This window comes from Argiope bruennichi, chromosome 3 (assembly GCF_947563725.1).
Source record: "Argiope bruennichi chromosome 3, qqArgBrue1.1, whole genome shotgun sequence".
In the NCBI taxonomy this organism is placed as follows: Eukaryota; Metazoa; Arthropoda; class Arachnida; order Araneae; family Araneidae; genus Argiope; species Argiope bruennichi.
The window spans coordinates 29,461,467-29,533,555 of NC_079153.1; the positions used below are offsets into that span (position 1 = coordinate 29,461,467).

At 26.5% G+C, this 72,089-nt stretch overlaps 1 protein-coding gene across 1 annotated transcript; it reads right to left on the reverse strand.

Annotated features, from left to right (window-relative positions):
* Window positions 1-18,005: 18,005 nt before the first annotated feature.
* On the reverse strand, window positions 18,006-33,606 carry LOC129963650 (ion transport peptide-like). The gene is made up of 3 exons (XM_056078144.1): window positions 33,523-33,606; window positions 19,590-19,789; window positions 18,006-18,495 (listed from the first exon to the last, which is right to left on the reverse strand). The coding sequence occupies exons 2-3, from the start codon at window positions 19,787-19,789 to the stop codon at window positions 18,381-18,383; spliced, it is 315 nt and encodes a 104-aa protein (XP_055934119.1). The 5' UTR covers window positions 33,523-33,606; the 3' UTR covers window positions 18,006-18,380.
* Window positions 33,607-72,089: the final 38,483 nt, after the last annotated feature.

Below are 72,089 nucleotides of genomic sequence, written 5' to 3' on the forward strand. Positions count from 1 at the left end.
AAGGGCAACATCATTTTATTACTGTTCAAAGAAGGAATTGAAAATTAATTTTAAATGTATGGACTAATAAATTAAATTTAAAAAAATTCTAAAGTTCTGAAAGAATTTTGGATATAGTTTCTTAATCAGTAAAAAAAATTTCTTATCAAGTATATCTGATAAATTAATTTTTGGCGAGATGAATTTTAACACAATTATAACTAATTACTATTACAATTATTGTACAGTTAGAGGCATGATATTAACGTCTTTTGTTGTAGTAATAATTTATTTATAATCTAATATGATAAAAAATGCATACATTTTTTAATTTTCTGAAATTTTTTCTTCCAAATATATAATGATTAAAGGAATGATGAAAAGGATGAGAGATAATTTGAAATTACTGTCAGTTTTTATTAGAATTTTCTTATAATTTCATTTTCTTATTTTTCAAACAAATATCAAAAATCTTTTAACTCAAGAGATTATTAAAATAATAGAATGAAACAAATATCTTGCATGAGGAAAGAGATATTGCTTCGCTACCAATATAATATTTTACGGCTAACTGTCTTATGTGATCATTTATTTGCATGCAGTGACGATTGATGAAATTTCAATTAAATATTTAATGTAACAATCTTAATGTATTCATCCTCAAAATATTTTTAAAATTCAAATTTTGATTGATATATAACACATACCATTTTAGAAGTTTTACACTGCTCTGTTTATTGTAGTGTGCATTTTTCTGACTTCCTGCCACTATCTTTATACTTTCAATTATATCATGGAAGAGAAGAGAAGTAATTAAAATGTAAGAACTTAAAAATTTTTGAACCTTTGCTTGATTATGAAATTAAACTTTAATTTTAAATATAATAAAATTTGTAAAAAAATTATTAAAAATTTTACTTTATACTAAAACTTGATCGACATGAAAAAGATGAAAAAATATTTTTCTGCTATCATATTTTCGGAAATGATAGCAGAAAAATATTAAAAACTTAGCTTAACTTTTAATTAATTGAGAGTTAATAAAAATTTGTAAAAAAACTGTGCCCATTTTCACTGTTCAAAGTATGTATGTGCAAATTTCTAGGTTGAACATTCTGACTTGCTGAGAGCCAATATTCATACATACACGTTCATATTTATTATAAGTAGCAACAATAAAATTATTCCTTTTTATTTTAATATGTGTTAAAAATATAAGTGAAAATAAATATAAATAAAGTAATCGAATATAAATTAAATTTATTCAATACAATATAAAAATTTGAAACATTTTCTGACACTATTTATTAATCGACTTTTGTCCCCGCATTTTATATTTAGAGATCTTTTAAACAAGAATCGTTTCCAGTTGAAGTGGCTCATATGACTCCCCCGACTTTAATCTGTCGGTGAAATCCTGTACTATCAATTCCAGGCATGCAGAAAAATAGAACATGATATGGATTTACTACTCATTCAAGCAGTACTCCAAAATTGCAATTCTCTGAAAATTAATAATTTCAGCATAGCTCAGTGTGTCGTCTTTTAGCAGAATTAAGAAGATCTTTCGGGTTTTTAATATATTTTTGACAGCTATGAGCTAAAATTTCTACGTTTATTCTTTTTTTCATACTTTTATATATTACATTTGTCAGCATAATTTTTCTTTCTTTTCTTTGCATTATTTCAGGATCTTTAGCAGAATTAAGATCTCTCTGGTTTCTAATATGTTTTTCACAGCTGATTGATAAAATTTCTTGAATCTGATTGAAACTCATTCTTTTTTAAAATTCTTTTATAAATTGAATCTGTTGACACATTTTTTTTTTTTTTTTTGCATTATTTTAGCATTGCTCAGAGCATCGTCTTTTAGTAGAATTAAGATCTCTCAGGTTTCTAATACATTTTTCACAGGTATATAGATAAAATTTCTTGAATCTGATTGGAGATTTATTCTTTTTTTTTATTCCTTTTGTAAATTTTATTTGTTAGCACAAATGTTTTTTTTCTTTGTTTTTTTTCATTATTGAAGATATTGTCTTTATAAAACACATCATTCATAGTTTATGACAAAACACTATTGAAATACCGATAAAGTTGCGTGAATGTTTTAAAATGGAATATATAAAGGATTTCATAAAGAATTAATCTTAAAACTGAACATTAACTTTGGAGCTTAAATAAAAAGTATAAAAATCTGCAAAAGCGAAGATGGCAGACTTTACTCGTAAATGAGATCAATTGCAGATTATTGAGGCTGATAAAATTGGAGCGATTTTTTTTTTTTTGTCAAGGCAGCGATAGCAAGTAACTATAAAGGAGTTCAATCGCATGTATTCATTGTCACATGACAAACGTAATTCAATCTGCCATCTATCAGCACTGTTATGTTTTTACACTCTTCTGTGATTCCATGTCCTTTTCTTTCCTATGAAATGTGTAATGGATTTTTAATTAAATAGCTTTAAGCATTGGCTTGCATCATTTGGTAAAAAAAAAATGCGAAGAATTCAGAAAAAGTGCATTGGGATAAGAAAAACCAACTAATTTTAGAATAGCTCGGATTATCGGAATTCTGGTAAAAGTTTCATGTCCATTTAGTACTATTTTGTCGGGAAGTCACTATCTGTTTTCAAAATGGAAACCAACTCTTCAGAAACCTTTCATTCAGTTTAAAAATTTTACTGGTGATATTTTCATGCAAACGGCTTTCTTCTGGTATCTCAAAGAGAAAGGTATACCTTGCAGTAAGAAATAAAATGTTCACTATTATTTAAAGAAAACAAAACTGACTATAATATAAATAGAATTAAAATAATTTTTTGACAGATTTTAGCAATTTTTAAAAATTTATGTGTATTTAACTTTAACATTATCTAGGAAGGAATTTTTATAAGTAATTAATTTTTAACTGAGCAATCATTTACTAGCTAATATTCAACAAAAGTTCATCTAATGTAATAACGTATATATATATATATATATATATATATATATATATATATATATATATATATATATATATATATATATATATATATATATATATATATATATATATATATATATATATATATATATTAAATAACTAACTTAACTGAAATTTCTAGTAAATATCTTGGTGCATTCAAGATTATAAAATTCTAGATATCCTATAAGCTTTTAAAACTCGCCTGAAGCTCTCTTCCTTTTTGATACGAAATAGCTCACAAAACTTTTGAGATAAAAATGTCAGACATATGGTTTTATTTTACTACCACTCTTTAGATCCTTGTCGAAATTCGCTTTATTATAAATCCATGCATTTATAGAGACTCAGAAAAAAAAAGGACTATAAAAAGAAGTCGACGGGCTCGGAATCTGGCTTACAGAAGACGCTATTACTCTCGGTACTACGCGTTTCGAAAACCATTCTACCAGCCACGCAAGGTGGTAGGAACAGAACCTCATATCTCCAGACTTGATTTACATATTCATAAAACGCTCTCTTGCTAGCCGCCATGTTGGTGGTAATCAAGAGTTCTGTTTTCTGCTTGAGCGTCCACTTTTAGAACGCTTTTCTTTGTTCGTCTAACTCTTTATCAAACAGGTGAAAGCAGAGATATCGTGCTTTTAACCTCAAATAACTTAGTTTTAATTGATGCTTTGAAAATTAATTCATTTCATACCGACTTAGCCGTGAACTACTTTTAATATAAATTTCTAGCTAGGCATTGTAAATTTGTGGTCACCGAGTGTAAAGAATCAGGACTTTATAAAGTCATTTTCATTTTTAAGGTCAAAAGGATTTCTTAACTTAATATTTGTTTAAACACTAGGAATTTCAATATTCTTTAGTATTTAGTATCTAATTATGAAGGTCTAAATGATCGATCTAAATAATCTAAAATTATGAATCTAAATAATCTAAAATAATTAATGTAATTATATATCTAAATAATGGAGGTACTGTAAGTGTCAATTGTTAGAAGTAAAGCGGAATTGTTGTCGAATTTCATGCTTATTTTAAACTTTTAAAATTGTGGTCATAAGCATAAGGAATCAAAACCCTATAAAGTCATTTTCATTTTTAAGGTCAAAAAGGATTTTTTAATTTAATATTTGTTTAAACACTAAAGATTCAATATTCTTTAATATTGCAATCCAATAATGGAGGTCTAAATAATGAATCAAAATAATCTAAAATTATGGATCTAAATAAACTAAAATAATTGATGTAATTATATCTAAATAATGAAGGTGCGTAAGTGTCACTTGGAATGAACACCTCGGCAGCCGAGATCTTACCACTAGACCACCGGGCATTTTAATTTGAGTAGTGGTCTGATAAAAGAGGATTGAACCAACAAATTCTTCTTCAAACTCCATTTTACACCAGTTCAATGAATTTAATGTTTACATGAATTGGACACATGATAAACCTTTGATCGAATGAAATTTGAAACTCTCTATTTTTTGGTTCTAAAGCTAGGGTTCCCCCACATCTCCCCATGCTTTGGAAAAGACAGTGATTAAAACAGGACGAGAGAAACTCCAATCCGCTTGGAGAATTTAAATTGTTCGATACGAGCGAATTTCATAAGCAAAGCTAAACAAAACATCGTAAGAGAATATGCCCATTTACAAAATTGCTCTACAGTCGAATTTTATGATTTATTTTTCCATTTCAAATACTCGGAAAATGCTTCATATTTCTTCTAAATTATTTTCAAGTAGAAGAACTCCTCCATAAAATTTCCGAGGTTCGTTCAGTTTTCAATCTTCGAAATGCTTCATATCACCTATAACTACATAGAAGCGGTTTTTCTAATTATGAAGTCTGAGGATAATGGATACTCTAATATTACTCTGCTTTAATGAAGCCTGCAACAATACTAAATATTGTATATTTCAATTTGGTAATATCGTATCTTTAAAATACTCTTTGTCTTAAATATGTGTGTATACAGCATATTATCTTGTATGAAATCTTTTGCCTTTTTGCGTTTTTCCATTTTGAAGATGGCCCAGATTAAATTGAGCATAAAATAAAGAAATGGCTATATCTTTTGAATTTAGAATTTTAAATATATATTTAACAATCATTACAAAGTAATGATTGTTAGAATTTCAGATTTGAATATGATCAAAATTGATAGCATTTGAATAAAATAGCTTGAAATTAAACAATGGCTGCTTTTTTTTGAGTGAGCTCCATTCAAAGAAAAGTCATTAAGTGGACATTCATCCATTGACTCAAACTTTTATACAATCTTCTTAATTGCTGAGAATTATTTTATTTGTTCGTTTATTTTAATTTTTACCTGTTAGATAATGCACTTGCAATAATTATCAATGATTATTAATTAGTAATTAATCAATAACCACCCATGACAATTTTTAACAAAGAATTGGAATCAGATTGGAATTAGATTTTGAATTCTTGATGAATTACATTTTAGTGAATAATGGAATTTTTTTTCATATTGGAATGCTGATTTCTCTCATCATCATACAAATTTTAAAAAAAATTAGTAGAATAATAATAACATTTTTAAATTCTAAAACAAAATTTGATTTTACATCTTTTTTTTTAATCTCTGAAAAATTCGAGTTAAAATTCCAGATGTTCTCTTTTTCCAACCAGATATATGGAGGCAATAATATCCAGTGTGACCTCCCAACTTTGTTATCCGAGATTCATGGGTTCTAAATCCCCATTCGCCAAAAATTGGCCTTATAAATAGGACTGAGGCATATTAAATTTATAATCATACATCAAAAAATGTTATGCTAATTTTTATTGATGTGGTGTGGAAATGAGGAGGACAGCGTGAAAGCCTAAGTGTCAACCTTGATACCTGCTTACTTTCTTTTAAATTAACAACTTATCCAAAGAAAATATCCCCATGAAGATACAAAAATTGACCTAAATTTAAAAAACCTAAACATCTTCATAATGCTAAATCCTGATAACGACACATTTTTATGCATTTTGGGAACACTTAATCTGTTTTTACTTTTCTTGAATTGTAAGTTTCAAAAATTTCTTTTAATTGATGATTAATTATACATTTAAAACTCCGACGTCAGAATGAAAATCGCTATTTAATTGCAGCTTTTATGAACAGGTACATTTTTTTTTTTTACAACTGAAATGTTGTTGTTTACCTACAACCATATAATAACGAAATACATACCCCTCATAATATTATTAGACTGAGAAGTGTAAATAAATATTTTATATCATATCCCACAAAATAATATGGAATAGTTATATTTTACCATATGTAAGAAAGCTCAAAAACTTTTCATAGATTTTTACCCCCGGGCTAATTTATGTTTTAATGAAATTACTCTGATTTATATGATTTTATTCGCGAAAATTCATTGAATAAATAGTGATAATGGAATCAGCTGGGGTTTTTTTTTCTTTATTAACATTACTTCTTAAATAAAATATTTGTTTGGAATTTCTTTAAGGTGAATTTTCATGCTAAAAAATCCTGTTCAGTTTTACTATAATGAGAAAATGTGCAAAACTGAATACCAATAAAATAGATGGTTTCTTTCCTCTGAGAATTACAATTCCACATCTACGAAATGCTTGTGCTTTATAGAATTGCGCTTCAGCTAAATTGTACTTGAATTAGGTTTTGCTTCAAAATGAAGTAAAATAATGCAATGTATCATATAAATTCGTTCTGTTACTATGCTACAAATATTTTCGTTCTTCACAATTAAATGACATGATCAATGCCATTCACTAAAATGTTTTTGAAATAAAAAAGTGTGTGCAAATATGTTTATAAATATATATAGAGATGTAAAAGATTGATATAAAGTTAAAATTTTACATATATGTGATTGAAAAATAAAATATCAGAAAAAGCTGGATTGAATTAAATGATAATTATTATTAGTCGGTTTTTAAAATGTACTTTCATTAATTAATCAAAATATAAAATTTTTTATATTAAATATTTCTATAGCTACATTTGAATTTATAGTTCTAGTTACTTTTTTATCAATTTACTATTTGACCTAATTAAATATAAGAGAATTTTTAATTAAAATTTTCTGAAATTCACTATAAAGTGGCACCATTCATATAAAATCAAAATATAATTAAATTTACAGATTAACTGATAATTAAATTCCAAAAATATTAAAATAATGTATTATCAGCGAGAACATACAAGACTACAAAATTTCAAAACTCAAGATTATCAAAAAGTGAATGAAAAATCTATTTTGAAATTTCATTCAAGAAGCGTTCAAAAATTTTAGAAAATTTTTTCAAATATTTAAAAACTAAAGTTCAAAAACTTAGTTTTAGCTTTCATTACAATGAAGGGATGTTTTTAAATTACATAGAAATACCATAGAAGCAATTTTTTGTGTCTTTTAGGAAAATCAATAAAAACAGCAACACAAACAATCATTCAAACGTTCGCACCGAAGTCCTTTGGGAGCCATTAATTTCTCTTTAGCATTCCACTGGAGTGGTTTTCAAAGAAAACATGCTCATTTACTTTTAATGACATTGTAACTGAATTTTGAAAAGTGATTCCATATACTCATCAAACGTGAAAAATAAGAAATTCAGAAAGAAAGGATTGTTTGATACTCTATAATTTTTGACGATTTAGGCAAGAAGCAAAGAAAATATTAAAATTGTATTTAAAATATTAATCAAATTCTTTTAAAATTTTCCGATTAACAACAGTTGAGAATTTAACAACATTTGAAAGTGCTACCATCTCATATGTTGTCATGTGTAATGACAAAATGAACTTAAGTGATTTACTTAGTTTTTTAATGAAATTTTTATATTTATTTGACCGGAGATACTATTATTTCTAAGATTGTTTATGGTAAATAATAGCTATTAAAGTTCGTACGGACAAAGCTAAATGCATTTTTGGAATCAAGAGAAAAAGTTCAGTTTTAAATGAATGTCACTAATATAAACCAAAATCAATGTTGTGTTATATCGCACTGATAAAATAAATATTTTGCTGCTTATTCTTATAACAATTTTTATTTCGTATTGAAAAATATATATTTCTTAATATAAATAATCTGCATACGTGTACCCATGCATATGCATAAGAAATAGTTATTTTAGTCAGAATTGTAGTTTCTAACATGATTCTTTTTAATATCTTAAACATGATTCTTACCTCGGGTCCTCGTACATCAATGCATTCAGTGCCCAGCCGGGAGGTTTAGGAATTGTGAACACGGGTTTCATTTTAGCTGCTAAAGGGAGAAAAAAAATATTTCATATATTTTAATTTAAGATATGTTAGATGATCTCCTTAAGAATGTTTTTACTTATTTATTTTGTCCATGTATTCAGTTTCAAAAACTGTTTCCTTTTTTTACTAACTACAAAATGTTTTTAAGCCAACAAAATTGTCTGAAACTGTACACTGAAGGAAGTTGAAATATATTACAATATAACAATATTAAACTGGCATATATTGAAACTTTCGAAATTTATCTTGATTTCTGTGTGATTTATGTAGCTATTTAATTATTTATTTAATTTATTTTGAAGAATTTTTGAGATTTGTCTCAATTTAAACCCTGGTCCACCACTACAGGAAATTTTAAAAGTACTTCGAATGCGATAGAGTTATTTATTTAATCATTTCCGGCTTTACGTACGTACCCAAAATCGTGTATATCTCATGAACATCGATTAACACAATTTATGTAATTAAACAATTTTAAATATCAATATTCAATCAAAAATCACAAATTTCTCTCTAAGGACTCACTTCTGAAAGTGTCTAACAGATGTTATATATATATATTTTTTTTTAAAAGCTAACTTACCTCCATAATAAAGAACAATTGAAAAAACATGACAAAATAATTAATGAAGAAATGAAAACAATAAAAAAGAATAAGGGAAGAGAAAGTTTAAGAACAAAAAATCATTCAAAAAAATTGTACCATTTCAGTGATGCCAATTTCATATCTACAAAATATTACTTTCAACAATTACTAATTTATTAAAAATTCAAATGCATCAAAATTAATGTAAATTTAGAATTATCTACCGCTATTTTTTTATTTCTGTTTTATTTTAATGAATATATTTTCAATTGATTTTTGTTTAATTCAAAGAAGTGATTTAAGAATGTTTAAAAGCAAGCATAAGTCAATCGGCTCAAATGGAGATAAAAAAATAAAACGCTTACAAGCAAATGAAATAGATATTCAAAGGCAACAACCGCTTTAGGCAATTACAGATTAGCCAATATTTTACCTTTTTACAACAGAATCTTTTAAGGGAAAAATTCCGAAAACATTTACACTATCATAAAATTTAAAAAAAATTAAATTTTTAATGGAACAACTTTTATTTTTTATGTAATTTTTTTTCAATCGCACTTTTCAGACTATTCAATAACAATATTATGAGTACTAGATATTTCATTATTATTAAGTACTAGCCGCCTTTAGCGACCAGCCGGTTCGCCAGTATTAATGCTCGTCAAAATATTCAATTAACATTTTATGTAATTTGTTCTCATAATATGGTTATCAGCAATATATTTTTAAGCTTCAAATTTTGATTGTAATGTTATTCACTTATACTATTATGTAGGCCTTAAACCGTTTTGTTCATTGCATTACGCGTCTCTCTCTAATTTTCTATAATGCCCAAATAATTTAATTTAAAATTAAAGTGGATATAATGAAACTGCAGTTAATATAAAGATGTAGTTTAGTGGATCCCAACATGTCTTTAAAAAATATGAGAGTCGTTCGGCATTGAAGTCTTATGTACACTACAGAATAATTTTCATAATTTATAATATCTCAAAGAATTATTCATCAAAAATTTCAAGGATTCAATGAAAAATTCAAGTTTTTATATTTATTTTTAAAAGAATATAAACGCTGTCAAGAATTGTATTTACATTTTTTGGTTTATAAATATACTTCAAAAAATTATAAAATTTAAATTTTAAACAGTTCTTTGGTTCTAAGGAATCATATTCTGCAAAATATTCTTAACTCTCCAACTTTTAAATAAATAAATAAACGCTTCTATTTCATGCGTTCAAATCTGTCCGACTTATTAAGTTTTGAATATTACAATATCAGAACAATCAACATTTTCAAAATCCAGGCCAATCACTCTTGAGAAACTCTGGGACATGATTAATTTTTTTGAGACGGTCGATGAAGTGATCTATAATCACCCGTTTTTAAAGAATTGTGATGTTGAAATTTTCATAAGTCAGTCGCTTTAGTGATTGATTTAGTTGATTGGAGTGCAAATATTTTTTATTTAAAATATTAGCGCCTAAAGAATATTTTTTAAATACGATTCACAGCGCACAGGATATATGTAAAAATTTAAAATTTGCAATTCACCAGCATTTATTGACTCAAATTATATAAAATATAATTATTTATTTCATTTAGAACATTTGTTAGCAGATGTATGTCTGTTATGAAGGTTTACAAATTAGCTGTTGGGATAACATATTAAACCATATTTGCCTTAAATATATCTGTTTAATTGAATTAATAATACGGGTATTGTTAAAACTGATAGAAAACGTTTCCTTGCATTTACTTTTCAATAAATATTAGGTTCCATAGTTATTTAATTTCACACGGACACATGCTGAAAATTATATTTTTTATATATTTAATTTGGAATGATAATTAATTTATTTTTTAATCTGATCTTTTGTCAATATGATGGCAACACGTTGATAAAAGCTAATTTTTCCCCATGCTCGCGAAACTTGCTGTGCAGGTTAAATTTTATTTTATGAGAAATGAATTGTTGAAAAATATGATTAAAACGTTTAGTTAAAAGTTCATTAAAAAATAGAAACTTAAGTTATATGTTAAAATAGCGGTATCATTTAAAAGATAATTTTTTGGACTTCAATTTGATGTAAAAATTATTTTTGTGCAATAATATTTTCGGAAGTTATGGCGGAAAAAAGCTGAAATTTCGCTTAATTTTTAATTAATTAGAATTCTAATTAAAAATTAAAAAAAATCGCTCCGAGATGCACATTCCCGATCTCCAAGATACACACTTGCGAAATTCAGTAGCTGTAGGTCGAACAGTCTGACCTGTAGAGCGCCAACACACACACACAAACATTGAGCTTTATTATAAGTATAGATTTAGAATTTACACTTCTCAAACTTTTCGTAATAATATTATGAGTAGTAGATATTTCATTATTATTAAGTATTTAGAAAATTTAATGCCTGTGATTTTTACATAAGGAAAATTATAGATACTCTTTTTCTGGGCAACGTATTGACTTTGAACTGTTTTACCGCTGTTTTTTAAATGTCTCTTTTATATCAATAAATATGTCTTGATAACAGTTTCAGTTTTTATGTTAAAACTATTATAAATAAGAAGATTCTTATATACTTTTGTTATACTCATTCTGGATATAACAAAAAAAGGATAAAAGGATAATATAATAAAAGGATTAAAAAATATTTATTTCTAATATCTTATGAAAGTGAGGCTGATCATTGCTATATAAAATCTATTGAAAAATAGCAAAAATAAAATACAAGTAGTACGAAGAATCAAAAGTTCTGAATTTAAAAAGTCAAGAAAATATTTTTCATCTTCGATGCCAATCACGAACTTTTCTATTTCAATAACTTTATTTAAATATTTTTTCATCCCAACAAAATGAATGACAGGGGAAAGAACAAATGTTATTTTCTTTCTTCCAGTTTCTGATAGCTCTTGTCAACTTCTTACAAATTGAAGAGTAGACAAGAAATAATAACAGATGCGCAAACAAAAACAAAAATTGCAAAGAAAAAAATAATACTAACAAAAATTTAAAAAAAGTATAAAATTTTATTTCTAAAGATATAAAAGGTAATAACCCTTAATTGTTCAAATCAAGTGACTGTTCGAACTGATAATTTTTTTCAAGTGTAAAAATTCTTATTGAAACTATTTGTAATCGAAAGTTGTAGTTTAAAAATGGAATCGTAGGACATGTATTAAAATGGAAAAATCAGATTTCAAAAAAGATTTTACATTCAAATATTCGTTATTTACTCAAAAAATTTAAATTCGACGACATCTTGAATAATTTACCTCCAAATTTCTTCGTTGAATATATATTTATGTATTTAAATTTTATGGGTAGAAAAAGTTACATTGCAGTTGACCGTATTAATTTAATATATAAAATGTAAAAAAATTCGAACAAGAAATACAAAATTTAAAATATTCTAGAACAATTCTAAAATGCCTTAGCATTGCTAATATTGCCAAAAGTATGAGATAACAATTCTAAAATACATTTAAATTTCACGACCGTTGCTAGATGCAAAGGACAAATCTGAAAAACTTAGTAACAATTTATAATTTGCATTTTAAATCATGAGATTTTTTTCTTCTTTATTTTGACAGTTCCGGTAAATAATAATAGAACAAGTTATATAAATAATCTTTTGTTTTATAAATCCATAAAGAAATTGTTTTTAATTTTGAAAAGTATAAAAATGTTATTAAATTTAATCAAACTAGTAAAATAATTTTATGCATATATCATTTGAAATATCATTAAACAAACTGGTATTCTGAAAACGATATTTATTTTTATCTTTTAGAGTTCTTTCAAACTGGCTATTAAGTCATATTCAATTAAAATAGATTCACTGGCAAACTTTTTCATTTTATTAGTATCAAATAATTTATATCAATAACATCAATCGAATATCAGGTAAGTTGTTTTTTGCAACATTATCATAAACCAGAATTATAATTAATATATCTTCATATATTTATTGCTGCTTAAATTTGTAACGTAATCAGTTATTTCTAAGTTTGAATTTGACATTTATTTTAAGAAATGGCTTTTTCAAGAATGTCTTATTTTGTTTCAATCCTGCAATTCTTGCTTTTTACAAATAAAAAAAACTGTATATAAAAAATTCAGAAAATAATTTAGAACAGATAATAGACATTTTTTTTTTTTTACAATTCCTGTATTTAGAAGAAAATACAATTTTTTTTTCTATAATTCTACGTTATTTTCTGACATAATAAAGCCCAGAAATTTACTTAAAAAACTTAGCAAAAACGTATAATTTTAAATATTTGTCATATTTGTTTTCTATTTAATTATTTAATTTTCTTCTTATTAATAATCAATATCAAATGGCGATTTAAGAGCATAAATTATCGCTACATATCGCAGTTGCCTGGCTGAATAGAAGAATTTTCAACTTCGATTTATTTCACTATGGGAGGCATTTTATGTACCAGAAGCAATGATAAAACTGACGTCCGTTTACATCCTGATACTAGTGCAAAAAAAGATAGAAATTTTTTCCTTCAGTGATTTCACTATGAGATTTCGATTGGGATTTCTTTGACACGTATCGATTTAGAAAAGAGAGTCTTAGGTATCTTTAAAAGAATGTTGTAAGAATTAAGGATTTTTTTCCCTTTTTTTGCAGAGTGAGACAATGCTGAAATCAACGGTTTTATAGATGGTGGAGAATTAATTAAATAATTTGAAAATTAATTAGGATTCAAATATATATATATATATATATATATATATATATATATATATATAACAATTTTGGCATCCAAAATATACAAAGTGATTTAGGACCGAATCGCATAAAGAAACTCTGAAGGATAATTGATTTAATAACGGAGCATGGATTTAGGAGCAATGATTACCAAAAGTTTATTAATATAATTCAAGCTTAAACATATTATAGAATATACATATATATATATATAGCTTATTGTAAACTTATATAGCATATAAATTCAGTATATTCTGAGAGTATTAATTCTTTCCCATCACATTATTTCGTTTGCGGGAAATTTTCTAATGAATATTTAATTAAGAAGTATAGTCTCGTCTTCTTTAACGTATTTATGGTAACCAGTATTCATTGAAAAAAAACTATGAGAATCTTTGATCAGTAAGTAAACTGATACTGACATGATAATGTTCCAATTTTGACATAAAGTAAAAAAAAAAAAATTTTCATGAAACTATTTGAGATAATTTTTGGTTTCAAGCTTATTTTATGCAAAAGACATTTTATGCAAAATTAAATGTTTTGATACCTAATGATAATATTTGAAACATAAAGTTTTATTTTTTAAACGATTGAATTGAAAATGAACAAATTTTAATAAAATATTTAAGTAATTTAATTATTTATTAAAACTAATAAGTAATACTTAATAAAATAAACAATTAATAATCAATACAATTATTAATTAGTAATTAATAAAAATTTTAATCAATAATTAATAAAATTATTAAACTTAATAATTAAATTTTAATAATTCATTAAATAATGAATAACATTTTAAACAAATTTAATTGCATCTGAAATCTTTTTTGGTAATCAAGATGCTTAAAGATAATACATTAATTATTAGATAATTAAATGGATAATACGAAACATACACAATTAGATGCATGTTATGATTTGAAATAACAATCTGTGCTTTAACAATGGCATTTGAAACAAACAATAAATAAAACCAAATCAAAGAAGGATCTGAATAAAATTTCTGATTTCTCTGTTTACTTTATTTGCAATTGTATTCTTTTAAAAATATTTTTTGAAAACAGTATGGATTATTTTTAAAACAATAAATTGTAGAAAAGATGATATATCTTACAGTTACAGAAGTTAGGTATTAGCAGCAAAAATAAAATTCTGAAAAATTCTCTATTTAAAATTAAAATTAAAATTAATTAAAACTTTTATAAAAATGTTTTTTTCAAAACATGAAAATTCAAATTACTACAAAACTTTATATAGAAATCGCATCTCCAAACTGACCATTTTAATACTTTCGAACATTAAAACTATTTATTCATCTTATAAAGTGATCCTGTTCTTATTTATATGAAATTCATTTGCTTAGGTAAAATGAAAATTTTGAAAATATATTTGGCACGCCAGACAGTTTAGCTTCATTCTGTATATATCAGTCAATATTATGTGTAGTAGAAAATGTGTATTCTTAGCTTGATTTCTTTACAAAAGGCGGGCGAATTTGAAATTAGTCTGTAAGTTAAATAAAAGTGAAGCGTTATGTTTGAAGCCTCATATTTTTGATTTGGTTTTATATTATAATGAAATATAAAACATAAATATGTAAAAAAATGGCTACACTAACAATCCGTTACTTAGGCAGTTTTTTGTTCTTTTGTTGAAATGATTTTATTGATCATTTTATAATGATACCCCTCTTTCAAAAATATTAAATATTTTCAAAACAAAATATAATTTGAATATAATTATACTTTACGCAACTTTTTGAGTACATATATAAATAAATTATTCGGCAAAAAATTTCAAAAAAAAATGGGAGTGGAAGTTAATGACTTAATACATCAGATATAATATTTCAAGGAAGACTAACAAGTAACTTTTCACATAAAAATTAAGGAAAATAACTACTTAAAAAAACAAATATCTACTAATGGAATTTGCTTGCTCTTATAAAAGCCGTCAATAAACTGGCTGGAACCTCCAAAAGATATCGACATCATAAAAAGATGCAATTTATAGAGTGCTTAATACTGTTTCAAATATTTATTTTCACCTATGCGTCTACTTTTTTTCATCATCACTAATAGACTTAAAATTGTAAGTGATTACTTTCTCCATTTATATTATTAACTCATTGATACTAAAGCTGACGTTTTCAACACTTCATCAACTTTAGCTAGACATTAATGCAAGAAAGTGACATTTCCATAAGTTTTTTTTCCTTGTTTGTTTAAATATTTGAACGAAATTTTTTTTAATCTTTTCTATGTATTGAGAAACGAGACTAATGGATTTGTGTCACTTTTTTATATTAAGTTTTAAATTTGGCAATGTTACGAAAGATATAGTAAATTCTGAGATTGAAATAAATAATTCTCTTTTGACATCGCATTAAGGACTTTAACCGTTGAAGAAGAACTATTCTTCAGATATATTTAGAGTTTGATCGAATTTATCTTGCAGGTGATTTTTGGTGAGAAAAGGTTAATTGAAGACTCTAATTTGAGTTGCATATAGCATTCGATTCATCTTTTTAATATTTAGAAGCTTCTTTACAATTTAATTACTGTCTATCCTTCACATAAAATACTAGTATGTATCATATTTCATATTGAAATAACAACATAAAACTGAAGCCAATTATAAATTGTATAAATATAATGTGTAAGATATTTCTGATTCGAAATTTGCATAGGCTTTTTAGTATTTTAACAATTTAGGGCATGAAAAGTTGTAATTTAAGTACTTGTTTCTGAAGTGTCGTTATAAAAGTGATATATTCAATACATAGAAATTATGTAAGCTATAAATGTCAGAGCAAATAAAATTTATTTATAACAGTTAGAAAAGATGTATTTAGACTAAATTCTTTACCAAGAACTTAATTTAACGAAATAAAGGAAAAAAATGTAAAGGATACGTTGAAAATATCAATGTCAGTGTTTAGTGTTAAAAAATTGTAGATAAAATGGAAATTGGTGGGATACAAGTTAAAGAAACTTATTAATATTCATCCTTTTTTTTCACAATTCAAAAAAAAATTATACGCTTCGAAATTTTCTAAATATTTATTTGATTTTACTAGCAACTATGAAAATGCTGAAATATTTCTATAAAAATCGCTATTTGCATATTTTTTTTATTATCTTTAAACAAATTCATGAGTTTTAAATTTAAAAAATGGCTTATCGTATTCCATATTCAATGATTTTTTTCATGAAAAATTTTTAGTACTCTTAGGATTTCCGTTGGACGCAGTTATGGAAAATGAGACTGATTTTAAAACAGCATTTTACGATACTGCTATTTTCCTGAATCAATTTAGAAAAAAGATCTTATTGTTGCCTTTCTTCGATATTAATATTGAATTATCAATAATTTATTATACATACAGTTAATAGTTGATTTGAATTTTGGACACCAAAATATACACAACCTTTATGTAGAATTCTCAAAGATGAATCCAAAAAATTGTGGTTTGTTACTTATTCCATTACTACGTCAAGTTCCAATGTACTTAAATTTCATGCCTCAGTTTTCATAGCCACAACAATTAATTAATCAAAAGATTCAAATTAATCTACTCAAATTCACAAGAAAAAAATTTATAAAGTATTAAAACAATAATAAAATCGTTCTATCAAGAACATTAGATTGCTGTGATTCTATCATTTTCCTATTAATAAAATATACTAGACAGATGTAAAACAAAATCTATTCATATAACTCATTTATTCTAATTCATTTTTATCTGCTTTAAAACAAAATCGTCTGCTTTGAAATATTCAGAAATAATGTTTGGTCTCAGACGAAATTGCGTTAATATGCTATAGTGATAACTTCTGACATTATAATAATTTCCAGGAAGAATCGTTTGCATTGTTCTCAGGTAAATTTAAACTGCTTTGATAAGCTTCGTATAAAATTTGATATTTAATATCAAACTGGTCCGATACATGTGCATAGTTTAAATCTTCGCTTTAATTACTCTAAGATTTATTAAGAAATGTTGGATGATTTATTTATAGGTTCGCATAAACTTTTAGTTAGGTATAATCTGTTTAAACAAATTAATGAATTTTCTTCTTTAGTTAGTGTTAATTAGTCAATTTGTTCCACGAAAACTTTTAAGGATTGTTTATTTTTGAGACTTTTGTTAGAGTTTAATATTATGTTTCAATTATGATAAATTTAACTAATCCAGTTCTTCATTTTATATGTAGTTAGTAAAATATATTTGTTTCAAAAATTTTTCTAATCAAATTTGCCTCTATTTTCAATTGTATAGAAAATGTATTTTATATAATTAAAAAGTTAAATGAACAAAAATATCATCTATGAAATAATTATTTATTCTCTCATTCTATTATTCATATATTGGTCAATATTTAAATTCCGATAAGATTTGTAATTTGAAAATGGAAGTATGCAAGGATCATAAGAAAATAAGAACCCACAAAACTGGTTTTGCCACAATAAATTTATTTCTCATAATAAAAATCACAAAAATGTGTAAAGAAAATATACTGTAAATTGTACATCAAATACCGATGCATAGTCAATATAAGTCTTGAGATTCAATAAAGTATAACACAGATAAAAAATCTGGTAACTCACACGGGCTACGGTGACGTCATTGAACTCCATTTCACAACATTTTTATAATTGGCGTCAGAGCGCCCACGAGGGTCACTCCACACACACGGCATTCAAAATAAATTACTTTCAACAAAACATTCAAAACCAAAGATGAAGAAATGATAAATAATTTAATGCGAGTTTAAGCTCTCCACTGTACACGTCCCTGTTTTGAAGTGTTGCCACCGATGCTAAAAAAGAAAAACTTCTCACTTCCTCTTGCCGTACAATTGCCTCACAGAGTTGTCGAGTTCCTCCTGTTCGCCTGTCAGCAAAAGAGCATCCACACATTTGGAGAAGTAGCTGTTCTTGAAGCAGTTGGATCTGAAGAAAAACAGATGAGGAAATGTTATAGTACATAATAAACACATAAAAAGGAGATGCCATTATCAACAAAACTGTATAATATATAAAAAATTGCATCTAAATTTTTGCTTTCAAAAAGTAGACTATAAAACCAATAAAACTAAAATGTAAATTTGAGTACAGTTTTACAATCAGATAATAGCTTTTAAAAATGTTAGATGCTCGCATTTAATAAATAGTACTGCTTCAGAAAACTAAAATTAGAAATAAGGAGAAAGTAGTTTTTTTAAAAAATGAGAATTCTATTTAAAAACAAAGAATATGTTATTGCATTATTATTTTATTATAGTTAGTTCCTTATAAAAATGTAAAAGATTTCGATTATGTTTTGAGGTCTTTAAAATGACCAATTTTTTAAATAAATTTTTATCTTTTATTTAAAAAATCATTTCTTTAATCGAAACTGTTCTTGTTTAATTTTTTTAAACAATAAAATTTTAAAATCCCGAACTCTTATTTAAAAAATATAATTTTTATAGTTCTTATCTAGCCTTAACATTTAAAAAAGCATATTGCCACAGCTAATTCGGGTATCTTTGGAAAAACGTCTTTTTTTTCCCTTAGAAAATAAATTAAATATTCAACAACAACAGAAAAATTAAATATTAGACGTTACTCTATTATTATTATTTTAATTCAGATAAGCATTCTCTGTTTTCTCTTAACGCTTATCTTGAACATTATGATTTGAGAGTACGCTAAGGCCGTTTTAGGATGGATATCGTAATTTTTGTGAAGTTTTCAGTCTACCAGAACAATATCTAGATTAGTATCCTCCTTCCATGATTTTAAAAAGCACAAATATGGAGAGCATACCGTTATTGTATATGGAGAGTATACGGTAGCGGTATACTCTCAATATTTGTTACCGACGGTATACTCTCCTTATTACCGTATGGAGATGTATACCATTATAGATTCCAAGTGCACTAGACCCTCATACAGGCAAATAATTGAAAAACTCTGCTTCGAAGCCAACGATTTCTTCAGCCAGAAAATGAACTTTCACAATAAGATCAACGTTTTCAGATTCAAGTGTGAATTTTGCTTACCTGCAGAGAGCGTGGATGTCGGGTTCTCTGTAGAGTTCATAGCATTCTTCGCACACTGCGTCCAAGCGGGCGAACTTGGATCTGTCGAACATGCCCATGCATCCGAGTTGCACGAAGCTCCTCTTTTGGAGAACGTGGGCCGCTTCGTTCAGAGACACGGCGACGATTAAGAGGCAGGCGAGAACTCGGAAAAATGCCATCTAGGAAGAAGAAAAAAAAATAGATATAATAGGCTGAAAAGAAAATATGTTTTCAAATGAAATGTCTAATATGTCTAAAATGAAAAACACTTTCAGACTTGGAGAGTTTAATTTAAATCTGGATTGGTTTAAAATGATCTAACGATGAAATTTTTTGACAAAATCAAAGATCTATTTAAGGAATCAAATTTATATACCTTCTTATTATGATATAAATAACTTTTAAGGAAAAAAACAAGAAAATTGTTAGGAAATTATCTATTGCATTATTCAAAAAAAAAGTTTCGGGAGATTTTAATCAAAAATATTTCAATTTTTGATTCAATAAAATGTAAAAGGTGAGAAAAAAATGATAAATTTTATGTATTTAAAACAATGAGAGAATCCAAACAACAATTAACCTATTCCATTTATAATTTTTATTTAATTGAAAACTCATGATGTTTTGATATTTCACAATGCTCATCTACTCCCTTTCACTTTCCATTTTTGAGAGATATAGCAAAATAAAACTTTACTAAGTCCTCAAGTTCAATAAATAGAGTGAATTCGCCAATTAATTTCGTCACTTTCTATATATAGTTAATCAAATCGAATGCTCCGTATTTATTAAATTCAAAATGTATTTCAAAATAGTATTTTAATTTGGTGTGATAAGATGTGAATCATAAAATCTGATTGATACTACCAAATTAATGTTATTAACATAATGGGCGAAAAGCTGGTCATCAATGACGGCTGGTTAATAATGAGATAATAATTTTCAATACAAAATAATCGACTTATAGTGAATATTGTAGTAAAAATTTACAGTATTATTCCTGTACTCCGTAAGGTATGTTATTGTTGCAAGACATTAGAATTCAATCATAATTTTCTTTTAATCTTGCAAATATTCAATTTTTCCTCATTTTAATTACAAATGATTCTTAAAATTTGTACGTTTTATTCTCTCCTAAAGTAAGTCTTAAAATCAGATTTAATCCATGCAAAATAATTTGAATTCAATTTTTATTATAAATAATATATTATTATTTTGAAGAAATAGAGAGTATGAAATATATAATCAGAAATATAAAGATATCAAGCGAAAATATTTGGTACAAATACTTGTTTGCAAGCTGATGATAAATTTTATAAATGTACCAAAACTATAAAACGGCAATATCCTTGAACAATAATATATTTTAAAACTTGAAACAAATTCAATATTTATAGATTTTTATTTCGCAAGTGCATATTTCCCAAGAGTTCTTCTTAAATAAAATTTCTGATATAAAGCGATTTTAGCTTTAACTTCACTCTTTCAATGAGAGAATAATGATACATTTTAAGGATAAAAGGATATGTTCATGTAATACAAAAGAATTTGTTTACAGGTAATTCTATTTCGAAAGAACCAACTATTACTGCCAGTTGCACCAGACGAAAAAAATGTTTTAGAAAACCAGCCCAAGAGTTGTTTTGTGAACAGTAACGAACTAAATATCACGAGCTTAGAAAAATCAACATTTTTAGCACGACTGAATTGCAGAAATTCAAAATAATGATAGAAAATAAGAGCTTTGTAGCTTGTCTAATATGTTTCAAATTGTTCGGACTCTAAAATAATTAATAAAAAGCAGTTTTGAATTTTTTTTTTATTATATTTCGATTTTGTGTTCTTTCACAAAACAACATTTATACATGCTTATGTAAGTTAGGAATTAAAAATATACAAAATATCATTTTACTAAAAGAATATGTTCTAAAAATATAAAAAATAATCTCATTTTATTCATTTCTCTCTCTAACTTAAAATCGAATTAATAATTTTTTCATCTTACAATTTCGTGTTCTTTTACAAAACAATATTTATATATGCTTAAGTAAGTTAGGAATCAAAAATATACTAAATAACATTTTTCTAAAAGAAGGTGTTCTAAAAAATATAAAGAATAATCTCATTTTATTCATTTCCCTCTCTAACATGAATTCGAATATGTCTGAAGCAGCGATAGATTCTTTAAATTCTTACAATGGAACACGAACATAAGCCACTAAGTATCTTCCATTGAGAATTGTTTCTGCGTTCTGTTTCCTGAAAAATGTATAACCCTCGAGATATTACAGTGGTAAAAAAGCAGTTTCAGAACTCATAAATGCAATCGCACATTTCAATAAAAATTCAGATCTGATTCTTGTACTGAAATCGTTTAAATTGAAATCATAATGTTCCATTTTATTGAAAACATCCACAAGAATTTAGAAGAGCTTGCATCTCCATTCCTACTCGCCAACCATCTAGAGCAGAATATTGAGTGAATTTGCACTTTTTCCAGATTCTTACGGTAAGTTCTATCCAGAAAATGTTCTGACTTTAGTGCCTCAAATTTTCCTACGGTATTCGAAATAAAAAGTGAAAAAAAAATGTTTTTTGTTGCAGGTTTAAAGAAAAAAATAAAAGCTCAAAATTATTTTTATTTTTTCTGCAAAACGTTTAACTATAAAAAGACTTAAAGAAAGAATACTTAAAGAAATAAAGGATGTCATTTTTATTCTAAAATCAGCTTTTTTTTATGGATTTAAATGTTTAATTCTTTCTTTGGAACATTACTAATCGCATTGATTTTTTTATTTCTAAGATTTTTGAACTCAGGAATGTAAAAGAATGAAAGGAATTTACTTTCAGAATTTTTTATATCACACAGCAAAGAAAAAAATCGTGTACTTTTTAAAAATAGTTTATAGAACTTGTTGCATTTTCTACATTATTTAACAAATATTGAAAAATAAAAGTTTTAAGTAAAAGTTAAAAAAATAGTGTAATTTTTTTTTGGAAATATAAGAATTTTGTAATAAAATATGGAATTGAATATTAAACATATTTAAATTGATACTATTAAACCAATGTGGAGATATTACTTTAATAAAGAGGTTTATTTGCTCAAATTAATTCAGATAATTTACATTCTTCAAGCTGAAAATAGTCGTTCATTTTATTCTAAAAAGCGGAAACAAACTCGTAATAAATGTAAAATTTTTAATACCTGATTTAAAATGATTTCCAAGTAATTTAATAATTGTTTATGATTCGTTAAGTTAAAAATGTCATAGAAATCATTTGATATGCCATCAAATAGTGCCATCATTTATGAAAGGATAGCTTGATGCAATTGCATTTCTAGCCTCTTAACCTGAACCAGAAAATACAGTTCTTTCACGAAGTCCCAGATACAGCATTATTAAAAGATTTTGTCTGTAATGCATCTTTCTTCTCTTTTAAATTTTCAAATTATTATTTAAAAACAATGTTCTGCAATCATGTTTAATTTTAAAAGCATAGAAATAATGTAAAATGTAATAATGTTGAGTTCAGACGATTAAAACATACATCTTTTCCTTTTTATTATACGAAGAAGAGAATGAAAAATCCTTGTAATCGATTTTTTTTGGTAACTCTCATTTCGATGATCATGTACAATTCGATAATTATTGTAATAATTCGAATTATCTATAATTTTTTATAATTCGAAGAATTATCGATTTTTTTTTCCGATAAATTTCTACATTTCAGACATTTATAAGTCCGAAACAAATTATCTTACGAATAATAGCTATCTTTATTTTATGTATGAACATATTAACTCAAAAATGCAAAAGCCTAAGTAGATGGAATTTCATGTGGTGTTTATATGAAAATTGTAAACTTCTGTGAAATTTTGGACGCAGTTTATCGGCAATTATTTCTTTCCGTTAGTACACTTATGAACCTGATGCTTCAAAAACTCAAAAGTGAAATTCGGGGTGTGATTTCAACGTTATAATAGCAAATGTGTATGAAATAGTAGATCAGAATCCATAAAAAGATGGATTATCACTCGACGTATCTGTTTGTCGGTCTGCATGTATAAACTGATGTATATGGCTCGCGGTAGCTAATAAAATGTTACTAACTATAATTTGGATGTGATTTTAAAATAAAAATTGTATATTTGAATTAGATATATTGGATTCAGTCGTTCAATGCATTATTCTATGTTGTAATCTTTTCATTTTACAATGTAGCAAAAGTTAAAGTTTTAATTTCTTCGAAGAATTCGTACAAGTAGAGAGAGATAATACTCGCGTTGGTTTTAAATGTATTCAATACTTTATCAAAGCTTTGAATATATATATACATAGTTGTATATATAGTTTTAATCTTTTAATCTTAATTAAGCACGAATTTTAAGTTCAATTAAAAGTTTTTTAAAGCGAGCCTTTTATCTTAGCAATATGAAATTCCGTGCCAATAAACTGAGATAATTATAATATTGCAGTGGGTATGTTTCGAGTATCTTCATTTATTACTGTTAAATGTTGTAGAAGGAAAAATGAGAACCAAAGAAAGTGCTTAAAAAAATGTTCATGCCTGCAATTTATTACCATCTTACTACCAAAAATATAACCATGCATCTTTTTCAATTTGACTGCATAAGTGACAGTACTGTCTCAGAGGATTTACGACTAAAAAGATTAATATGAGTCCTGCAAAAGAAATGTTACGGCAACAGTCCAACTGGCAAATATTTTTCTTTGTTAATTGAATGGCGGTCCATGGGGTCCTTTCAATTTACTTGTTCTGCACTGAAATTCCATTTCGTTGGATAGTAAGAATTGAGGTCAGTCGTGTATTATTCGTTTAACAAAGCTTTTAAGTTGAGCTCTAATGCAATTAATTAGAATAGAACTTCTTCTAGTTGGTTATCATCATTATTACTGCATAAACATCAAATAAAAGAGCCTAAATTCACATTGAGTTTATTTAAAATGATTAAGAGTAGATAATTTGAAAGTTTCAGTTTGTAAATCTTTTAAACAAATCGTTAAAAATCGGCGTGTGGTGGTTGAATGAGTTTTTTTTTTACTTAATATCTAATTAATTTCTTATAGTTTTTTACTTTCTCGTATGCGTTGTATACAGAAAGTATGATAATCGTCAAAAAATTCGAACTCGAGATTGTGACGAATCTTTACATTTTAGATCACCCTGAGTTCAAAAAACACATCTTTAATAAAATGTTTGTCTATCTGTCTGTCTGTCTGTGACAAAGATAACTAACTCAAGAACTCTTTGGGCGAGACGGTTGAAATTCGGTACACAGTCTTAACACCGAATTTGTAGATTTCTATCGAATTTTGTGTAAAATCTATTCAGAGGAAGTCTGTCTGTCCGGATGTTGGAACATAAGTTAACACGGTAGTTAAAAAACGAAGAAATCTAGATAAAAAAAATTTGTACACAGATTTAACATCTATAGTGTAGACACTTATCAAATTTTGTACCAAATCCGATTTGACTATCTGTCTATCTGTACTTTCAGAAACATGTAAACGCGATAATTCAAAACCGTTACTGCTTAAATATATCAAATTCGGTATGAGATTTTGTGACTAAGGTGCAATTTTGTATTAAATTTTTGTTTTAATCGGTTGAGAAAAGCGCGTCTAAAACACAAATTCGATTTTTGGATATTATTACAGGATGCCAGGGATTAATCGCCAAATAACTAGCCAAGGATAACACGGCATATATAATAAAAATTCTAAATTCACGCCAAAAATTAATACTCCATAACTATTGCGCGCCAATGCCATGTAAGGCGTCTTCTGGCATGACAAGTTTATTAGAGAGTATGGGAGAAAGTTTTGAGGGGACTATTCCCGCTGGTTGAACGTTAAATAATTTAACCTAAATAATGAAAAGCTAGAATTATTTCTTAAAACTTTTAAATTGGATTCATATATTGTTCTTTCGTTATGGTTCTGATTATAATATATATATAATTTCAGGATTCATTAACAGTAAAATAAATAAAAGGATTATTACTGGAGGAATTTAATTATACTTTAATGCTTAGGCTCGATTCAGTAAAGGGATTGTTTGGAATTCGTCCTCCTATAGCAAACAACAATCAACGAGGGTGATATTAACTCAATACATCCCTCTCCAAATTTCCACACCATATCACTAAGAAAATATTGCCCTTCGACGGCAGATTTAATCTGCACTAGGTTCATAAAATATTTGGATCTCAAATAGAAGCAGGTTCCGAAATCATCGACTGTTAGGGCATATTTGTTCACACTTTTAAGAGGTGTAACACAGAAGTATTCAATAGAATTACATGGCATTCATTTCACATATTTCCTAGAAATTTTTTTTTCTAAGCAGTAAATTAAGAACCCTTTAATGTGTCACAGTACATTCATATTTTTACTGAATATGATTGTACTGAAAAAAACCTACAAGCATTCGTAATTTGTTTGCAGTAAATTGATAAAATGAATACTTCATACATAATAAATAATTGAAGTGGAATTTTATTTTCACAATTCAAACGAATAATTTTGAATATGAGAAATTCATTTTATTTTTATCTATTAAAAGGCCAGATTTTGATAATTTAGGGGCCATTGTTTCACAAAGCTGCATATGAAACTTTGTTATTAAAGTCAATCTTCCCACACATGCACTCCAATTTCATTGCAGCATCATGAGTAGTTTGTAATAATATTTTCCTGAGTATATAATGGTTGAACACAAAGTCCTAGAGCTGATTACTCTAGCTGGCTTTAACATCTAATCAAAAGCAAAAACAAACGGAGTAGGAGAAATTTTTTCTTTTATCGTTGCATTAATACAAATATTGTTAAGGGGAAAGAACTTTGATTCTCTTCGAGAAGCGTTTATTAAAAAATATTCCCTCGAGACCCGCCCTCGATTAGTTTGGATAAAATGAAGACATTTTTGTTGATGAAGTCCAAAGTTTCGAAGATACACAATTTTTTTGGTGAAAGATGTCAAAATTGCATGACACTTTATATTTCAAATAATGTTTATGTGTCGTTAGAGGTCAAAATAATTTATGTTAAAATTGAAAGGATTTAATTATAAACTACATCAGTGTCATCAAATAGTTGTAAACTATAATCATTGCCAGTCGATTCAGAAAATTTAAGAGATGAAATCAGCATAATAAATTCTTTAAAAAAATGAATAATAAACTTCTGTCTGTAAAAATATTTCGCTAATAAAAGTCAAGTCAGCAATAGCTGTCAAAATTGAGTACAATATAAACGTCATTTTAACTGAACGTAATGATTAAATTCGATGAGGTTATATTTATCACGTAAATGATGTAATGGCATTTTTGAAATAGTTATAAATATAACTTCGCTAAACCGGATCTACAATTGATTGTATCAGGAAATCAAATTAAAATAAAAAATCTTCAAAATTCAAGTGGGATTGTATGCGTAATTCTTATATTTAATTACTGATGTGTAAAATAGCATCATAACATCGAACGAATTTTTAACTTAATCACAAATATTTTATGTTCTGAAAATTTATTTATAGCATTTTCGCATCAACTGTATTGCTAAATATGTAAAGACCGGTTGTAATGACCTGTTTAAAAAAATTTTTTTAAATGAATCATTATGAATTTCGCATGCTAATTTTCTTTTAGTACTTGACAATTATAATTGATTCCTTTATAATAAAGTTATTTCATTTAAAATCGTAGTAATATTTATCTTATTTTTAAGATTAATCTTTTTTTTTTTATTTTCTCGTATACGTATTATTGAGAAAGTATAGTAATCGTTAAAAACTTTGAATTCGAGATTTTGACGAATCGCCACATTTTAGACTCCCCGAAAAATACATTTTTGGGAAATGTCCGGCTGTCTGTGGCAGATTTAACTCAAAAGCTCTTAGTTCTGGAGGGTTGAAATTCGATAAACGGTCTTTATACCTTATTTGTAGAATTTATCAAATTTTAAATAAACTCCACTGAGGGGAAGTCTGTCTGCCCGGCTGTTTGGGTATAAGTTAAAACTATTTCTACAAAATGAAAAGAGCTAGATAATAATATTCGGCAAACAGATTTAATATCTACAGTGACACCTATCAATTTTTTACACAAATTCAACAATGGGTTGACTGTCTTTCGGTCTGTACTTTCAGAAATATGTAAACGCAATGACTTAAATATATATATATAAAATTGTGTATGGGATTTTGTGACTTAAATACAGTTTGTGTCATATTTTTGTTTCAATCGGTTGGGAGAAACTTTCTAAAACAGAAATTCGATTTTCTTGTACCACTAACCTTAAACCAGGGATTATCGGGAAAAAAAAAAAAAAACCTCGCAGAGTCACAAGATAGATTTAGTAAAAATGCTAAATTCATACCAAAAGTTAATATTTCGTAACTATTGTACCCTAAAGTACATAATGTAGTGCTTGCAAAGCGTTCTGTATAATAACAGTTAATTAAAGAGCATACGAGATAATTTTGAGAAGACTGCTTGTACTGGTTTTCATTGTAATTAAAAATTGAAATGGCTATTTATGGAACGTATTTTACTATTTCTTTGTTCTTTTCTTAATATTATTTACTATTAAAGGAGGGAATCGATATGAACTAAATATGTTATATTATAAGAAAAATTTAAATCATTGTTATAAAGATCGTACCTTAAAACATATTGATATGTAAATTTGAAACTTTAAGGGAAGCCATCACTCGGATACTGTTAATTTTTTTACTCTTTATATCAACACAAACGAGAATATTACTAAATAGCGACACAGAAACAAAAACTCTTCTGTAAACGGGAAAATAGAGGGAAGGGCTGATTTCTGCGTGAGTGGTCACACCTGAGAGGGTTTTCCTGAACAGGTGAATCAGCAGCTTCGGATTTCATCACGTTTCGAACACGTAAAGATACTGCTTCAGGCAGTTTTAAGAAGGTGAATCAAAGGCATGGAATCATACATTCATATTCGTTTAGGAAAAGGATATGCATAAATGGAATTCTGGTAATTATTATAAAAAGCGAGAGCATAACTCATTGGTTAGTAATTTATACGTGATGCGGATGAAGCCAAATATTTTTTGTGATGGGAAGCTGGCTTTTATATAAAATTTCTGCCAGAAAAAAATTCTAATTTTGGAAACCATTCTATTCATTCAGAATTATATCTGAAAAAATTATTTTGAATATAACGATTTTTTTAATAGAATGAAGTATGACAGTTGAAGCTAGATAAAAGAAAAGAAGATAATTATCTTTGATACAGTATGTTTCAAGACAAAGACTAACTTTAACAATTTTTATAATGCATTTTTTAAGAAGAGACAACTCTTTTTAAAAAATTGTTAGAAGATTACTAATTATAACATTTTAATAATAATGTTCTCTTTCTTCTATTTTCCACTCCCTCATAAAAAAAAAGGAAAGAGATCGAAATTTTAAAATTCTAATGATTTCAAATATTTAAGTCAAATTATTACATTTATAAAAAAACAATCTTGATATAACTATAATGATACGAATATTACTTTATTAGCTGAAGGAGTTATTTTTTATTTTTCACTAGCTGGTACCCGGCACTTTGCTACCGCAGAAGAAATATTTTTGGAAATGTGTTTCGTTTGAAATTTGAAATAGCTATCTTGTTTAATTAGGAATAACGAAAAGAATAATATTTTTTTGTCGACAATGAATACATTAACTGAAACTGTATGATATATAAAGAAGTATAAATAATATTTTTTTTTTTTTTTTTTTTTTGCTTTCTTATTCAAGTATACTTTAGGGTAAACCATATTTTTTTTGTTTGTTTGTTTTTCCTTCTTCAGCAAAAACAAATAAATTTCTTGGCTGTCCGATTCGTGAGCATCCAATATATATCTGGCCATGTGAAAAACATGGATTTTCTAGGCTTCAAAGCAATAAGTTGGCAAAGTTTTATCACTATCGGATGAACGGTACGACAGCGCATGAAATACGAACAAAAATCCATTTCTATATGTTAGATAAGGATATTTATAGAATTTTTTGAAAACCAAATCCTTAAATGCCTCTTGCTATTTTTTTATTATTATTTTCATTATTAGAACGAATAAAAATAAAAGAAGAAAAAAGCTTTTCAAGATCATTGTTCTTTTTCTGACCAATCCTATCAGCGTTAATTATTCCCGTAAATGTGCGGAAGGTAAATGTAAATGCATCTGTCAATGAATAAATGATACCTGCACCCTTCCGCAATCAATCATTTTACGAACATCTGCTTCAAGTAGTAAATTACGTGAAAGAATAATTTACGGCTACCCGTTGGTACCTGCCTCTAATTTTCACAAACGCTGCAAGAAAGGAAAAAAAGTATGTAAATTAATAGCTACATTTTGTTTCTTTGTTTCCATGATCATTATTCTCACGATTTTGCACCAAAAGAAAGAAAAACCGAGAAATTTCTACATTTTTGGGAAAATATTCTTTAGTGTGCAATAAAGAAATTATTATCAAGATATAAATTCACAAATCTATAATGATTCAGAAGTTATCTTATAAAATTATTAATTAATTTGCTTCATGAATTCTGTTTGTTTTTTTATTAGATCATCAAATTAAGAGATCAGTCACGGCGATTTGATTCTATTAGACAAGTTTTGAAAAATGTAATATTTTGTTACAGTCAAACATAGCACTACATTTAATGAGAAATCAATATAGAAAATTTTTACAATATTATTTAAATCTTTTACAGTTTCATAAAAGGTTAAATATTAAAAGAAGTAAATTTCTCTCTCTGATATCTGGAAACTCGTTGAAAATATTTTCAGTTCCGAAAAATTACTACTCGACTAGAGTCCATGATCTTTTTTAAAAAAGATGAAAATCTTGTAAAATTTTTGTTTATACTATCCATATAAGCCGATCAGTGCATGCATTTCGTTTTATTATATATAAAATTTTAGAAAACGTTCAAATTGCACAGCTGTTGTAAACGTTAATTTCAATATCCGCTTGATCAAATCTAAAGCAAATAGAGGTTTATTTCGCACATTATAACTGTTTTTTATGCTTAAAAATGAAAAGCAATTTTTTTCCACTCACGTAGGACTTAAGTATTTGATAAATTATTTTTAAGATTCTTTCGTTCAAAAAATATATTAACTGTCGTTCATATTAACATTATAAATTGAAAAAAAAATCTACCCTCACTTCGGAAATTCATAATTCCCCGAAAACTTAAATTAATTCTATACTACAATTCGAAATTAATTCTGTACTACAATGTGCTACTATTTCTTTTTGCTTTTGCCAAGTTGAAGCAAGTTTCATCGCTTGTTCTCTTTTAAAAATCGGACTTTAATTTCAATTATGGAAGAGTCTTTTAATCGTGACTGATATGAAACTAAAATATAAACGTTTTTTTTTAGATTAAAATCAATGAAAGAACATTCATTACATTTATTTTTACATATATTTATTTTAGCCAAGAATTTGTCAGAAGGCGACAATTGCACGGCAATTTTATCAGGTTTAACTACATGTTTTCTTAAACCTCTGTCAAGCTCAGTTATTCATCTTTAATTTACATTCTCTTACAGAAATCTTTAAAAGAAAAGATAAATATTTTTATTCCTTACACCCAGTTTAAAAACTATTTGTTGAAACAATAGACATAGAATAACATAAAGTAAATTTAGAATGTGTTTCATAGCTGGTAAGATAGAAAGTCTTAAAATAACAGACAATTCTTACAAAAAGAGACAGAAAGTTAAAAATAATAGACAGTTTTCATCGAAAAGAACTGTGTATTTTACTATTAAACTAAATTTTAAAAAAATCATTGAAACAAGCAATTATTCTCCTCTATTTAGAAATAAAATCCAGAATGTTGATAAAATTTTAATAAATTACAATTTAAGAATTCCAAACAAATTATTTAACATTGATATTAAAGTACGAAACAAATAAAATCACTAAATAAATTCTAAGATAGTACAAAATATTTTTGAAAGTAAAGTTATAACAAATTCAGAAATATTTTTTTTTTAAAGTCACAGATACATTTTCCGTAAATATTAAATACGTTTTTGAGATCAACATTGATAACATTAAAAATTATAAAGATATCACATTTAACTATGAAATTTAATAAGTTTCATTTAGTAAAAATAGCTTTTTATGATTTCTTTAATTTTACCTTAATAAGTTTTTATTTTTTTATTTTTAAAAGTATAATCCATTAATTTATCTTTGTTCGGTACACATGAATCTTATCTAATGGTATACCACTTTATTTTCGATATATAATTTCCTAATTATTTGTACATTCAGAAACAAAGCAAAACTTCTTACAGAAACATGTGAAACTAAAAAATATATATTTGTAGTTAAGATTAGTTTAGTTAGATTAAAGTCCATTTTTGAAGCAGTGCGAGGGTTATATTGAAAGCATCACCTGAGTTCGACCCATTATCAGATAATGAAGGTTTTAACTGGATTATTCACTCTTCTGTCCAAACTCCACACCACACCAACTTGATGATATTTAAAATACGATTTAGTATTCACCAAATCCGTTTACATGTAGATGTTCAATAAAAACGGATCTTGAACTTGTAAATCTTCGATTCCGAAGTCGAAAATGTACAACTCGGCACTTTTCGAAAAATGTAACAATAATCTTGCAATAATCAATTGCAAAATACAATAGTGAACATTAATTACATTTGTAATGTTAAAAGTTAAAAATGTATAAGCTGTGATTAAGGAATAATTTCTGATTCAAGACAAGTTGATCCTCATATGCATTCTAAAACTCTTTTAGTAACTTAGATATAGTATAAAGTAAATAATAACGCAGCATTAGCTTTCAAATACAATAACATTTTAAATCCGTGAAACTAACATGGCAATTCTAAAACAATGATAGCTGAATTTATATATTGATACGATTCAACAATTTAGTTAAAATATAATTTTTTTTTTTTACTATGAAAATTTGCTGCAGAGAATCAAGAAATGTGTTTTATAATAACTTTAATCTTCCTAATGTATTTTTAATATTCCGTTCTTATTGTTGTATGCTAAATGGAAAAACTCGTTATCTATTAGATTTTATTTTTAAAAATTCTCGATAAAAGAGTCTCTAGATTAAAATGTCCACTTTTTTATTTTTTTAGTGTCTAAATTTTTATTTGATTAATTAAATTTTAAAAAAATATGGTTTGCCCATTTTAAAAATAAATTTATCAGTGTTAAGGAATATCATCCCAAAATAATTTACCATATGAACGATTTAAAGATTTTTATAAAAAATACTATAACCTTCGTTAGAAAACTTTTCACTTTCTTTATAAAATATTCATTTTCTCTTAAAACGATACAAAACACTTAGTTATTTTCAGATTTTGTGGGTAAAATAGTCTGCAAAACATTTGAAATACTTATTCGATAGGAATTTTGCATTGCTTAACCTTTCACCTTTTAAAGAAGTTAAAGAAATTTAACTTATTAAAACTGAAATACTTAAGATTTAACGTGAGATTAAAAATTAAAATGGAAGGAAATAGTCGTCTGATTCAAAATGGAAATTTCTGTTGTTATAGTAGAAATCAACTAATATTTTTTTTTTTAAACCGCAAACTAATATTTTTTTAAAGATTAAAACTAAACAGGCATTCAGTATATTACCAACGATTTCTAATGTATATCGAAGAAAATTTCCGAAGAAATAAACACACTGAGTTAATATTTCAAAAAGTTAAATATACACAACATATCTGAATCTGAAACTTCTCGCGTTACGAAAGAGTTCGAATAACGGGAAAGTGAGTAAAGTCGTAGTGAATGAACTCACGAAGTCCATTCATAAATTGAGGAAAGAGGGTAAAAACTCACCTCGAATGACCAGTGTAAAAGGGAACTCTTCGCTGATAAGGGATTTTCCTTTTCGCTTTGGGGTTTGATGTGGTTGTGGCATTGACAGACACGAGTCTTTATACACAAAACATCCCCCTATCACGCGCGCGTAGAAGAATGGACAGCTAGGATTGGCTGATAGAGTTCGAGCCCCCTCATGACGCAGAATCGCGTGTTCTTTGACAGTAACGTCATCGTTGCAACCTCCCCCCCCCTCCCCCGATATTGGAAATTTTTTTTATTACTACTTTTTACTCTACGGCGAAGAGGGGGTTCCGAGGTTGGTCTACTAAGAAAAAATACAAGTTGCAGCTTGTCATGGAAGAAAGTTCCCGTAAGTCATGAATTAGCCCATGATTACGCCATATTCGTCCAACGGTGATCCGATGATGTGTAAAACTACAAGATCTACAGAAATCATAATTTGTAAAAAATGGTTACAATAACCCCACAATCTGATATATCGATAGCTGCAATTTGATTTTGGAAAATTTATCCAATGTGTGCACTCCTCATCCTGCAAGTGTTCTACAGTGCAAGATTTTAAAAAGAATTTTGGTGAATAAGATTTACATTGTGATCGAATGGAATAAGCATAACTCAAAAACCACATTGCCGGTAATATTCATAATAGTAGTTACTTAATTCTTTTGCCATATTATTATCATTATGGAAAAAAAATTAACAGAGAACATCAAAAGATTTTGTTTAAAAATGCCCACATGCAGACTGTGGAATGCATTGCGTACATTTCTTAAATGGTGTTATATAAAAATTCTGTATATGGTTATTTGCATAGAATAAAAAAAAAATTAATAAAATCGCTCTTAAAAGAAAGGGGAGATATCTGCTATATATATATATATATATATATATATATATTGCTTAATTTTCTGTCCGAGAAGTTTTATCAGATATATTTATAATAGCACATGCATTTTCTTATAAATAGATCCAAATAAATGAGTAAATTTTAAATTAAATCTTTGCTATGAAATAAATAGTTTACTAATGATGAAATATGATCATTTGATTTAAGGAATAAGATTTTTAAAAAAACATATAAAGCGTTTTTTAAAAATTATCTATTTGAATTATTCCTTTGCTCATTAGGAAACAAATACAAGAGAAAATTACAAATATAAGCTAAAAAAAATGTTTATTTATTCATTTTGCGTATCTCTATGACAAATAAAAGAGCTTAAAAACATTTCTATTTGTATTTTTTAAGCATAATTTAAATAATTCAATAAAATAAATTTTTGTATTATGATAATAAAAAAAAAATTAAGATTGTTTTCATTTCATTTTTATAATACGATTTTCTAAATTGTATGTGTAACATAAATTGTTTTTTTTTTAAATAATTAATGTATTCTAAATGTAAACTTATTAATAAAAGCATATGAATTTTTAAATGAAGGCTTTCTGAGTGTAAATACTTGATTTCAATCATGCTCAAATTATAGATTCATATTTCTATTAAATGATCTTTAAATCTTTTTCTCTAATAATAGTAAACGTAATATCTGAATTTCTTTTCTCCATTTTTTAAAAAAATGAAAAATATAATGTGTTGTATAAACATGAATGAATCTTCATATCATGTCAATATGAGCATGTTCATATTATTTAAATAAAGGTATTTTCTGTCCTACAAAGTTAAATCGTCAGACCAAATAATATGCACCAAAATTCAAAGAACTATAATTGAAGAAGAAATTAAAGAATCGCAATCATTATTGCTTATGAATAATGATTTAATTTTAATATTAAACAATTCAATTAATTGTTAAATACATTCTTTTAATAACAATTCAATAAATTCTGTTTGAATACATTTTAATAAGCAAATAGTATCAAGCAACATGACAGTGCAATGGTTAAAATGCTTCTTTGTTAAATATCACAAGGCATTCAAATTTTATGATATGATTTTTAAAAAATATTCTCATGTACTTCATAAACATTTAAAAATTGATAAATTATTCTTAAAATTAATAAAATATCTGCTAAAACATGATAAAAATAAGTTTTGCAAATTCAAAGGAATTGAAATTTGAAAGTTATTATAGTATCATATAAATTGCACCAGTATTATAATCTGATTACAAAAATTCAAAAAGTCAAAATCTTGTCAAAATAAATAAATTAATAAATAAATAATATGTAAAAATCAGAAAAAAAATATGTAAAAATTCACTGAACTTCCTGAAATAGTTTAATGTTCTTACATATTTCGTGTATCTTTCGTGAAGTATTTCATTTTTCTCTTGCAATCAAATTTCATGAATCTAAATTATTAGATTTTATCTTAAAATTTATATATCAATTATATAAACAGTCCTTGTAGGAATAGATGTATGCAAAAAATGTCTGTTTAGCTTTCCATCCTAGTCAGCATGGAAAGAAATTATAGAGTGTTCCAGAAAACACTTTCAATCATGAAGGAAAATAGTATATAGATGGATAAGAATAATGTTTCAAAACTTTTCCGACTGATTTCGACTGTTACACTGGAAGAAAATTATCTTTAATTAATAAAATTTTGATGAGTTTTAACAACTGATAATTCGCCGACTCATTAAAAAAAAAAAAAAAAAAAAAAAAAAAAAAAACGAAAACGAAAACGTACACAGCAATTAGATTGAAAATCATAATTAAGATGATTATTATTATAAAAAAATAATTAATTTAGAAAAATAAAATGTGAAATTTTTGAGAGAAAACTGTTGCGGTTTTGAAATTGTAAAAAAAAGCAATAGAAACTCAATGCAAGAAAAGCAAGGAAGCAATTTTGAATATTTTATTGTAATATTTTTCTGTCGGGTGGCATTAGCATTCTTCAGGATTGAAATTATAAAATATCTTTATTTATGGTGGAATAGATCTTTGACAAACAAAATGGATTCTATTCTTATTTATCTTTCTTTAACGCTACGAAATGCAAAGAGAGTGCTCCCGTCGTTTTTTATCCTTATTTCTACATATGAATATTACTTAAAATGTGAAATCACAATAGTGTGCTAAATCAATAGTTCTGTGTGTAGTATTAAAGTATACTAACTTCCTAAATTGGCATTAATGAAAAAATCTTTATAGTATCCGATATCAGTTTACCGGACTACCTTTTGTCAATGTTCCTTATTAATTTCGATAATTTTATGTCATCTATGTATAGTATAGGAAACTATTACTTGAATATATATATATATATATATATGTGTGTGTGTGTGTGTGTGTGTGTGTGTGTGTGTAGAGAGAGAGAGAGAGAGAAGAAAACTGAATATGTGTTTAGAAAAACTCTCTTTAGACTAGACTCTATTTTTCTACTGCTAAAAATATATATCTAGAGATTCTAAATACATCTCCAGTTTTAGTTTCTTTTAATTCAATATGACCCAAAATGCTGAAAATCTTCAGAATCTTGTATTCGAAATTATGGCAAGTGCAGTACTTGGTCAATTTTCACACACAATTTTGAAAAAAAAGGGAGTAAAATATATTTTGAAGCACTGGAATATCAGCTATATTGATTCATTATATAACAAGGGAAAATTCTGTAATAATCAAAAAGTATTTCATATATTAATTGAATTAAATATATTTTTTATCCGACATTTATAGCCGTTGTACCACTTTTTTTCCATAATGGTAAAATATTTTAGCTGCATGAGATCCGTTGATGAGTGTCGGAAATTTAATAATCCAATTCTGAGGCAAAGGAGTACATTGTTATGCTTTTCCCCCTTTTTCTTTTTCTTTATTTCTTTCTTCTTTTTTTCGATCACAAAAGTTGTTTATTAGGTAAGATACTGCTTTAGATAAGATAGTAATAGATAGATAGCTTTAGTACGATAAATCTTTAGACAAGGCAGTGATTGACTACTTTCAGGAATATTCTCCTTTTCCAGGAAAAAATGAATGTTAATTATTTAAAATTAATTAGTAAGTTTAATTATGAAAAAAAAAGAAAATTCCAAATCAGTATCAATTACAAAAGCAAATCAACACACCACTAGGGTCCAAACTTATTACAAATATGTATTTCTTTAACAGCTGTTTCACGTGTTGATTAGAAAAACAATATATAAGAGACTTAAAAATGATATTTTAAAATACACAAAAATAGTTATTCAGGGAATCCTATACTTGACACCATTATTTGTATTCGCAATCATTATTTTACTGTAAAGCTTTTGTATTTCATTTATCTATTCCTTACTTGTAAAGATCGAATTTTATATTAAATTTCTCACTTTCTTGGCTACGTACTGGAAGATAAAAATTGTCCTCTTTCGTATTTTTGGGCCCAATAGCTTTTCTATATTTTTAGAGCGTAATTATTAATTTTTCATTTTTATTTATTAATGAGTTTTAAATACAAGGTATCTCCATACCAAAGTGTAGGAAGCAATTAAATAAAGAATTAACGTTTGCTGTTTAATCACTTGTTAAGTGTTTATGAAATTTTTTTATTAAATTTGACGAGTTTTTTTCATCTTTTACTGAATTATATAGTCACGGAAACAACTTTACAAAAAGCCAAACGATTGAATGATTGAAAATTGTTATTGCCTGGACATAGCTTACATTCATTAGTTCCCATCGCTATTGGATATTGTTGCTATCATCATCAAATATTAAAAATCCACGAGTTAGAAAATATTATTTGAGTGGTAATTTCAAAGAAAGAATGTTCAATTTCGCATTATATCATAATTCGAAATCCATGTAAAAAAAAATCTTAAAAAGCATCGAAATTTGCTAAAACATTTAATGGCAGAATAAATTCTCCATAAAAATGTAAAATTATTGTGTTTTGCAATGAAGTATCTGCAAAAGTATCTATTTATCACAGAATTTAAAAGACTTCACGAAATTTTTGAATGGATATATTATGAATGACTCCAAAAAATTTAAAGAGAGAAAAACAGAGATATTAAATTTCCAACAAGATTTTTTGAGTCTGAAAAGGCTAACTCCAAAATAAATCGACGAAATTATTCATTGTCAGAGAAATCTTACATACAACTCACTTTGATTTAAAATCTGTTTGCAATTGCTAAATGCTAATAATATCCAGAAATCGATGGCTTCACTCCAAGCCAGCCTATAAATATTAAAATTTTGGAAAGATGTTTCTTCAATGCTTATGATTTTCATTTTAAGAATCAAAATATCTGATGATATGTGAAATATATTTCCTCTTAATTTTTTCAATCAAAGCATCCCTTAAAAATGAAAAATAATGACATTTTTTTAAGTTAAGGACATTCATCGTTATTTTAGCAATTGCATTTAGATATACTTACACACTAAAATAAATTTAATAAAAAGATTTTTCAAAGCACATTTGTATTTGTGTACTAAAATGTATATATATTTTTTAATATTTTACTCCTTTTTACACTTTAAATCATAATTAATTACTACAACTGGAATCTTGAAATCAATTCTTTTGCAAATTCTTTATCAGGGAATGCCAATTTTGCATAGAATCAAAAATTTACTTAATTAATCTGCTATCAGATAATCAAATTCTGAATATATATATATATATATATATATATATATATATATATATATATATATATATATATATATATATATATATATATATATATATATATATATATATATATATATATATACAAATAAACATAAGCATATCGCCATTTAAAAAGTAAATGTGCACAAAATTTCAAAACTTTCAACATTCAGAAAGGAAATGGAAAATTGAAAACAAAACTCCATCTTTACAAACAGGAAACCAGTCAAATTAAATAAAAATACATAAAATTTTTGTAATTAAAATTTACTTTAAATGAATATAAATAAAACGTATCTCTACTTTACGGAAGTAGGTTTGCATGAATTGCGACACATAAAATAAAAAATAAAATATAAAAATACTTTGATAATGTTAATAATTTTCGACAGTTAATAATCAAAAAGATGCATAATCAGTTGAAATTACCTATATATTAAAATTTGAATTTTAACCAAAGTAGGCTTCGTAGTAGAAAATCAAAAAACATAAAAGATTTAATGAGAAATCAAAAATTCACCAAAAAGAAGATTTTGTCAAATTGTATCATTATTATTCAATGCCATTTGTTTGTAGTGCCCAATACCTATTTGATGATTTTTAATTATTTTATCAGCTTAAAAACATTTCAACCACTGAAATTGGCATTTGCCAATTAATTATCTTATCTGAATTAATAACAAATTAAGTAAATACAAAAGGAGTTTTCATTCTTTTTTTTCCATCAACTGAGTCTTCTAAACAATGATTTGAAACTAATATTATGTATTATATGGTATGTAGTTTTTTTAAAAAAGATAATTAAATTCAAATGAATTAAAAATAATTATGAATCTAGATTTCACCAATAAAAATTAGGAAATTGTTAACCTTATCTAAAAATTGTATACTCGAGAACTACTAGAAATGTCCTTACTTAATTTGACTACCAAGGAGGGGAAACATTTTATGGTTGACACATGCAATTTATAAAACATTTCTATATGAAAAAATAAAATTCACTTGTCTTTAAAAAGCCATCTACCAACGTAAAATTTCATTGAACGAATGCAAATTCTTAATATTAAAATGAACCTAAGTTTAACAGCATGAAAATCTTCAACCCTTCTTCAACATAGTTTTTTCTTGTATATAGAATTTTGATGATTCAAAGTCGAATTGGAAAATCTTACAAATGGAACAAAATATCAAAATTAAAGAATAACAGCACTTTAGACATTCCATTACTTTCTTAATTTGACTCGAAAAGTCGATCCTCTTCCTTCAATCTGTTTCTTACATTTTAAAGAAAACTTTGCAATCGAACTTTGAAAGTCATTGACTTTCTTTTTTCAAATATTCATTCGGATATGGAAATTTCTCATTCTATATTTTCTCAGTTATCCACTTCTGAAATGTTTCGGCAAAACAAAACGAAGAAAATTTCTCTAAGTGGCACGAGCCTTTGATGTTTCTCACTAATTATCTTTGCATATTTTGTAGTTTGATTTTCTACGAATAGTGTCTTTGAATGCTTCTGCCCTTTTGATTTCTCAATTCAAAAATTCAATAAATAATCAAGCAACAAAGAACGGATGGTAAAAATCTAAAGATTCAAAATTGTAATCAGGTTAACTTATTAATCCCTATTTAATAATATTGAAGGAACTTTATGCATTTGATATAAACATTTTAAATTTATTTTTACAGCTTTTAAATGAATTTTACAATGTGGAAATATATCATATTTATAAACCTTTATGATTGAATTTTGTTTCTTTTATTAATTCTTACAAAATTAAATCAAAAATTATCTTTTGGGTCTTTATAAATTTATAGTTTCGATATTCTGGTTATAAAATAACTCAGTGATTTTGAAATACCAACTTTATGTTAGTGGGATGATACATTTTTCTTTAAATAAGATTCGGCTTAGTTTTCTTTTTTTTTTTTTTTCCTTCCCTTTATGGAAGAAAAAGAAGAATTAAGAAGTTCTATCTATAGCCCATGGACAGAATACTTTTTAATTGTTAATGCTTGGATATTTCACTCATTAATAAAACTAATGGAATTAAACTTATACTTCTGTACAAAAAACATCTAAAAGGAGGTAAATCACTAAACTCGAGAAAGATTCATACACTTTTTTGCATTATCAAAATCTTGCTATTCCTTTCCTTTGTGTTAAATACAATTGTTCTGAACATATAAGTGATTTTTATTTGGTTTTAAATATATAGAAATAAACATTTGATGAATTTAAGTAAAACACATCATCATTCTTTAAAACTATCATATAAATTTTGTAACATAAAAATAAAGAATAATGGTATTCAAATATTCTTTCACAAAGTGAATAATCTTTCTTCTTTAATGAATTTAGGAAAGAAATGTTTAGTTTAAGGTTGATTATCAATTTAAATTAGCGTAGTAGCATATTCCTTCGCCTTAAATTTCAAAGATAACAATTCAGGAAGTAACAATTTTAAAAACCGTATCGGGTTACTATATTCTTAAGACTTAATAATATTATTATAATTTAAGCTTAATTAATGCATAAATTCTCAAATATGTAGGATCATATCTAATTTTCTGTAATATCTGCTCAAAATTTTGCACTAATTTCATTGTTAATTTTATTAAATTATAATGGAATCTATATTATTCGAAACTAATGGGATCACAATAAAATTTCAAACTATCGAAAAGTTCGACTTATAAAAAGATGAATCTAAAAGGGAATGTAAACGTTAGAGCAAATGAAACTTTTTTTAATAAAATAAAGGAACAGAACATATTTACATATAATTTTAATTTAATAAATAATACCTAATTAATAAATAAAAAGTACATAATTTAAAATATTAAGGTAATAACTGCTATTAAATAATTAATCATTTCAATGAATCAAGAATTTAATAATGAAATAGTATAGAATAGTTCAATTGCAACAATTAGCAATAAAACTTCAATACGAACAGTACAAAAAAAAGTAAAAACAAATTTTAAACAATGTATTCAAAGAATTTACTGAGAAATATTTTATTGTATTTTTATTGAACACATAGTACACACATATAGTCCTTAAGTGAATGAAGAGCTTTAAAATTATTCATTTACAGCCGCAGGGAGTACAAGATATATATATGTATTTAAAGACCGAAAATAATTTAGAAATATAATCAGCTTTTAGCTTAGATTTAAAATTAATTAATATATATTTAAATTATAGACGATATTTTAAACTTATTTTAATATGAAACCGAAGAAACTAGAGAAAAAGGTTCGAATTAATCAAATTCCACAGAATTAATAAACAGAATTAAGAAATGCAAAATATTTCAAGTGATTCACTTTCACTTTCGTCTTTGTTCGATATATATCGGCAGATACTCAGGTGGGTAGATACTCAGAATAGAACTTTTTTTATTTTCGGAATTGTTATCGCATTCTTCAAAATCCATCGATTTTCAATTCACAATATGGGCCGATGAAATTCCATGAACGTCGCCATTTGGCATGTTACTAGGAAGGGTGGCTCATCCATCAAGTCTAGACAAGTGCCGACACTCTTCCCCCCGCAATTTACCTGTCAAGGCCCGCAAAAGAACGGATGCAGAGACCCCCCTGAAAATTCCGCGAACTATCCCAACCTGTGGTATTTTTCCAGGTCACAAAGTCCCAACCCACTAAACCCTCTGCACTTCAAAAGAAGCGATTTCTTCTTCTTCTTTTTTTAAAGAAATATAGTTCACAGAAAGCATGAATGGACGTAGAAAAGGTGAAGAAACTCTTTCAAGGGGGCTTGAAATATTCTGCAACGGTTTTAAGGTCATTTAGTCATGTAGCTCTTCTTGTTTTGTAGCTGGGATACGATTTCTTAGTAAGACTTTCGTTTTCATGGAAAATTTGAAACAAAAATGTAGGCTTGTGATTTTAAAAGATAATTTTTTATAACAGCATTTTTAACTCCTTAACTGTTTTATTTTCTTTACTACCTTATAAGATGACACCTTCTATTTTGGGAATAATTTTGATTCAAATGGAAACTTGACTTATATATGTATTCGAAGTAATTTTAATATTGAATTATAATCGCTATGAATGGTTTATTTTTTGCTTACAACTATCAAAATTCGATAAATCGATGCGCGTATGACATTCGGGCAAAAGAGTTAAGCGGTTAAAGTACTCAGTTTCTAGTTTAAGGTATCCGACTAGGTTCAGAATTTTCAAAAAATAATAATAATAATTTTAAAAAAAGTTTATATGTTTATATAAGGATTTTTTTTGTTAGTATAAGGTTAAAATGATGAATAAAAGTGAAATTATTAAAAATTGTATGTGGCCTTTGAGGAGAAAGCATATTTTGATGCAAATTTTAGCATTTATTTAATTGCAAAATCTAGACTTGTTCTTGAGAAAAAAAATGTTACAATTGTTCTTTTTTTATTTTATTTTTATTTTTGCAACATTACATGTGTCACATATCTTAAAGTATAACTAACTGTTATTTAAGAATGGTATCCAAAAATAAAATTTTTGTGTTTTATATATGAAATTATCTATGAAATTTTGAATTTTTTTCCAACAATATTTACATTAAAGAATCATAAAACTGCTTCTAGAGCATTTTGCATCTAATCCATAGTTCTTTACATTCTGCATAACATGAAAAGCGCTAATAACAAATTTCATTAAAATATCTTGACTCCTTTATGAGTATGACGATATTTCTTACAATAAAATTATGAAGAAACTCGTTCTTCAGAAAATGCATTTAAAGTTTTTAAATGCTTATAAATAAGCATCACTTGCATGTCAATAGTTTGCTATAATTTGGCTTCTAATTGGCAGAGAGACAAAATAAAGATATCACTGGAAATAGAAATGCGCCTATTTAATAATGCGAATTTTCGTCCAATTTCATATTTTCAACCTAGTCAAATATCTTTAAATAGCACGGAAAAGTATTTAGACAAGAGCATTATGCAATGCTATTCGACTAGCTAAATTTTTTTGTGAAATTTTAATACTTTTGTATTTTGTATTCTAAATATAATTAATTTCAATTTATTTTATTTTAATTAGTACTGCTGTAGATCAAACACACAGGAACAAATTACTTATAAAAATGTATTAACCCTTTAAAGGGCCATTTTTTTCTAGTCATATTATGTTAAAATATTTTTAGGCTTGAAATTAGAATAAGAAAAGGGATTCATTTAGCTTATTAGATAAATTTAATTTGATTAATTAATTAATTTGGTTAATTAATAATTAAGTATCAAATCAAGACACATCATTTTGTGTAAAATAAGGAACTAAAGCATCTAAGTTTCTGTCTTTCTAAAAAAATTGTCAGACCGTATGCCAACCTACATAAATTCATACAAAGATTGATAAATTTGGTGGGAAGCATACTTCCCACGGCCCTAGAAAGGGTTAAGAAACTATTTTAGTTTAGTTACATTAATTCTTTGTTTTGAAGCAACACAATTTTTGAACGGATCTAGCAAATTCTTAACCTCACTTAAATGGCGAGAACTATATCTGAAATGGTAAAAAAAAAAAAACAAAAAAAAAAACAAAAACAAAAAAAAAAAAACTGTGACTTTTCTTGATGTTGATAAAACATTCATTTAAAAAATAAAAATGTAACCCTAAAATCATCTTCAATATTTCATATACTAATCCATTATTAATATTACAATAAATGACTTCTTTCAGTGTTATTTAACTCGCATATAATAACAAAACAGATTCTCGAAGAAGTTTGCCTGTCAAATCAAATATGTAACTACACATATTTACTCGATAAGCAAAATGAAAAATTCAGAACTGGAAAATTTTTCTAGATCTTCGATTTATTTCAAATGTTCAATCGTGTCCAGAAAGCAACCATAAATTCTCTGTAACCGTTACTAGAAGAACTTGGTTCTGCTTCCATATAAATTCGAAGTGCGAGTGACACATAAATATCATAAAAAAAGTTGGAAACGAGCTTTCAACTTGCAGAAGCACGTCTGGAAACATTTGAAGAATCTCCAGTACCAGTTGCGCCCATTAATCAACAAGTCTTTACACGATCGCGCTTTTCTCTTTTTTCAAATAAGTAAAATATCGATTTATGTAATCTAAAAAAATATATATAAATGCTTTCAAATTTAATGCGTTTTTGGACCAAAATTATATTTAAAAAATCCTCACCGTAAAGCAATAGAAAATCGGAATTTCATCACTAAAATATCAAGTAAAATCTTTTGAAAAAGTATATAATTTTTTTAATTCTTTTCCGTAAATGATGAATACAAAAAAAAGATGTTATAATCAACGAAAAGATGTGGTCGCGAGGTTTTGTTGAGTCTCCATAATTTCATTGGTATAGAAAAAAAAACATTTATAGAATTATTCTTATCTTTCGATACAGAGTGCGAGTATAGTAACTTAAAAGAACAAAAAGCTCGATAAATGAAATTTTGAATGCGGTCTTCACATAAAAATTAAAGATTTCAAATAAATTATATGTTGTAATGTGATATCAGATCTTTTTACTTTCTCCTATACGTAGTATAGAGCAATATTGTCATATGGCATTAAAACACCAGTATGACAAAGATAACTTAAAAATGGTTTGAGCTAGACGGTTGAAATACGGTCTTTATACCAAATTTATAAATTTCTATGAAATTTTAAGCAAAATCTGTTCAGTGGAAGTCTGTCTATTTGTTCGAATATAATTTAAACACAGACAGATAAAATTAGGTACACGGAATTTATATTTCCAGTATAGATACCTATCGAATTTTAAACCATATCCAACCAGGAGCTGACTATTAGTCGATATATACTTTTAGAAACATGTAAACGCGATACACTCAAAAACTCAATGACTTGAATACATCAAATTTAGTACAGATTTTCGGGACTACAAATGTAGTTTTGTGTCAAATTTTTGTTTCACTTGGTAGGGAAAAATTCTTCTAAAACACGAATTTGATTTTCAAATACTATAAACCGCATGCTAAGGGCTAATCGCCAAAATCTCGCCAAGAATGGCACTGTAGATTCACGCTTTAGGTTAATATTTCATAACTATTGTATGCTACTGCTATGACATACCTTCTCAGGAATAATACCTTCATTATAGAGTATACAAGAAAGTTTTGGGAAAACTATTCCTTCTGGTTCCCACTTTCAAAAAGAGTAATTAATTCTGAAATTAAACTGACGCAGCTCATTTCACGGACATTAGATAAGTATGAATTAATTCCATTATGAAATATAGTTTAAATATTTAACCAAACTTACGCATCAGCTTTATTAAGCATCATGCATGACTCATTTTGATATTTATAAACAAGACATTACTAAGCATTTTTACTACCTTTAATAAATCCACAAATCAAAATGTATTATTTAGTAAAAGTCTTTTTGATTTTATTAATAAATCTTTACTTGGTAACCATTTCCAGTTTTTAAAAATTCGTAAAGCATGAAACATACTAAATCATTAAGAATTTTCTAAGAAAAATTCAAAAAGCCATTTTACTTAAATAAATGTAATATCAGAGTAAAGCAAAACTTAATCAATTTATTAGAAATATTACAAATTACCTTTATTTCTTCATCATGGAAAAAAATCATCAAACAATTCAACTGAAAAATCTTTTTATCTGCACTTCTATTAACAATAATAAAAACAGCAGATACATTCCTTCGTCACTTTGTTAAATGAATTTATTTCATGAACATTTGTTGAATATATTTATAGCAACCTCAGATCAGAAATAGAAAAAAGGGAAGGAAGTAACAACCTTTTGTCATTATCCGGGTTAACGATCACTAGGAAATACTTGCTTTCGTTTTATCGGTTAAAAAAACAATTAAAAGGAGAATTTCCGTTGAAGGCAATAGATTTCCATAAAAACAAAGAACACGTTATGATTCTTTTGAAAGAAATATAATAAAAGTCATCTACTGAATAATTTCCGTTTATGGCGAAGAAAGTTGATAAAATTACTTACAGATGGTTCAGATTTCAAAGTAAGCGTTCTCAAGGTATTTAAAGCAACATGTTATTAAATAATATGTGTGTTATTACTATTTAATAGTAAGTTGGTCTTATCCCAAGTTCTGACAAATATTGCAAGAGCAAATGTAAAATCCACAATAAATTACAAAATTAAGTTGATGTGACGCACATGATATTTTCATAAGTGGTGATTGATCCCAGATGTACGTTTCTTTCTTTCCTTTATTTATTTTGAATTTTTCTCTTACAAAATAATTGATTTAAGATTTATACCAGTGTTAGTGTTCCGTATTTAGGATATTTTCAAAACTTCTATGATGGCACGTGTTCTAAAGGATGTCCCAAAATTAACGCAAGATTTGAATTTGCCATCATTTGTGCAGTAATTTATTTTTTAAAAAAACTATATTGGCAACCCTATTAAAAATACCATTTCAAAGATGATGGTTTAGGATTAGTAAAAATGGAGCGTTACACGATAGAACAACGTGATTTGAACACAAGATTGGAATTAAATAATAATAAAAAAGTTTTTTTTCTTTAAATTGTTATATTTTTATTAAATTGTAAAGTACTCATGATAAGTTTATGCATGGAATTATGCGTAGAGCAAATGGCCTCCACAGCTTTGCTGGCACATACGCGCTCTTTTGTCGAAATTTTCCATGACTATCATGTATAAATATGGCTGAATTTCGTTGATGCAGCGTTGAATTTCCTCGTCGATGCGCGTGTGCTTGTAGACTTGTTGGCATAGACTTTGACATCAAATAACTCCGTGAAAAGAAATCCAATGGTGTTAAATCATGCGATCTAGGGAGTCAACTCTCAAATTTTCGAACTGTGGCTGAAAGACTTTCATTATTTTTAAAATATTGTTCAACAACGAAAACACGTTGTTCTATCTTGTAACTCTCCATACAAACCCTGCACTAGTAGCTGTCAAATAGTTTTTTAAAAGGATTGCCAACACTTTACTGTATGAATGGTGGCAAATTCAATTCTTGCGTTAATTTTGGGATACCCTTTAATTTATAAGAGAGATACATCTAAGCCCAATCGAACTTATCACTGATTTCCAAATCCATTTGAAGAAAACAAAATATATATTGAGGTCCATTAATCAAATGTACTAGTAAAAAATTCATTCAAATAAAAAAAAAATATCATAAATAAGCTATATATTGCATCTATATCAAAATTTAATTAGAATTGGGCTTTTTGTATACTGATAGTTTTCAAATTCAGCAATTAATTCTAATTACTGCGCATTCTGTTATTTTTAATCCCTTTTTCTACATTGCTGATTTATTTATTGAAACACTCTCACGTTGCTCATTGTAATTAACGGTGAGAAGCTCAAATGTTTATATTATTATAATGTTATAATAATAATAATAATGTTATTATTATAATATAATTAATAATATTATTATTAATTATATTATTATATAATTAAATGTTATAATGGTTTTATATCTACAATGCACCTATAATCATTAATAGAATTCTTTGATTAAGAAATGATGGAAAATTTCCCTTTGACTCGTAGTAAATTGAAAAAATAATTATCTAGAATATTCGTCTGTAGTTCACATTTTATGCAAATATAAATATAAATACATATATATAATATAATACATATAAACATAAACACATATAGTATATATGCACAAATTACCCAAACACATGCATGTAATGCAATTAATAAAGCTGAGTTTAACAATGTTAAAAATATTGTTTATAAAGTACAAATCTTTATTGTTATTACTTACCTGTCAGAAGGCATAAAAACTCAAAAACAGACTGCCAAAACTCAAATTTTAAAGCAAAATGGGATTTTAGATATCGTTTGTTCTTCATGAGTAAGTCAATATCTGGATTAAAATATGACAGGTCAAATTTTAATCCAGAAGAAGAATAAGTCTTTCTAGAATAAGTTTCCTTTTGTTCTTATGTTTAAAAAAACACTAAAATTGGAAAAGAAAGTTCACACAGTTAGGGGGTCATCAATGCTAATTTGATAATTGCTGAATATTGCTGCCAAAAACTTTTATTCTCAACGGTAACAACAATGCTGTTTTAAAATATGATTTTAGAGTCTTGCAGCATTTTAATATAATTAACGAATCTTCGACAATTAATGATATTGTTAGTTTCTTTACGTAAATTTCTACAAAAGGATTTCTGGGCCAGTAGTTCTCATCTTCAATTTTCGGAAATTAGCACCTAAAATAAATATGAAAATGCCCTTCCGCTAGCATCACATATATTGAAACATATTTTATTAATTACTTATACAAGCATAAGTCAAATATAATCAAATGACTTCCCCACATGTTAGAAGTCATTTGATTATATGACTTTAAAAAATTATTTTTCAAGAATGAAATTACTTTGACTTTCTCGTTTACCATAATGTGTTGGACTCATGCAGCTAATTACATAATTTCTTTTATTTTTAAATTTATAGTTAAATAAAAGGAGAAATTAATTTAGAAAAATAATTACTTGAACTCGCTTAAATAGGTAGCCTTTACATTATGATATATATTAAAATTATAATATATTTTCAAATATAATGTATTCTTTAATTAAAGATTAGATAAATGGATAGTTTAAGGACTAAATTTACTAAACTTTCAATAGTTTTTCTTTTCAAATAATATTTATGTTTAATAAATATCAATTTTTGGAATTCTTTATGTTTCTAAATGACGCACAGCATTATTTTAAAACGCTTCTTCACAGTTCGAAAAGTAGTAGCTTCAGTGTTTAAAAAAAAAAAAAAAAGGAAAGGTTAAACTCTCAGCTGTGAGTTTAATACCAAAAGGCAAGGAATGAAATATCTGGGAGAATTCAATACAGTTTAAATTCCAGAAGCGAGCTACAAATGTGATTTTAATAAAATTGGATTCTCCGATTTACAGAGACTCATAAAGCTATTTTTAGTTCTATAAGGAAGCAAGTTCAGTGCAGCTGCGTAAAAATCATGCGATGTAAAAATATTTGTTTAGCGCATGAAGTGCTCTAAGTACTTTGTTCACCTTTCTATTTATGCATTTCAGTACAATTCCATAGTTTTTGTTAAAATTATTGTTATATCCTTTTATTATATACTGTTTGTATACAGAAATATTCGTAATTAGAAAAATAAGATATTAGTTTTTTTTTTGTTTGTTTTTTTAATTTTTTTGATTTTTAACACACGACTCTCGTAGAAGAAGAATGCCACAATACGAACTCTTTTGGTGTTTTTACTTGGAAGTCTTTGAATCGCGCTCACTTTTCTGAAATATAATACTAGAATTTTAATTTCAATATTTATCGTAACATCTTTTTAAGAAACTCTAGATAAGGCCAGATCCCAATGAAATTATGTCTATGGATATATTTTAAAACTTATACTTTTAACAAATATTGCAGCTACACGAAAATTTATAACATAAATTAGGATAAAAATTATTTTAAAATGTATAGTTATTAATTATTTAATTAATAGGACTGAACATAAGGATTAATTTTCATTTAATGCATCCTTTTAAAAAGAAACAAGAGAAGAATTGTCTTAAAAAATATTAATAAAAGGAAGTAAGTGGAAACATTTTAGTTCATACTTTTCTTTTTTTCCTAATTTTTTTGTCATTTTTAAAATTCCAAATTTCGTAATATATAACTATCTCCTATATCAATTCTGCTAATTATCCTTATATATGATAATTAGTTTTGTAAATTATTTATAATTTTACTATCAATAGCTTAGTTTTTTTTCTTTCTAAATCTCTCTCTCTTACTACTTGCTATAAATATTATTAAAGAAAAAAATTTCTGGAATTCTTAAAAAATTATTTCAATTAATGCTTTTAATTCCGATGATGATTCTGATTTCTCATATGTAACGATACATTTAATTGATATAAAAAATTTGTATTATTCTCAGAACATTAACATATATCAGAAAAATTAATTAATTTTTTTTCTTTTTTGAAATTTTCAGAGCTAGAAGCACTATTAAATAGAAACAAAATGCATTGAACAATTGCTTAGAAAATTCTATTGAAATCTTCAATCTGTTTAAAAGATTCGTTTAACATTTTTGAAAAATGTTTATGAAAAAGAAAATTTAAAAAATCGGAAGGCTTTCGGGACAATAATATTTTTCTTTGCAATCGATATATAAAAGTTTCCGAAAATAACTTTACTGTCAGTTATAATTTATAGTACCTAAGGAATTACCTTAATTATTATAATTAGAAGAATATATATCTGTCTGTGCTTCAGTGTGTCTATGTTTCTGCTTGTGTTTCCGTGCCTTATAGCGACCCTATTTGACACAAATAACCTTAAATTACTTACCTGAAGAATTGCCGATTTTTCACCAAAAACTACAAAAATATTTCGCAAAAATAAATTTTACACTATTTCAAAATTTTTAAAACTTGTTTTTGATGGTATCAATTTAATGGCCTGCAAAGTTTTCCTAAATTTTTGTAATTTTTTAAAATATATTTTCTTGCCTAATTTCTAACAATTCATTGCATTGTGTCCCTAAAATTCAAACCCTTTTCATTCTTTCAGAAAATATTTAATTGTATGCTTTTCTTACGTTGAAAGCTAAAGACGTAAGGTTCTTTTTATATCTGTATAGTTTATAAAAGAAAAAATGATGTTACAATACCGCAAAATTAAAATGGTAGATGAAACGGACAGTTATGTTTTTAATAGCGCTATATTTTCATAGGACTTTTTTGCATTAGGAAGGTTTATGTACGAATGAAGCCTTTATATCTAAAAGATATAATTAAAATTAAAAATAACGAATACACCCGAATAACCAGCTGATTGCCAAAGGCGCATACTAAACAATTAACTTAATTAGTGATAAATTTAATTTATTACCATATCTGCCTTATTTATGAAAAAAATGAGGATTTTCATAATTAAAAACGTCAATATGATTAATAAAATATGGGTTTTAAAAATTACTTTACTAGTATACTAAAAAGTAGATTCTGTTTATCTTTTTTATATTTCCTCAATTTATAATTCATTTTTATAAGCATTATTCATTACCTTTCACACTTATGAAATCGGAATTTCATCAAACGAATGGCTAAATGGAGGATTAAGACATGCATTTTAGAAATATTAAAACAGCGAATTTTTATCGGAAATTGACAAACATTAAAGATTTAAGAACTTCAGAAAGTATACGAAAAAGTTTCACAAAATTTCCATCTTTTAAAAAATGAAAGAAATCAAATTAAATAAAAGTGTGTAAAAACTATTCTTCTCAAGAAGTATAGTCTTCCATTTTATTCATTTGTACTGAAAAATAACTGCAAATGCATTTCATTTACAGTTATCAGAAGAAGCAAAGATATTCTTCGGTTAATATTCATCTGAGATAAAATACTCAGATCTTCGAACTATAGCACTTAAGATCATTAGCTATGAAAGCTATTCCACCTTATTATTTATCGTTCTTTTCAGTTCCATGTAGCAGAAAATGGCTGCTGTGTGTTTAAGGTGAGTCTTTCAGAAAAAAGGCAATCATCGTGGCTACAGAATAAGGATACAACATCATTTGGACAGTGTAACAATATTTGCGTATTGCATCATCAAAGCACTCGAGGAAAAGTTCTTTTCACTGCCTGACGTAAGTAGTTCATTCAAGCTTTGCAAGTGTAGGTTTCAGTCTTCGAATAACTGTTCGTTATACAGTTGCCTATTGACATGCATTTGAAATTGAGTAAAAATATCATTCTGGACGTGTGGGTTTATAAAAAGAAGTAGCAAATTATATTGGTTTCTACTAATAATAGAATATATTCATTTTTATTTTTTTCTGATAAAAAAATTGTGCCTAATGTGGGAAGAGGATAAAATTTAAGTACTTTTATTAAGTATATTGATTAAGGAGGTATAATTAAAGAATAAATGTTTTGATTAGCAATACTATCAAATGAGTATTTAGTTGTTTTGTTTCCTAAACTACATTACAACTTCAAAAAAATATTTCTAGCAATGAGCATAAATTTAATTATAACTCCTTTGCTAGCTTTTGTGGGGATATATTTAATATTTCACAATCTAGATTATTTAGTTAAGCTTTTTTTTAATTGCATTTATATTGTAGATGAACGCACCTTTTTCACTTAACTTGGAATAAAATAAGTTTTTTTTTTAAATTAAAAATAAAAATTATTGTACATTAAACATTTGAAGAATTTCCTAAAAACTGGTTTTCAAAAATCAAATATTTATTGAAATATTTGCATATAGTGTGTGTGGATTGTTATTCTAGATTGTGTGAAATATAGTGTGTTTTATAAATTTCTACGAGCTATTGAAAAAAAATGAGAAGAAAAAACAAAAAAATATCGTTAATGCTAATACCATAAAAACTACGATTTATTTTATCATATTTTAAAACCAAATGCATAAACTCATAAAATTATACCAAAATAATACAAAATATGAGATATCTCATTTAAATTTGAAACAGAAGCATGGGACAATAAGTAACAGTACCATAATAATAATAACCAAATAATGCCATATTAATAACATAACAATACCATAATCAAATTGACAAGTAATTTCGAAATTTGTAAAATTAAAAGAATAAATGTACAAAATTAAAATTAGGGTAAAATTACATTGAAATAAAATATATATCAATCTAAGGCCAATTTTTTGTTTTTAAAATTATATAAGTATAATTTTTATATCTAAATTCTTCGAAATTAATTGAGAAACTACTAAAAGTTAACGATTTTTTATTCATTCAAAATATAATTAACATTCTGAAAATTTCTTTTCTAATGGAAACTTACTTTTCAGCGCCAAATTTAATGTCAAGCGTTCCATATTATAGAGTGATTTGCACAATTACATCAAACCGCACCACACAATTTACTATATCAGTATCGTTATCATACTAATTAGAGCTAACTATGGAACGTTTTTGATTGTTAAAAAACTGAACTTAAAAAAAAAAGTTTTATTTCTGTATATAGTAGCTATTTTGTTTATTTTCTTATAATCCAAGAAAGATGCAATGTGAATTGTATTTTTTTAATTGTATGTAACGTAAACAATTTATTTATGTAATATGAATCAGAAAAAAAAAAATATTGCAATCATCGAAATATCATCTTCTTTCTTCTCTTTTTTTTTAAATCATGCTAGCTATTAATTATCAACAATACAAAAAAAAAAAAAAAACATAAACATGAAAAGTATAATTCGCAATATATATTTTGTTCCCCGATATTTTTTTTTAATGTAAGCAAAGCTGATGGAGGATAGTTTTTATTCTAAAGAGCATTTCTTCCTCAGTTATTATTTTAAGCAATAAATAATCGTATAACAAATTTAATTAGGTCCTAAGAGATGTTTGCCTCCATCTCCAAGAATGACGATTTCTCTAAGATTGTAATGTAAGTTCCATAAAAGAATCCATTTGTTAATAATAATATCACGACCAACGATTTCCAGAGGAATATGATAACATTTATGCAAGATACAGAAAAACGAATATTCTTTTAGCAGATAGAATTTAGAGCAAATATGACGTCATTTACTATTTTGTGAAATATTTTGATGGGCCTCTCTAAAATATGCTTTCTATCATTTGGTAACAATAGTGAAATTATTGTGAAACCTTCTGCGGTTGTCGGGGGGGGGGGCAAAAGATATGTGGGTGACCACAGACGAATATTCTATATAATTATTTTTTCAATTTACTACTAGTCAAAGGGAAATTTTCCATCATTTCTTAATCAAAGAATTCTATTAATTATTGTAGGTTCATTGTATGCTCGTGTAGATATAAAACCATTATAACATTTAATTATATAATAATATAATGAATAATAATAATATTAATTATATTATAATGATAAAATTATTATTATAATAATAACATTATAATAATATAAACATTTGAGCTTCACACCGTTAATTACAATGAAGCAACGTGAGAGTGTTTCAATAAATAAATCAGCAATGTAGAAAAAGGGAGTGAAAATAACAGAATGCGCAGTAATTAGAATTAATAGCTGAATTTGAAAACTATCAGTATACAAAAAGCCCAATTCTAATTAAATTTTGATATAGATGCAATATATAGCTTATTTAGGATTTTTTTTTATCTGAATGATTTTTTCAAATAAAAGTTTTCTTTTTAATTAAAAAAAATACTTTGTAAAAATATAAATCTCTTTATTTTATAAACTTATAGTTTTTGGTATTATTGTTTTCTTTAAAATTAAAATGAAACTCATAAAAAAATAACGTGTTAACTTCTTAAAATGAAATGTGGTGAAACAAATTTATTCTGGTTTACTATTTTCAAAATATTGAAATCACGTGACAGTCAGAACTGAATCTCATCTAATATCCATCGGCTCATTGTCTTATGCTGCAATTGATCTCACTGCACTTTAATATAATAATGTTTATAACCTGGAGAACTTTCTGTAAATTGCGAAATGCATAGGAAGAAAATAATTCCAAATGCTCGACAGAACAGAACCATCAGATCTACAGCTATCGAATTTGGCATGTAGTTACTTCTTGGTAGTATGTAGCCTTTTAAACTTTTAAATTATAGTAGTAGATAAAGGACTTTTAAAATTTTAATGAGAATGTCAATTAAAAAATAATTAATTTGTAATTATCAATTAATTTGTAATCATCAATTGATTTGTAATTGATAACTAATACTTAACCTTCAACAAACTTTGGAACAAATAATGCGTAAAAGATTTGATGCCGACCAGTTCGTCGCCGAAGTTAGAAATAAATGCATTTACATTTTTCTTCCTTAGAATAAATTTGAATTAAAATGACACATGTTGAATGCCCGTTAATATCACTAATGTTTAAACAAAATATTATTAATGTATGCAAACTGTTAAAATTACTGTCTTAAAAATACCTCTTACAAACACCGTTATTGTAAGATTATGAATATACTAAATGGATGCTTAGACTTTTGATTATTGCATTTCTCTTGAGAATAAGCAGATCAGCAGCTTAGATTCAAATAGACTTCTTCAAATAGAATGAAAAAGTATTTTAATGACTAAGCTTTCTTACTACCTGTCTATACGATTGGTTAAGGAAGACCATCGTGAAAGCCGTGCTTTTCAGGGGAAGGGGGGGGGTGAGTAAGTGCTTGATTTTATTGGTGTGCGTGAGGATTCTCATTCGGCCTTTTTCAGGGTCGTTGTTGAGGACATAGGATAACTATACAACACTCACGTGGCACACACACACACAAAAAAAAACCACCCCTTCGGACAGTTTTCCTGGAAGCATTCCGATGGGTTATAATACTCAAGAAAGCCTATTCCAAGAAGTAAACAAAGCAACATTTTCCCGGTGGAAACACAATGGTAACGAAAATGTACACATTCATAGATGGCGATTCGTTATATTTTTTGCATTTTAAAGAGCGAACTACTGGCAAAGTAAACACACTAATTTATATTGCTGTTGAGCTATGATGTTTAATGGTGTTAACTTATTTTATCATCATTAATTCTTCATTTTCAAACTAATCTAACTATTTGTGTGGCTGCAAACTCTTTAACAATATATTCTTTTTATTAAAAAAAAATTTAATGCCAAACATCCTTTGACGACCAGTTGATGCGTCGGAAATACTGATTATAATAATCATTTAAATCATTTAGACATAATTTCATTTCTATAATTCTATCGAATTGTCAGATATTAAAACCTTGCTATTTTGATAGTCTTACATGGTTTGGTTTTTTCTATACAAAAATATTCTACTGCTGACTATGGTATTATAATGCTGTTAAAAACGCAATTGTCCAGTACATCTCTTCAAATTTCCGCGGTATTGTAAATTCTATTTTTATTCGTGTTATAAACTACACAGGTATTGAACGGAATCCTTCTTCTTTAGTTTTTAATAATGGAAAAAAATCCTGATATAAAATATTGATGAAACAATGGAAATAATTTGAATGATTCTTGGAAATGAAGCAAAAAAATATCGCCAAATTCAAGAAAATTGTTAAGTTAATGTACTGATATCATTAGAAAGATTTTTGTGTCTTGAAGCCATATAAAATTTCAATATATTTTATGCAATATTATTTTCGAAGTTTATTGTGGAAAAAACTCAAAACGCAACTGAGATATTTATTAATTTAAATTCGAATAAGCATTTCAAAAATTCGCTCCGAGGTCTACATCCCACCCTCCAATATATATATATATATATATTGCTAAATTTGGTATTTGTAGGTCAAATGGTCTGTTTTTGTAGAACTACAAAACACAGACACATAAACATTCTTTATTATTACTAAAGATCAAAAGTTTATAGATTAACTGACATATACTTGTAAAATAAGGAAGAAAGAAGCACTATACCAAAATTGAAACAAAAAGGCAGCCCAGGGATTTAATAGCAGAAGAACCTAAAGAAATAATCTTAAATGTTTTGCAAAGTTATGTTATTTACATTTAATTTTACGCTATACATAAAAGTGCATTTTCTTAGTTAATAAGCTAAAAAATCAGGAGTTTTGAAATATTGCAGTATAAACCAAAATTAAAACTAAATTGATAGAAAAGTATAACCATTTTTTTTAATGCTTCGGTTTCTTTTTAATAATATTTCACATGAATTATCTAAGAATGAAAACATAAATAATTAACCACAGTAGAAATATATTTTACTATATTAAGAAATCGAACGAAATAAAACTTGAACTGACTCATTAACAAGTTGATACTTCGTGTTTTAATGGAGGATATTTTATCACCATAAAATAATATTTCTTTAAAATTTTTTACTAAATACACAATTTTGCTAAATTTTTTAAATATTTAATTATTTGACCTAAAAAAATCTTTGTCTAGCAAGATAAGAGTGAAGAACTCATGAAAATTACTACTAGCAGAGATCAATTTCTTAGAAAAGATGAAAATAGAAACATTCGAGTTAAGTCAGCTGAATCATGCCGGGAAAAGACAAAGATTCTCTTATATTTGAAAGTATCGTACGATTTCACTTGAAGACTTTTTGTATAAAATGAGCAGTAACACAGCAGATTGTCTTACTTTTTCGGAGAAAAACGAGAGCTCGTTCAGCACCAAAATAAAGAAATAATTGCTCTAAATCACTCAGTTGTCGAAATGATGCGACGCGGAGCAAAACGTGTTTTTACTTCTCCTTATCTCAAGACACTTGTTTGAAGACAAGCCGCACACAAATTGTAATATGATAAAGCAAAGAGGAATTAACATTAAATAACTTTGAGCTATTTAAACTGATTTTCATTGATAATCACAGACGACATAAAAAAAAATCGCTTTATTATTTAAATAGTCATAATGACGTATTTTTGTAATATTTAACACAATGGGTGAAATCTTGTTCAGGATAAAAATGGCGCAGCAATTGAATTAGAATTATTAAAAAATAAAATTTTGAGATAGAGTAAAAATTATTTTTACGCAATAATGTTCCTTAGGTTTTCGAAGATAACTGCCAAAAGTTAACATAATTTTTAATTCAATAACATTCTAAATAAAATCTTTGAAAATTCGTTAGCTGGTACCAATTCTCACCTTCAAAAATATACCTGTTCTGTGATTTAAAGATGTAGATCTAGTGATCTGCACTATTAAGTGCTAATATATACACTTGCACATTAATACACAAACACATATTCTTTTATTAATATTAAAGATTTTAAATCATTGTCTAATCTTTCATATTATTGAAGAATGTGTGAACAACATAAGCAAAGGTTAAATAATTTATAAAACAGTTCTCCTTTTTTATTGAAGTACGTGTTAAAAAGAATAAAAATGGTAGCCGGCAAACATTTGCCTCCCAATTAAGAGTAAACGACATGAAAATTTATAAAACTTAAAAAGAAATACTATATTTAATCAACTATTCTAAGTTGATTATGAGAAAGTACTGATTAAAAAGCCTTGAACAGAAAAAAATAATTATTCTTGCTATTTTTTAATTATTACATTTACAAAAGTAATTATCAAATCTTAAGATGTGTTTTGACTCTATTTCCCCCAAATAACTTAATCAAATTTCATCTTCTCAGTATTGAATGCAGGAAAATTTTAATTATGGTTTTTTAAGCAAATTTTTTTTCTCAAAATACCATATATCTGTAATTAAAATCTGAGTTTCTTTTTCAGCTTTTTCCCACTGAATTATCTGTTAATGAATTCAGAAAACTCATTAAAACAATTATTTCGACCCAAGAAAAACCGCATCATTTATTTATCGTCGCGCTATAATTTTTGTTTCCTATTTATAAGCAGAAAAATAATTTTCTATTCCTAGCTGGCAACGTTTCAGTAAAAAAAAAATCATTTCAACGAATATCTAAAAAATCGTTTGGAATTTTGTGTTATTCGTTAAAGATATTCTTATTTCAAATTTATTGTTTTTCTCATACTTGTCTAAAATAAATTAGATTGAATCCTGGTTTAGTGTGTCTCCCAATGTCACAAATATGGTAACACAAACAAATGAAATAATTCCCCTGGTAACCCTAGTGCTGATTTATTTACAATTTTTTTCTCTTTTTGTAATGTACATCAAATATAACAATTTTGTGGGAAATGGAAATTAAAAATAATGCCGGGTTTACACTTGGCCAGTTATAAGATGGCATGTAGGTAGCGCATGCGTAGAAAGGGACCTGATTTATATTTGTCACAACTTCATAAGAAAGATTTAGGTATTCCATAATTGGCTCTAAATTACCATTTTGGCGTCCTTAATTTTTTTTTCATATTTTCACTGTGTATCGTATTAAAATGATGGATATTTACACAAAGTAACATGGTAAAATAAAGAAAAAATCAACATATCTAAATTTGGGAAACTGTAGAAAATAAAGCAAGTAAAATGAAAAGAAAATACAACTTAGCACCAGAAAGAACAAAGAGTAAAAAATGTCGGAATTTATCTATGATAAGTGATCAATTTTTTCACGCCAAAAAAAAAGCGCCTAATTCTACGAATGTATGTGCAGTAATAAAAAAATACAATTCAGCGGTTTGTAGTAGTCCCATCGGGATTTGCCAATTACTTGCCATCGAACCGAACAGCATTTTTCAGCCTTTCTACACTTGCGCTGCCTACTTGCCCTCTTATAACTGGCCGAGTATAAACCCAACATAATAGGCATGTAAATAACCATTATAAAATTTAATTAAATTAATATTATAACTAAAAAATTATTATTGCTAATCGAACATTCTTGGCTTATTTTTAAAGCGAAGTAACAAACAGTTGTCCTTTTGTAATTCTTACTGAATTAATTTATTTTAGTTAAAATCATTTGTTCGTGAATTTTGTCAGAACAGAAAATAAAAAAAATTAAAAACACCTGCTCAAGGTTTTTGAAATCGTTCGTCTTTATTTCACTGTTCTGTGATCTTATGATTCTAACGAAACTCTTTACGATAATTTTTACTGCTTTTTCGTAGGTTTCCCGTGATAATTCTATAAATCAGTGATTGCTCAAGAATCTGATGTCTGATTATTTAGATGGTCAGAAATATCACCAGGAATATTGTATTGAAGAATTCGGTACCTACATGGGGGAGTGCATATCATGCTGATAAAATGTTTGAATAACTGAAAAGTTTCACTGTTATGTTACAGAAATTTCTAAATCGTTCTCAGCTCAAAGGAAGAATTACTTGAATCGAGTAAGTGATTTATTCCTCAAATTTTTTTTAAAAAAAGTTTGTAGTAGGGAAGGTGCTAGGAATTGCTGTTTTTTTTTCTCTCTATTATTTTTATTATCCGCAGAATCCTTATGTTCAATGTGCTAGTGAAGCTACTAGGTTCCCGCTTTTGCTACTAGCAAAGCCGAGGATACTTTTTTAACCTAAAAAAATTCTGTTCGGTTCTTCTTCAGATACCGAAGGTATTGCGTGCTCTAATTCTATCGTCTGCAACTGGTTTGAAAAAGTGTTTTTTTTTTTTTCCACAATTCAAAGGAGATTTAGCAATTGTGACTCATAAAAATTCAAAAAGAAATCTTCTTAGATAAAACGAAAGTGACCAGTTAGGTTCATAATTCAAATTTAAAAAAGAGGTGGGTAGCTGTAATTGTTTCACAGTATTGTTTATCTGATCAAGCATCTTGATTAGCGACTTGGAGCACACTAAACTAGGATTTTAACCCCCCCCCCCTCGGATTTTATCTATGTTTACAGATAACTGCCATTATTCTATATAAATTTTTTGTTGACTGTAAGTTAAAAGGCACACTGTATCATTAGAAGGCAAACTTACTTTCGAAACAACGAAAACTAAAATTCCGAACATAATGTGTACATTTAGTAAAATTGATATGCACAATCCTCTAGAAATAATTGTAATTCTCGTAACGATGAATCTACGAAAATATTTATTTTTATCTCAAAATTTATGGCAAGTAGCGGAAATAAAATTAAAAATATGCTAAAATATAGCATTTTTCTAAATTTATTTATTTTTTTAACTTTTAATTATTAATTAATGATTCACAATATAAATAACATTGCACCTAAAATATGTTTTTCTTCTCAAAATCACTACTCGGTGAAGTCATTTGTGTGGAATCAAAATGTATTTAACTCAACCAATTAATTTATAATTATATAATGAAAATTTTAATATAATATATTACCAACTGGAAGGCAAAAATCTGAAGAATTTCAATAATCTTGCTCATCGGAAAAACTGAAGGGAAAAATTATTTTAAATCTCCACCTTTGCAAACATGAAACAAGTCAAATTAAACAAGTCTTTGGCGACCGCTTGTTCACCCAGATTATTGACTTTTAGGCTGTTAAAAAATAATTTGAAAAAATTGTTTTTTATTTCATCTTATTATTTGATAAAACATTAATTTAACTGAATAAATCAAAACAAATTATAACACGTGCAAATTAAAAATTGTGTAAACGACGAAATAAAAGCTGAAATGAAAATTTTACTTTGGAATTAATGTCCAAGGAAAGGATTCTTTAACATTGGCAAAAGCATGCGATTGACTATTTTGAGGAATGCGTTTGAATCTCATTATAGCATTTCAAATAAAATGCAACACATTTTGTATTACTTTAAAATATTTATTAAATATAAGAAAACATTACCCAGAGATGAAATTGATATAATTAAAAAGGTAATTTTTTGATAAGATAGTATAAAAACCTCGATCTCTTAAATTTTGTTGAGATCTATTTCTTAATTTCTTTTATATCTACTTTTCTCTTAGTAAATAAAGTTACTAACGAGCCTTATCCAGAGCATTTCTAATAACATTATATAGCTTCACCGATTAATGAAGCATTGAATGAAGAGCAGCTGGACAGACGTTTAATGAAACAGTCTGAAACCTTTGTATAGTAATTGTTTAAAAGCGATTTCCGTGTATTATCTAATCTACTTAAAATTGCTGCTTGGAGATGAAAATAAGTATCCCTTAAACAAGGTATTTGAAATGATGTAAATTTATATAAGAGCTCAAATCTCAAATTTGTCCATACATTATGGCTAAGGAAGGTTAAGATTATATGGTTACGGAAGAGTTAAGGAAGGTTATATGGTTAAGGAAGAGTCAATTAACTTTGTACTATTCGCCGTTTACACGTCCATTACATTTGAATAACAAATCGAATAGGATTTTTTTATTCTATTTGTTTACGGCATATTTTGGAAGGCAATAGATGACATAATCAGTGTTCAAACTGAAGAAGCATTCCTGATAGGTTACAGTTATAAACCACTGCATATAATTATTATTAAAATTTTAACTTAATTTAATAGTAACCTAGAATATCAGCACAATCTTAACACAATTCCAGTTTCAAGTTGACAAAGCATTGGGTAATAGAATTTAATAATACTTCGTCAAAAATAGCAATGAAGTGAGATACAGATATAAAACATTACTTAAGAAAAAAACATTAAAATCAAAATATTCAATGAAAATTAAGGCATAATGATGAATAGATAAGAATTAATAGGAAGAAAAATACAAATGTAAAATATTAATAAAAAGAGAAAAAGGATTAAAGGCAACTTCACACAGTATCAGTGATAATCCTATTTCTAAGACAAATAAATTTTGTGCATGTTTGCTTTAAATGATAACATTTTGATTTCCTTTCTTTATTTTCCATATTTTTTTATTTCTAAATATTTGGAATTTATTTTTCTTTTCATTTTTCCCCTTCAAAAATCTTCTCTATTTTTGATGTTACATTTCTAAAAAGCTTTTTTTAATGTGAACTGCTTTCCCTTTTGCATGACATCCCTTAATATATTACACTTTTGTATATGTAAGCATGATATAAAATTATATTTTTATATTTGCTTGCTATTATGAATCATTTACTTAAATACCTTCAACCTTCAGTAGTTTCAAAAGTACTTTAGTCACTTTTGGGGAACGAGGAATCCAACTCAAAAGTCTCAACGATAACCATACTTGGCTGGATCTTAGAAACTCAGGCTTAAAATAAGATGTTTAAAATGAAATTTTAATGAAAGTTCGTGTAAATATAATAATAACTAGTCGCTACTTATTGCTACACCCAAATGAATTTTGTTCACAAGAAGATGCGAAGAACGCCAGCACAATTCATATCAAAGTATAACTTTAATTTGAGTAAAAGTGAAGCAAGTTAAATTAGAAGTCGGAATGAATGTGATTACTTTATGAAGAAATAAAATAAAGAATCATACATTACAGAGACTCATTTTCAAAATTAAAGAAAGCTTGACACACAAAATTTTAATGAAGGTTTGAAATGACGTAATTACTTGATGACTTCGAAAAACATGCAAAATGGATCAAATCTTACTGCTAGTGCGAAATAAAGTAAGTATTTTATACAAAATTGTAAATAAGGTTTAAATAAATACAATTACCTTAAATTGGCGATTTATCGCTCAAAAGCGATATTTTTAAAGCGATAGCATCAATTTTTCGCATTTAGGGTTATTAGAAAATTATAAAGAAGACATTTGCCGTCCTATAGCCAACAAAAAATTACAATTTGGTGCGCATATCCGCCATATACCCAATTCTCCTGTCTGGTCAATAAAGGGCAGGGCCGTAAAAAGTTATTGCTCTAAGAAGCACAGAGAAGAAAATGGGAATGAAATCGAAACTGCGAGGAAAGGTATCAAAAATTTATATATATATAAAGAGAGAATTTTGGCCTGGTGATAAAGTTTTGGAGCTCGAACGATTTTGAGATAATAACAATAATAATAAAAACATCATTTTCCAACTATAGACGCATGCGTAATTTGATAGTCACGTAATTGTTTAAAACCGGATTCTCAAGAAAAAAAAATTCTGGTCTCGAGAAAAAAATTTTAGATCTCGATTGATTTTGAGATGGTAAAAAAACATCGCCTTTTTAAATGTTGGCGATTGAGGAATATGAGAACATGATGTTTTCTGTCGACTTAATTACCATGTGATTTTTAAAAAAAATATGTTCTCACATACTAACTTGAAATTCGCGACAACATATTTCATTTTTTTTTTTTTTTTTTTTGAAATTTCACTCAAAATTTTGCATCAAGTTATGCATCAACTGATCATCATTTGCAATTTTGCATCAACTGATGATGTTCGAAATAAAAGTTGAAGAAGTCAGTTGGTACAGGCGAACAATTTCTTTGATTTTCCTAATTATTTTAAATAAATAGCTTACATTTAATTTAAAATAAATCTGCGAAGAACTATGTTGTTGTCAATTCTTTTCCATTACAAAAGAATGCATATGATTAATGAACATATGCAACATGAATTATTGCGAAACTCCACTAATTATTTACTCATTTAAAAAAACGACGTCTTCATATTTGGAATAGAATTTAGATAAACAGCTAAAAAAAAAAAAAAAAACCCACGAAATTAAATTTTTTTTTTCTATATCTTTCATCGAATGGTCAAATAGGATTTTTCATTTCAGCTTCAAAGAGAAAAGAAGGAAGAAAAAATAACATTTCTTTGTTTTGCTTTCGATCTTTTATTTCTAATTATTTGGTCCATTGACGAAAAACGATTCCAGGTATCTCAATTTTTTTTTCTTTTCTTATTGAAAATTAATTAAGAACTGTTCGCACAGAATTCAAACCGAATGAAAAATTCCGCAGATACTTTCACTTTCTTAAAAAAAACAAGACTACCTGAAGAACAATTAAAAAGAATCTCGATATGTGCAGATGGAATTTAAGGATTAAAAAAATTAATGATGTGGAAAAATTCTTTTCTCCTTTCGAGAACTATTTCTGGAATTATCTTCAAAATACAAAGTTAAATATATAAAGACCAAGAGAGAGATCAGGTTTTTAAATCAAATGACCTTCAGTAATAGTGGACAGCTAAAATAGGTCTGATAAATAACCAATTTATTTCTTGCAAATGCATTCCATTTTTAATATTCAATGGAACTTGGTTAAATCGAAGTTTTTGATTCGAATTCGTCGATAATTTTTTTCTGATTCCTTAAATTTCCTAATATTTACTTTTATAACGAAAAATACTATCTGTTATTCGAATTTATATTGTATATTTAGAATCTATGCAGAATTTTTTTCTCATCTTAAAAATATTTTTGAACTTTCTGCTGAGAAATGTGCTGTTTATTTTTAAGCCTTATTATGCAACTGTTTTGTTCAGAGTGCTGAATGTTTTTTTAATTACTTACATATTTATAAAATTTATTTTTGAATAGTTACAAATTAATTTTTAAATATAATAATTAATAGATTAAGTATTAAAATCATCTTTTTTGTTTATTTATTATATATGTAGTATCAGTTAAAAAATTTTAAAGTGACAAAAATATTTATTGTTGCTTATTTTTAGTTTAAGAACTATCGTTTTCTGCATTGTATTCACATCAGTTTTTAATTAATTGAAAGATTTTGAAATTGTATTTTTATTTTGGTCTCTCCTGAGCTTCGAAGTTTCATGTTCCACTCTACTTGTATCAATTACATCCATGAAAGAAAAAAAAAAAGAAAGAAAACATAAGTAATTTGTATGATAGTATACGGGGAATAGTGTTTTAACTCTTTTAAAATAATATTTCTTGCATTAATAAGTCTTTTGAAATAAATCAAGGTGCATATGCACTTGTCATTCATAGAACAGTTTTTGAAAGAAAAAATAAAGCTTTTAACCTTATTTCAGCTTGCGTGCATCAAATTCTGAACCATTTAATTGCATTTGTATTTTTTTTTAAGATGGCTATATTGTATTTTAAGATTCTATTAAACTTTTGTGGGCTATTTATGCAAAATAAAATAAATATATAATGCTAAACAAAGAAATTTTGCTAATTAATATGATTTAATTGAAAATGCTTGTGATGAATAGGTGATGAGAATTATCATAAAGTACAATTATTTTTTATTTGTACTTCCTTGTATATAAGAGATAGTATTGAAATCATGTAAATCATCAAAAAATTCTTCACTGATATTTTGATAAATCTCTGCCTTTCACATTTTCTTGTTGTGGCTCTAGGTTAATTAGTATATTATAAGCTAGATAGTTTGAGATTTCTATGCTTCTTTTACATAACAGAAATCATCAGATTTCTGCAAATTTTGGAATTTATCAAATCTTTCAAAAGGAAGTCTATTTCTCTAATCATCTGTATTTATGTGAACTAACTTATTTTTTTAAAAAAACTAAGAAATATATATATTGATTTTGTTTAAATGCAGATATATATAATTTTGTTTTTTGAAATATATTTATTACTAGCTTTTACCCGCGATTTCGTACGCGTGGAAATAGATTGGAATTTATAGCATCAATGGCTTTGTCTTCTGTTATGCGTGAATTTTCAACGCCAATTGGGGCAACACAAATGTATGAATTTTTTAAGCCAGTTGGGGTAACGCAATGTAGATTATATATTCTTAATTACCTTTATTCTGTTTTATTTTAATTCAAAAGTACTTCAGAATGAATCCGAAAGATCTATTAATTAACAATGTTTAATTTTAAATGTATCGAACACTAAGAAAATAAACAGAATCGTTTGAAATAATAGTCAAAATCATGTTAAGCCTAATCTCATTGGCGTAGAGAAAAAAAAACCTGAAGCTTTACTCATTTGACGATTTTTGGCGGGAAAGTTAGTTTTTAATTAATAAACAATTAACCACTCAATAAAACGGAATAAATAGTAGCCTATGTCCTATTCCAGACTATAATCTATCTCTCAGCTAAATTTCATCCAATTTTGTTTAGCCGTCCTGGCGTGATTGACTAACAAACATTCATCCATCCATCCAAACTTTCATATTTATTATAGTATAGATTGGTATGTGTTTTTTATTCGAAAACTGTAGCGTAGTTTCAATTTTTGAATCCAATCGAAAGTCACTAATCTTCCTAATTTATGAAAAGTATAACGAGTTTTAAATATAAATTTATTCATATTGATTTATTATTAAAAAAAGTTATGGTTATAATATTTCAATCCTTAGCGGATATTATCTCAAATGTCAAAAAAAAAAAAAAAAAATCTGCTCAATTCTCTTCTGTTCAAATTTCTATGTTATTAAAAACGACTAGCTTCTTGAAAAGAGAAAAATAATTGGTTACTCACGAAATATTTCAGAATATGAAAAAACTATTTTCGTTTTGTCAAATTGTGAAAAGAGAACATTTCTATTTCCCAGTCTTGAGCATTAAACTATATTGGGATATAAAAGTAGGATTTTCATCCATATTTCGAGTCATTTAGCAAGAATTGCGGCCACGGAAACCATAGCTAAAATCGTATAAAAGTTTTCAGCAATACGGTAGTACGTAACATTTCTTGTTATATGAGAGATCGCAAATATCCTTCAACAAAATATATTAAAGTGAGTAACGTTAAACAAGAACAGCTCAACTTGAAACTGTCGCTTTATGTTCTAAATCATTAGCCAGTAGCTATAGTTTTATGATTGAATAGATAGAAAAAATTGTAGCTCATAAATTTTTCACGTATATGAATTTAATTTTATTTTTAAAAATTATGTAAATTCATCATGCAAAATTTGTCAAAAACTTGCTTTTTTATAAAACATTATCCGTTGACATTTCCTTTGTATTTACCATTTCATCTTAGTAGAAAAGTGAAATTATTATTCTGTTTTTAATATGTCATTAAGTGGGTATTAATAAATTTAAATATTTGGCGGAGTTTTGCATTTTTCTTTCTTTTTTTTTTATTATCTTTGATCTCAATTTGCTAAAGTTATTTTTAATTTATACGTTGGTTACTTGTATAGCAAATGTCTGATATTCTTTTTTTTAATAATAGTCTTTGGCGAAAAGCTGGTGATCAGTGGTGTTAGTTATCTTTAATTTCAATTAAGTCTGCTAGATGTAATTTCATGTCCATGATACTGTGAACTTGTCAGATATTAAAAATGGGTCATTTTAATTGTCTTACATACGGACCACACATCGTGCACGTGCAACTTTCTGAAGAAAACGAGTGCCATGACATCATGGCGCTATTAACACTAAATTTACTATGAGTCTACCAAAGGGGTCAGAATGATCCCTTTCGGTATTTAATTAGAAAAATATAAATTGACCTATCTATTATGAAGTTAAAGTAGAAATTTTTTTTTATATTTTCAATATATTTGTTGAAGTGTGGTATGATGAAAAGACAGTTCCTCGGTATTTATTTATTAAAAATAGTGTTTGTTTTTTTCTAATCTAGGTCTTCAAAACCATCTATTCTTCTATCATTATCTTCGACCAAAACATTGACTCACACGTCTTTTTACTAACTACCTATAATAGCTTCTATTTGACTGACGTTCGGCTTCGTCATCTTGCTTCTTATATACACACATTTTATTAACACATACTTATTTCTATATTTATACCTATATCTATGACCGTCGTTATCAAACCGTTACATATTTAAATATAAATGTATATATTCTAAACAATATTTATTTGAATAATCAAAATGACCCCTTCGGTAAAAGGTTCTAATTCCTCCTTAACTAAAAAAAGAAAAAGATAAGATTTGCGATTATCTAGCTTACAAATGTTAGGAAAAATTAATTAAAATATTGTCATAAAATACTGCAATAATTTTTTTGAAGAAAGTTAACGAAAAGTTTTCTCAGAGAGGTCAAAGTGACCCCTTGGTGAACCTAGTGTTAAAAATGTAAATTCACGTTTCATCTGTCTTATAAATTTCTAGATATTGTAACTTCATTTTGTTATACGTCTCTTAAATTACATAGATATTAAACAGAGTCCATCTTTTGCTTTCAAAAATGGATGAAAATTATGCGATCATATACTTAATGAGCCAATAAAAATGATTTGAGCTTTCGGTTAATAATGTAATATATTGTTGGAAATTAAACAAAAAAATTTTTTTAATTTTCAAAGTATGACAAAAAGTTTAACTTAATTTTCCAACTATTAAATTGGTATCATTAAAAAAGCATTTTTTTTTAAATTTTGAAACAGTGTCAAATTTATATTTGTGCAGCAGTATTTCAGCAATTATCGTGGAAAAATGCCAAAAATTCAGCTTGATTTTTAATTCATTAAAATTGTAATTAGAATTTTAAAAAAACGTTCGGAGATGTTCATTCCCATTCTTCAAGATATAGATTTAGTATCTGTAGGTCAAACGGTCTGGGTACGAATACACACATATTCATCTTTATTATTAGTAGATATTATGAGTCCTGTAAGGCAGCTGCAAGTGTTTTTCATGTGGTTTATTGCAGTATTTCTACATAATTAATCAAGCATTCATTGTAGCTTTTAATATTTCAATATCTAAAAATCGTACCACACTGCCATGATCTCTAATGAACTGGTGTGACAAAGATTTTTCTTTTTCTATAATTCGGAATTTTATATTTGTAAAAGAAGATTCCACAAAGAAAAAAAAGTATCAAAAATAATTTATATTTAAGAGAAAGAATTATCTCTAATTAATGAAAATTATCTAAGGCACTAATTAAACAACTGACTAATTTAATTTTGTGAGAAAAAAATTATTAATTGAAGTTGAAATCTGGTTGAATTAACTAGAAATGGCCTTATCATTTATATGAGATATAAATAATATAGATTCATTCACATTTCAAAATTTTGCATTCATGTATTATTTATAATGTAGTTGCATTCATGTATTATTTATAATGTAATTACATTCATGTGTTATTTATAATGTAAGTACATTCATGTATTATTTATAGTGTAAGTGCATTCATGTATTATACTACGAATAAATAGAAATAACCATAGCAGGATTCATTAATTTCATACTAATTTAGAAAAAAATCCTTTGATATTCATAAACAGATGATTAATTCCTTACTGATAATGCATACATTGTTGCTTACTTAAATTAAGATCAAACATTAATTAAATAGTTTCGAGTTTGCCCTAAATTTACCCTAGCTTCACTACTTTTAATTTCGCCATAAAGACCCGCGAACTTCCATCGGATATTTGCCGTTGTTCAGGCTATCTCACCCGTAATTTGATTTCGGTTTGCGGTTTTATCCATCCTAATCCCTTAATACCTCGAATAAACTGGAAATTCAATAAAACGCCAACTCTGAACAGTCAGGAAATGAGATTTTCTGATGAAAATCTCAAAGCGTCATTTCAGTTACAAATTAAAATTAACTGTGCGGTTGAAAGGGGGTATTTCAGAAACAAATTTCACTCCGGAGAGTTTATTAAAAGTAAAATGCTTTTGTAATTGGGGTTCATTAGCTGTTTTTTGTTGTGAAGCATTTTAATGCCACCATTTAGTGAAGCTAAACATTCATTCGTAAATTACGTCCATTTGAATAATTAAAGAAAACATATATGAATCATAATAAATGGTAAATTTTTACTGTAATTAGCAGATAAAACATTGATAAAATGTATATAAAAAAATTCAAAGGTCATAGAAAAATATAAAGACTGAAAATTATATTTTAACTACAGTTTTCAGTTTTTCTTTACAGTTATCTTAAATTTTTTAAAAATATTATTTGAAATTTCAAAGATTTATTAAATTAAGAGAAAATTGAGCAGAACTAAATTGGTATATAAAAAGGATAACTAAAAAATTTAGATGGTCTAAAAAATTTTTGTGTTGTTATTTTTTTCAAAATTGGCAAGGAAAAACTTAATTAACTTAAATTTCATTTACTTTTTATTAAAAAAATAGCTCTCAGTCGTACACTCTGAAGCAAAAGTAAGCTAAGTTTCTTAACACTAGGCTTAGTTGTCTGAACCTAGTGTTATTATTCCATGCCTTACTAATTGTTTTCTTACGTTGCTCGGAATTAAGATTGTATTTGTATAATAATTTTATCTTAAAAACTATTTTTATTTAAAATAATATAATATATAATTAATCCTTTTATCGCCCAACATTTTTATCTTCTACTTTTATTTAAAGTTAGAATATCAGTTGAAACAGACGATTTTTAAAAATAATTGATAGTTAATTTTCTTCGTAAATTATTAATTTTTGTTGCAAACTTTGTTCACAAATGCCGAAATATAGGTAAGCTGTGATTACATTTGAAAGAATTACTTAAGCATTGCTTTAAGCATTGGTTAATAACTTCTTAAATACCAATAAAAGTTTTGTCAAAAGACGAATTAAAAGAATAAAAAAAATAAATTTAAAGCTGTCAAAAAATATTTGTTAATTACTAAGTAATTGAGTAATTATTTATTTATTTCGTACTCTGAAAATTTTATCGTATATTCTTTCTCGTGGTTTATGTAAGTGTCCCAAAATTTTATTGAATTCTATCCACTTGCTTAAATGGAGATGGGAAACATACACAAATCTAACATACATAGTCTTAATGCGTTTTATTTATATTAAGCCATAATTATTTTTATTTATGTATTTTTAAAC

Excerpts from the sequence above, each read along its gene's own strand:
- LOC129963650 (XM_056078144.1), bottom strand. The coding sequence starts at position 19,789 with ATGGCATTTTTCCGAGTTCTCGCCTGCCTCTTAATCGTCGCCGTGTCT. Across the intron at positions 18,496-19,589 it reads GACATCCACGCTCTCTGCAG|ATCCAACTGCTTCAAGAACA; the intron begins GTAAGCAAAATT and ends GTTTTTCTTCAG.